The sequence below is a fragment of the Stylophora pistillata genome, chromosome 11 (assembly GCF_964205215.1).
Source record: "Stylophora pistillata chromosome 11, jaStyPist1.2, whole genome shotgun sequence".
In the NCBI taxonomy this organism is placed as follows: Eukaryota; Metazoa; Cnidaria; class Anthozoa; order Scleractinia; family Pocilloporidae; genus Stylophora; species Stylophora pistillata.
This window is the reverse complement of record NC_142529.1, coordinates 18,348,154-18,420,242: the sequence shown is the minus strand read 5'-3', so window position 1 is coordinate 18,420,242 and position 72,089 is coordinate 18,348,154. Positions and strand designations below refer to the sequence as shown.

Sequence of the window (72,089 nt, the reverse complement as noted above, 5' to 3'; positions counted from 1 at the left end):
CAGTTATACATTGGTTATCACCTCCAAAACAATTCATCAAAACATGTGAAAATCTCTATACCCTCACGAGGAAGCTCTACAAAAAATCCACAGGTCTAATTTTCATTTCAGTCGATGTGGGAACGTTTCCCTTGGGACTTTTTTTATCTAAATTTCCCCAGTAGATATTGGCCCAGGTTTCATTCCCACAACGCGGATAAATTCCGTTGAGATTTGACAAAACAGCACAATAACTACTGTTGCCATACCACCAGCCTCCGCCTCTTCTTTGAGAGCAATTAGCAGGATCTCTATCCCAGGTACCAAAAACGAAATATCTGTGATGACCAAGAGGATCAGTCGCACCTGTTCCAAAATAGATTAAGTAAGTAGCATGATTTCAAGATCAAGATAGCACTTTGGAGCCTAAAGCCTATTTTTTTACGTAAAACAAACGAACCGACAGAACAAAATTTAACTCAAACAATAGCCACATGCTGTTTCGATTAAATTAGTTTTTCTTAGCATCATATCGTGCTGATTAGATTAAGAGCCCAAAGTGCCTCGGGGAAGGGGAAGGGGTGAGCGCTTATTCGAGGAAGGAGCTTATAACGACAGGGTGCTATAATTCGTTTTTGAGAAACAGCAGAATTGTAAATAATGAAAAAAAGCTTTGATGTTTATTCGTAAATAATAGAAAAGACTGGAAAACGGACTCACTCTGTCTGGATCCTTTCTTGCTAGAACGACTAACCAAGCAATCATCGAGAAATTTTTAAGACGGGATCTTTCAATGAAGGAACCGTGTACTCTCAGTGACATCATAGTTGAGAGACTGACACGAACACTATTTTTTGGTCGTAAGGCTTTGAGTGAGTAATGAATATGGAAGATAGATCAAGGCTGATCTCGATGTAAACGTACTCCAACAGTACTAGTGCTATTATTGAAACAGAACAGGGGATTTTCTTAGAATAGGGCCCTTTGTGGAATGGAGGTGCCTATTCTGTAGGAGCGCTTATTAGAATAAGGATGCCTATTAATAAAAACGAGTTGGAGGGCCTTAGAGAAAATCCTTAACACTGACTAAGTTTTATTTTGTGGAGTAGGGAAAAAAATCGAAAGTTTGATAAAAGCTCACAAATAAGGTAACTGATCAAATTCTAATATTTTGCTTGAACCGAGTTCAACAACTGTTTATCACCAACAGCCTCGGAAGCAAACTGCCAACGAAGTAGCGTGGACTCAACTGTGCATGGGCAGAATTGATAGGAAAACATAGTTTAATGGTAATTCATAAGGAGAAACAACATTGTTTACAGGTTAAGGTCAGGGCAAGGGGTGGTTAGGGTGGAGGAGGGGGACTCTTAGACGGTATAAGGGAAGTAATATATAACATGAAAATCGCACGATGAATTACTAGAAACGGTTTAATTACTTGCAGTATTGGTAATGTACAGCCGGTACTTAGCCATCTCGGTCCCAATCCCAAACCAGTCATACTCAGCGTGAACAGTTTTGCCAGTAGTCACTCCCAGATCTACTCGAAGCTTGTTATATGGCTTGTTTCGCGTCAGGCGGTTTACCTTGTCCAGGCCAAGCCAAAATTCACCGACCAAGTTACCAAAGCCATATTTGTAGTAATTCCAAGTGCGGTTAAAATCAACGGAGCCATTTAGTCTCTTCTGAAATACTGTCCATCCCCCACCGGCTGTTGTTTGGTCACAATATACATTAAAGGCACCTAAACCATCGGGGTCGATTGTGTAAACGCCGCTGACTCTTTGGCCTGATTTGTACAGCTCAGCACAGTCTTTAGCTGATCAAAAACGACCAATAAGAATTAAAATGAATAAATGGTAATAAAGGTATCAACACATATAATCGCAGAGAATCTTACTTACGTCTCGCCAATGTTTTGCTCTCCATGAGAATTTTAACCTCAAATCGAGCTTGAGTGATTTGTTTCATTATCTCTTCTAAGCAGACTGCAGTGTTCTTTTTGCAATCTATTGGGGTTGCATGCGTTGATGCTTTGATTTGAAAAGTCACATAAAGTGCCAGAAAGAGCATAACAGAACCTAAAGAAAAGAAATCTGATGAGACGGTGAAAAGTTACTCCCTAGGATAGATCCAGGATTAGTAAGAGAGTTCGGATAAACATCCGCCGAAGGCATACCTGCAGTCCTGGGAGGAGGAGAAAATAATATTAAGGTATTTGAAGGTTACTAATGGCAGATGAAGGTGGATGTAGCTAAGTAGAAGATAGCGGGTGAATGAAGATGAAAATGAAGATAACTGAGAGAGGATAAAGGACAATGAACGTAGATGAAGGTGGATGAAGATAGAAGAGGGTAGATGACGGTTTTTGAAAGTAAAGGATGGTAGATGAAAGTAGGCAACGGTAAATGAAGGTATATAAAGGTAGATGGTGTTAGATGAAAGAACATAAAGGTAGATGAAGTCAAATTAGATAGATGAAGGGCGATGAAGGTAGAGGAAGGTAGAGACAGGTAAATTATGGTCATAGAAGGTGATCAAGGCAAAACTATGGTAGATGAAGAAATGTCAACGTAGATGGAGGTAAATAATTGTAAATTTAGGTTGGTGTAGGAATACGAGATTTAGGAAAGGAAAAAATGCTGAATCAAGGTAGATAAAGGTAGAGGGAAAAAAAATAAGGTGGATGAAGGTAGATGAGGCAAGTAAAGACAGAGAAAGGTCGATAAATCAAAATGAAGGTCAATGAAGGTAAAAGAAGGTGAATTAAGTGAGGTAAAGATATATTATGAAAAGTGAAGATAGACGAAGGTAAACGAAAGTATGTGATGATAGATGATGGTAAACAATTGTCTTTGAAGGTAAACTGACCGGGTTAATAAAGGACGATTAAGGCCAATGATGGTGTATGAAGGTAAACGATGGTATTTATTTAATGTAAATGAGGTGCATGTGGGTAGAGGTATATAGGATGGTAGAAGAAGGTATATGAACATAAGTAAGCGTAAATGAACATAGATAAATAAATATGAAGGTAGATGAATGGAGAAGTGGGCATATGGAGGAAAATGAGTTTATACTTTATATAAATAGGAAAATTATATAGCAGTACTCTTTGAGGGTGTATGACAGAGATCTCTCTCGCTCCGCCTATATGTTTCTGAAACATAGGTTTTGGAGCACGTTACTCGGTTCTAACGTCTGAAATCTTTTTAAATGTCTGGGTTAGGGTTTGGGTTTAGGGTTAGCCTTATATGGCTCGACAGAAAAAGTCACTCCGATTTTTGTTTGCTTTTAAATGTATATGCTTTCTTAGAACTAAGTAATGGCGCCCGAGAAGAAAGAGGGAAGAAGAAGAAAAAAGGATGGTAGATTATCAAGCCCAATAACAAAGACGGAACTACCATTTAGCGTGGATTTTATAACCTCGTGTACGGCATAGAACTTTGACCCAGAAAACAGAATAAGTGCCATACTCCTTTGGAGAGAGAAATGAAGGGGACAGAGAGCGTAATTTAGAGGAAAAAGAAAAAGGAGCAGGAGGCCCGTTTCTTCATCAAAATTGCAAAAGTAATTCCTTAAATCTAACTGCACCAAAATCTTCCAGATTACAAAACGAGGATTTCAGGACAATAGCCATCATTTATTTTGTAGCAATCTTCATGAATGCCAGTATATCTTTTATAACAACAATAAAATGACTGGGAAGGACGAAAACATGGCATTTAATTTGTTCTTACACTTTACAAAATTCGGCACGAAGGACCATAAAAAAGCCCTATACGCTCATAAGTGTAAGGGGAGCCATTTTAAAAGACTGACTAAAGTATGTATGTTAATCTAGCTTGCTTTGACTCGATATTGACTTGTCATTGCCATTGCAGAAGCAAATTAGAAACTTACTGTATCGCCAACAATTTGTAATTAGAATTTGTTAGGTGACGTTATACACATGATTACGCAACTTGAGTCATTTGCTAGTAGGAGGAATTGCGAGAAACTGCGAGATACCACTGGGTAAATATTTTTGTTTGATTGTAAGGGATGACTGTTTATTATATCACTAACACAATTTGCTATAATTTAGATTTTAAACCTTATTCAATCTCCCTTGTGAAAAGTACAGTGATTGACAGAAAGCTGGTGTAGTAAATGGAGTTGTTTAGAACCGTGGTTAATTAATCCTCTCCGAGCAAAGCACTTACATAGCTCACTTCTAGGCTGCAGTGCGGGCACCTTATCCGGGCAAGTTAATTAACGTTACGTTATTCGACTGGCCATGTTTGAATTACGCTACCGCACGATCGTAGAAGCAACAAGAAACTGCTAAACTTCGACTGGCAAAAACTATACCTACAATGCAGGCTAGCTCACTCTAATACAATATTTTCATTTAAACGATTAATCAAGCCGATTTGGGAACTCGCAAATCGTGCTGTACAGAACACTTTAGAAAACAAAGTTATAGCTAATCACAAGCGTGAAGGTTCGACTTTACTAGATCAGCCGGCAAACTGTGCTTTATCTGAACCAGCATAGAAAACCATTACGCAACCTCTAGAGTTCAACTTCTGTCCCACACCGATTGATGATACAGAGAACGAGAAGTTTTGAATTATGCAAAAATGAAGTCTTGCATGCAAATCCTCATGGTATAGCACGGTTCCTACATCTGTTTGCCTCTTTAAGCCTAAAAGCTCTCGCATTAAATGAAATTATGTTCCACACAAAGCCCTACATTTGAAAAATTAAGATTTAGATGGAGCGCAGTGTTTACGGAAGTTTATATAATAAAGCAAATTGTACACCAAATAGCCTTATGTCACATACCTTTTCCTTGTTGAATAAAACTCATTGTTATCTAATTTAAGTGTATTCTTTGTATGTATGCGGCCATACACAACCGAAAAGAAAATGAGAAATTCTGCAGAAAATGTTGGCGGCAAGCTTTTAAGGACTAACAGGACTCCACCTACCTGATAGGAGTGCGTGCTCGTACGTTTTCTACGAATAATCTCTTGTCTCTGCCTGGTGACCCTGACCTCCTGCATCGTCGGAGATACCAGTAATGGTATCAATGTTACAGAGAATGACAGTGACGATATCCCCTTAGGATGCTTATTGTGAAATACTTAAGAGATAACGCGAATGTAAAGACAGTGAATGAGTTGCCAGTAACCGGACCCTTGTGTTCGGGCTAAGATTTCTGGGATCGCTACCGGGCAAACAGACTGTAGAAAGAAATGTATGGCGAAAGGCAGTTTCGATGGTCGAAAAAACGATTTTGATAGAGATTAACGCTTTTTCGCCGCAGTTTTATCATAGATGGATTGCGATGATTTTTAATACAAGGTAGATGTAAGTTATGGTGGAAATTATCCCGAAATATGTTATAAAATATACCGATTAACTTCTCTCCTTGCGTAAGGTCTAGTAAACCAGCTATTCGCTGAATTGGGCTACCCTGTATAAATATTCGTAAATATATTACAATATTTATACCTCTGAAAATAAAAACAGAAGTTTTAAGTCGCTTAAAAACTTGGTAAATAACGGACTCAAAGATATTAAGCGAGATTTGAGTCGTTGTGGGAGCAAGGCAACCAATTGTTTAACCAATTCATTTAATCATACGATGTTAGGTTTGAAACGCCCCCCCCCCCCCCCTCCCCTGCTTTTACGACATTTTCTAGTAAAAATCAGTGGCTTTAGTTTCAGTAGAACTTGATCAAATATATCGAGCATTGGTTAGGAATTTGCGGTTCCATGTTTGCTGAAAGTTAAATTCGTGTTTAGGGAATGAGATGTAGTAAAAAACATGTAGTACACACATTTCATGTAACGCCTTAGACATAATCACGCCACTCGTAACGGCCGTGATAGTTATCCTGCAACCGCTACGATCAGAGGATGAATCAGCTACAGGTTACCATTTGACTACCCTTGGGCTAAACGTTCTGCTATCGTCTGTGCGAGTCGTCGCCAAAGTAAGTTTCATATATTTTGCCTTCATTGTTATTATTACCAAATTGTCTACTCTTTGTTGTCGTGATTGAGATACATTCAGTGCCAGTAGTTTTAGTTCAGTTTTCTATTATTCCACTACTTTGAATGAAATGTTCTCAGCACTCTTTTTTATGTTGCGACTTGTTTGTTACGTTTATTAATTTTTTTTTTTCTTTTTTTTCTGGAAGCCACCTTATAAGTCGTCAAGTACTAATTGCTATGTCTGTTACACGTCTATGTAGCTGAATACTTTATCTTAGTTGTACTGTGGTTATTTTACCGTTTCAGTTCTAGCTTATACATCTACCTACACTATACTACACTACTCTTCCCTAATTTGTCTACTCTTTTGTACCGCAATTAGTGATAATCAGGAGCTTTTAATATTCGCTAATATTGGACACTTAAAAACAGCTTGATGTCATATTTATCATCCTAATTATTTTCTTGATAAAGAACAGAGAAAAAAAAAGAAAATCTTCTCAGAAATATCTTTTTGTAAGGTTTGCAGTTATTTAGACTGACTGAACTCCGTGAAAATTAAATGCTGAGTGCAGTCACTTTATATTTCTAGTTACCTGGTCAACCGCCTCCTTTGCACTCCTCACAAAAGCTGATCTCTTTTGCTGTCAAATCATTTTAAGGTAAGAAACTTTTATCGTCAGAGAAAGAGCTTATGCATTGATTTTATTTAGAACATAGGCGAAAGCCGTGACTGATCTAATGATCTAAGATGCTCCATGTTTCAGCCGGTTGTTGATGAATCATTTCCGAAATGGGACCAAAACGCGGGCACTATTATGCAAACTGATAAATTATTTCCATTCTCAAGCTTTAGGAGCGTGTCCACGAAAAAAAGGGCGTAACCGGGTAGGGGCTATATGCTAAAATCACCGATTTGGCTCTAACTTGGCACAAATGCTAAGTATCATTAGTTAACAAATGTTTGAAAATAATAGATCAAAATACTGACTCGCCATTCTTATAACAGAAGCTAATTAAAAACTGAATCTATTCACCACAAGGAAACTTTTACAATGACAGGATTGAACAAGCTGATCGAGTTTGAAATCTAATTGAACAGAACTCAGAAGAAGTTTTATATCTGACATTTAGATTTTACCTACCTATTCCTTGTCGTATTCCCCTCATTGTATTTTTGCTTGTGTTGTTTGCAATGTTATTCACAAAGGCTGCAAAAAAAAAAAAAAAAAAAAAAGAAGAGAAAAAAACAACAACAACAAAATTACTTTGCGATTAAAAGAAAATTAAGCACCACAACTCCTCAGAAAAAGTGTAACGGCAAGGACTGATAGGACTTACGGTTAAGTTCACTTCTCTCATCTAGTCACTCTTGCCGCCTGCCTTCTTCTGTTCTAATAATTTTTGCGACGAAAAGAACGAGAAAATTAACATGTATATCGAGGAGTTTATTGGCTCGTTCCACGAAAAGACGGAGGATTATCAACCCTCAAGCTTAAAATGCCTTTAGTATCGAGAAGTATTTTGATAATTCTTCCTTGTCGGTAGTGTTGAATCGTTTCTGTCGGCAAGGCAGTTTATATGGTTTACACCTTCTATGATCGATTAATGAAATCCCCTTAAGTCTGTAATAAACATAATGTACTAAACTCCTTTAGCTCGAGGTTTTTACAAATCAGGACCACCTAAAGTCAATGCTAATTCCGATTGCCAAAAAGGCAAAATACCTGTAATTACATGACATTTGCACCACTTTACGAGCGGAACTAAATGAAAACCTAAAGCTAAGTAGTTTTATTAGGGGATATGAGTGTTTGCACGAAATAAAGTATCGGGGGATAAATTTCATAGCCAAGAAACATTCAACGGCACATGGAAAAAAATATAGGAGAGAAGACTTAAACTGTGTTCGTGTTCGTTTAAAAATTCTGAACTCAATTACTTGTTCTATGTGAATGAGTGACGAGTTACAAACTTGTCGTCACACGTATCTGATTCAATTTGTAGAACTTTAAGCTTTTCCAGAGGGCTTTGCTCATTCAGAAATGGATGTTCTATGTTGTCACGAACAGAGGAAATCAGCTTCGAGGTTGCTCGAACACATTTCGTGACTGTACTTTTTCCCCCAAGTTCTGGTATAATGAATGAATTTCGAGGAAAAATTTGCCAGTAAACCCAAAATTTTAAAAGTAACTGGATATACCTTTTTGAGAACATAAAACCCTAACGTAGGCGAAATGTTTTTGATATTTAGGTGAAAGTTCAAAGAAGCGTATCATCGCATCTCCTGCTGATGAGTTATAGTGAAAGCTGATAACTCTAGCTACGGTTCAAGTCCTTAATCGCTCGCTTTGGCATTTTACCATAAGTATTCGTTTTCTCAACGGAATTGTATCCCAATAAAATCAGACTGATTGAATGAAATCAAGACAGTTTAGGGAATAACTACATAAATGGACTCCTGAAATTTTGAATGAATCACGTATGGCAAAGATTGGTTCAAGAAATATAAGTTGCATGCCACTGTGACAATGAACAGGCAGCGAACGAAATGCTCAGGAGTATTGGTTAGTTTGGAAAAAAGTTGAGTTTATCTTGAAGATGCCTAGTTTCACCTTTGCATTGTAAATCTATCTGCATATTGAGAGTTAGTATACTGCTAGTGTAGAGCTAGTATAGTATAGTGCTTAAATCCACAGAGTTTGAAAGGCCTACTTGACCAGTTAACAATCTAACTGTAAGGACTGAAAGGACTGAAGCATTCGTTCTTAAAATCGTAGACCAGTCAAAATTCGAATCAGGTAAATATTCCATATCTTTATAACTTTAGGGAAGCCATTTGTATAAAATAGTTATAGTTGTTGATCTAGCTTTCCATTTACTCCACATTGACTTGCCATTTCCATCTTCCCAAGCAAAAAGGAATTTAAGCATAAAACAAAGTAGCTCACTTTAAAATAATTTTTTAAATCAAGCGATGGACCAAACCGTTCGAGTTTGGAAATCCAATTGTACAGAGCATTGAATAGAAAAGAAAGTCATGGGCTACCACGAGCTTGAAATGTGTGAGATAAACGGACGCTTTTTTTATTCTAAAATACCATCGAAAAACGTTCCGAAACGATCAGAGTTCGACTTCTGTCCCGTCCCTGTAATGATATATACTGAGATTTTCGAGAGTTCTTGCTATTTGCAAAGTTAGTGAGTATAGCGTGCAAACCCTACGGGGTAAGAATTGGCACGACTCTAAGCCACTCAAAATTGAAAAACAGTAGCATTAAATGACACGACTGTTTCAAGGAAAGTCCTATATTTAAAAAAGTTTATATGAATAAGTGGTAAGCACTTAAGACTCTCGTGATAAACTGGAAATTGTATATCAAGCAGTCAGATTTTACATACCTATTCCTTGTGAGTATCGAACTGTAATTATTTTGGCGTAATTCTTTGGATGCACGCACCCTGGTGCTAGAATAGTAGTTTATTGACGACGACCTTAGTGGTAAGCTCTTATATAGGCTGCGAGAACTCTACCTACCGCTGACTGCGTGAGCATAGTTTTATGCACATGTCATAATTGTCAAGTCCTTCCCTTATCGCCAGAGACAGCACTAATGGTATTTATTTTATCGAATGGCCGTCATGAGGGTCCCGTTCAAAACTGCTTATTCTCTTAACTATTCTTCGGTAACTCATGTCCAGCGAGTCCATAAACACTGTAAAATATATTTTAACTTTTCATTCTACAACATGAGTAAAGGAAACTGAATTTCTATTGAAACAGGCATTTCACTTCCGTGGCAGTAAATGACGAAATTCCTAATTGGATAACACATTTTTTTTAAGAAAAGATGAAGTTCCTAATTGGATAACAAAAAATCTTTAGGGCTGACCTCTATTTGAATACATCATGCAAGGACGTGAGAACTGCGTATTGCGTTGTGCATACAGCGTAGAAACAAAATTCGTAATATATTTCGTTGTCATGCAATAGGATATGTTAATATTTCTATGTCTGAAACCATATAATAAGGCATACTTTCGTGTAACCTTTCGAGCCAATACACAAAGCCACTTAATGAAAATAGTTCCTTTCGTTAAATATTTCCAACTGATCAATATCTCAATGGAGCCATTGCAAAATACGTCACTGGCCTACAAATGATTGGTTTTCTTTCGCCAGTTGCATGAATAGCTATGATATTGCTGTGAATATGTTCCTTCTAACACAGTTCGTTATTGCATGATCAGGGGCGATTAACAGTCTTAACAATTATCGTTAAATCAAGGAAATAATCTTATCTGTTACCATTCATTTACAGATTATAAACTCTTGACTAAAGACGACAAACATCGGCTTGTTTTCAGTAGCCATTTCCCAGGTCACCTGAAACTATGTGAGTTGGCAAAGTTCAACACAAATTAAATTAAGTTCATGTCACCAACTGAACCAGTCTGTAATTTATATCACGTACTGAGAGAGAGGATTTAGACGTACGGTAAGTAATCTAGTGGTCCTTTTCGTCGCTCTTGGGAAAAAAAGACGGAACATTACGCGTTTCACAATCTTGGGAGCTTTTCTTCGTAAAATTATCCCCTAAGAGACCATTTCAGGAAATTTTACTTCCTTTCAAGCTTGGAAATGCAAAGTATTATGAGGCTATAGGAAACACCTTATGCATATCTTGCCATATAGCTATATATTGATTTTGGTCCTCTCAAATTACTCTGACGAACTACGAATTAATCGAATGCAATTTTATGTGGCGACGTTAAAACACAGCCACCAATTGTTTAATCGATTCCATTAGCTCACACAATTAAAACCAATGATTTACAACTAAACTACTTAAGCAGCTTGTCTTCACCCTCCTGCCATTAAGCAGATGCCACAGATACCTTGGGGTTCTGTTTATTGATTGTAGAGAGTTCTCGTCCCTTTAGATGTTTCAAAAGAAACTTTAATGCCTACCAATTGGTTATTAGTTTTGATATAGTGAGAGCACTTTTCTTATGAATACATGTAGGTCATGGCATACTCAAATTAAAATGCACTGAACTGCAATGACAAGAGAGCCATGCAATCACACCATCAATAAATCAGTTAATCAATTGATCCATCCATCGATCAACAAGGTCAGCGTGTTTGAGGAACTCCTTCACTCAACTGTTAAACAACAGAAAGGACTCTAACTGGCCTGTTTTTATCGGCGATTAAAATAGTTCGCGAAGATTAGAATAAGAGAGATAAGTAAAGTATACAGAGATAAGTAAAGTATAGAGATAAGTATAGAGATAAGTAAAGAATAAGAGAGATAAGTAAAGTATACTTTTTATCTGTATTAATGGCTGATGACAGACATATCTCAGTGCATGATGCAGCATCGTATAGAAGGGATACCTCAGTTCATGTCACATTGTAGTAGTCATTATAATGTATTTAAAACACGAAAGGAACTGGGGTCACCCATGTAATATTTCATAATTCTGGACGCTGACACATTATTTTATGAAAAGTTCTTCAGTTGAAAAATTAATCATAAGGATCAATGCTCAGCGTTTGCGTAAGTCTGTACATAATCTGCGAGTTGACTTAAAAAAAGCCAAGAGTCCCATACCTAATTGTTATTGATCTCCGGGTACTGTATCCAGTGTTTTCTGAAAACGCTTAAGAAATTCATCTCTTTTTTTTGTTTTTGTTTTGTTTTGTTTTGTTTTGTTTTGTTTTGTTTTTTTTTTGAGGAGAGGACCGACAAAAAAACAAAATTAGAACAAACTCTTTAGAGAAATTATTTTAGTACGATTTTACCAAAACTAATAGGACTCTACTTAGTGCTGGGTGCATTCGATCAACTGTGAATTATCTTTTAAACTGCCTCCATTACACTCAGCATAAGAACAGACTAAAGTACATATGATGCTGCTTTATGTACCTGAGAATTCATACCTGCGACAAAAAAAAAGACAATAAACTAACCCCCTTTGGTGACAAATCGTGGAACTTAAGAATTTTTTTAAGGAGCTTAAAGTTTTGATTTTAAGAAGAATGTCCATTGAGCATCTAAATTATCATAATGATAATTTAGATGCTCAATGTCTTATATTAACCAGTCGTTGGTCAGTTATGTCCAGATTGTGGCCTAGCGCAGTTGCATTTTAATAAACAAATTAATTCCCAGCTTTTCTTGTTAATGATTGATCTTTAGCAAGGAAAGCTGACGTTTTGAACAGAATCTCCACTTTTTTTGTACTGAAAGACGACATTCTTAACTCGATAACAACAAATCATAAGGGCTGACCTCTACTTTATTTGAGGAAGGGCAAGTTCATGAGAACTTCATACAGTTTACTGTACAAATTTGAGATATGTTATCGATGTCAATCTTGCCATCCATGATTAAATGGTGAAAGTGTCAGCCTAGTTATCTTCAGAGCTATGGATCAAAGTAATATTATGAATTTCCTATTATCAAATATGTTGAGTGTACTGAATTGCAAAGTACATCATTGGAATTCAAATGATAGATTCTCCTCCATCAGATGCATGAACACGAGACAATGAATACTGCATTGCAAATCAATTGGCATTGAGAACTTCACTCTGATACATTTATCATTACGATTATTATAACCAGGAACCATGTGACTGTTTTACCATTAACACTTGACACTTCATAACAACTTGATGTCATTGTCATCATCCTTATTCCGATCCTTTCCTTTATCAGGAACTCCTAAATGCAGACGACACAAACAGATTCTTTCAACCAAAACAGTTGCTCTTTCTCAGTCACTGGACACAATAATGGAATCCTTGGTGCAGTATACCTTCAATCTCAGAAAGTTATGCCTCAGTGAGCATATATTTTTACTATCTTGTGAGCAAACGGGAAGCAACCATATCGACCTGTTAATTAGAACAATAGAAATTAAATTAAAGGAGTCTAAAAGCGACTTTGTGCGTTAATCAATAGAAGAAATCAAACACTGAAACTCCACACCTTTTTTCCTTAGATATAACTCGAGAAAAAGGTAGGAAAACAAAATGTTGGCAATTTTCCGGGGACTCTGACACTATGCTACCTCAATCAGTTTATATCAATCCATCCGTCAAATTATACATTATCTCACTGAAACAGTTACAGTGCCTATAGCTGTTAAAATCACTACAATGAAATTTTTCCTATAGACGACATTTCTCGATCTTTCCTTCTCCGTTAAGCAGATGCTGTCAGGTCTTTGTCGATCTCGTTTTTTACATGCCATCGTTGAGTTCAGTCTCAAAAGAAACTTCAACAAATTTTTTGGTGGAGGAAAAGAATTACTTTGCAGCTATTTTTTGCATATTTATGAGCGGATGCCTTAGACTACTAACAGTAAGAGACTGAGCACTAACACGCTTCACCCAGCGAGTCGTTTAGTCCGTCAGGCAGTCAATCTATCAACGGATCAATCAATCATTTGAACCCATTGTCACCACCACGGTGTAGTGGATCATTGAAATGAACATTGGTTTTTATTCATTCCCTTCCTTCAGTCTCAATGTTGGTGACGGGTGCTATGGAAAGGAGGGGAGGCATTTAAGATATCTAACCACAAAATCAGATTGTTACCAAACTATTTCTGAGAGCGTATTTGTACATAAAGCGGTGTAGATAAAGTAATCAATTATGACAGAATTCGGCATTTTATATACCTTTTTTTATATCACACCCATTTTGTTGAACCTGTATTTCGCGGTCACCCCCTCATTAATACCCGTAGTGGCTGCTTTGAAAATACAGCCGGGTTCCAAAGTGTGTACTCTCCTTTACGCAGCGGTGGTTAAAAGAGTTCTTCATTTCCAATTATCTTTTACGCGCTCCTTACTCGGACCTCTGGCTCGCATATGAAGAGGAAGACTGAATCATATGCGTTAGAGAAAAAAAAAATTGATAGGTCGATTGACTGACCGACTGACAAAACGAATAAATGACGGACTGACTTATCACTGATTAATTGATTGGTGAGGCGTGTGATTCCTTAGCATCTGATTTTCAGCTCTCGAGTATTTTCCCGGTACCGCAAAAATACGAGTACTCCACTAACATTGAAGTGAAAAGATCTTTTAGTATATTCTAAAGCAGTGAGATAATATACTTCAAAAAGAGGATTTGAACTCGTTTATTTTTGAAACAATTAGAATAATCTCAGCTAGTTACTTAGATGTAAAGACCAAAGGATATTCCGGTTTTAAATAGCCAACCAAAACGTACCTTGGACGATATCTACTTCTTTAGCATATACTAATTATCAACTATATAAATATTAAATAAGATTCTATTTCTTCAGAAGGTAAAACTCATTTACCTAAAGTTATATTCTGTACGTGATAAAATATTAAATCGCTTTATTGATCTTTATAGCTCTGAGATAGTATATTAAAAATCACAAGAAAAGGTTAAAAATGAAAAACATTCATTTGTAGGTATAAATCTTTCTGAAGTAACTTTGATGTCATGAAATGATTCTCCTCTAAAGTCACATTTGATAAAAAAAAAATGGTTGAGACTATGATGTCGTTATTTTTACTTATCTGAAAATTACAAAAGTCTTTACCTATGGAATTAAAAGAGGTTGAAAAAAGTAAACGAGTTTTCTCTTGTCGTGCAAGCTACGAACTTAAGCAAACAAAAACTGCGACGGCAACGAGGACATGAAGAAACAAAAGATCTAATTGGTAGCACGATGGCGCAGCACGTGCGTTTTAAAACTACTACAGTTTCAAGCCGTGCTTTGCAAAAAAACAACGTGAAATCACCAAATTCAGTGTGTCGTCTGCAAACGGAAACCGCGACGACAAATTGTTTCTACATTTCTACATAGGCTGAAGTTGAGGTGTGGCGCCGTATGAGACGGTAAACCGTCATATGGTCATTTTCGAAATTCTAATTCAAAATAGAAGTTCGTTTTTTAATCGACATCTTCTCTAGCGTTACCGTCCTGACTGCTTAAGGACCCTAATGTTTCAAAACAGTTTCAATTGGGCAGATATAGATATTTTCCATGTAGACTTAACCAAACGCAACATTTCCTGAGTAAGATTTTAGAAAATTGAATTAGAAGATATTTTGGTTTAATTTCAACAGCAAGCGATCTAAGTTTTGAATTCATTTGTAGCATTTTCAAATCATGGTTTAAAAGCATATACGCCAGAGCAATGGACAGTATGGAAAATAGGATCAACATCACTACGTATGCAAATTACTACACTTGACGTCTGAACGGGACTCGAGGGAAGCTGTTAACGATGATGTTTTTCCGGCGGAATTAATTCAAATCAAGCCACTGAAGCCTCGTTATCACTAATCAGCAAATCACAATCGTAGTAAAAGCAAGGTGGAGGCTAATCTTTAAGTTGTCAACTCCGAAGGCGTCCAATCGGAAGACACAAGAATCACTATTTACTTATGGGTGCTTACATGTTCGCCGGAAAGTTTTTAAAAAAGTCCACTGGTCTAATTTGCATTTCAGTTGATGTTGGAGCACTACCCTCGGCACTGTTTGGAACTAATTTTCCCAGTGGATATCGGCTCCGGTCTCATTTCCACAACGCGGGTAAATACCGTTGAGATTTGACGAAATACAACGACCACACCTGTTGTCATACCACCAGCCTCCGCCTCGTTTTTGGGCACAATCTTTAGGATCGCTATCGCGGGTACCAAAACCGAAATCTCTGTGAGGACCGAGGGAATCAGAAGAACCAGTCGCATCTGTTCCAAAATAGAATAAGGAAGTAGCATGAGATAGCACACTGCAGCCTAAAGCTTATTTTTTGACGTAAAACAAACAAACGGACAGAACAAAATTTAACTCAAACAATAGCGACATACTGTTTCGATGAAATAAGTTTTTCTGACCATCATATCGCGCTGATTCGATTTAATTAGCGTCCAGTGTGCTTATTTAATTTTGGCACCCTGGAGGAGGGTACTAGTTCGAAGAGGGGGCTTATTAGGGGCAGCGCGCTTAATTCCTTTCTGAGAAACAGCTGAATGTGAAAAAAAAAAGCTTTAATGCTTATTCGTAAAGGATAAAAGAGACTGGAAAACGGACTTATTGTCCCTAGATCCTTCCTTGCTAGAACGACTAGCCAAGAAATAGTCGAAAATTTAAAGACGGGATCTTTCGATTGAAGGAACCGTGCACTCTCGCCAAGGTTTTGTCAAAACTGATTGGACGTAACCCTACCCAGAGCATTTTATACCCTACAGAGCCAGGGGAATATATGTTCTATGCACCATGCCTTTTAAAGTGGTTAGAGTTAAGTACTTCTGTTATCACCAGAGACAATACCAATCGTAATAATTTTATCTTGACGAGTTACTGGCTATATAGGTTACTGTTTTAGCTATTCTTTGGTCTTAGCTATCCTTTGTTACTGTTTTAGCTATTCTTTGGTCACGTTCAAAAAGGCTCCAAACGCGGTTAAAATTGCACGAAATACATTTTAAGGGTTTACTCTACATTCTTAAATATGTCGAAGGGAAACTAATATTTTGTTGGAGTGGACATTTCACTTCCGCAGTAATGAAAGTAATTTTTTAGGGCCAACCTTCATTCGAGAACGCGAAAGTTCGTGAGAACTGCGTAGATATAACATTGAGGCTAAATTTGTGATTGGCTTCGACTTCAGATATGGGATTTGTCATTTAGTGGTGATGTCGTTATTCTTACATTCACTGGAATCTGAAACGGTGAATAATTAGACTTGGTTCCATGTAGTCCTATTTACAGGTATTTTAGGGAAATCATTGCGTACAGTACCAGTGGTCTACATTTTACCGATTTCCTTTCGTCTGTTGCATAAATAGCCCGGGCAATATCAGCTTCCCTGCTGAGGTCTGTCACGGCGGGAAATGTCTCCCAGCCGGTCAGCGGAGCAGTTAAGCCGCACAGTTTTCGTAGCAAAACCATCAGCAAAATTGTATCGAAGGAACAGGACGGCACTGAAGTAGATCTGGCTGAGAAAAGCTGTCCCCATTGTGTTGCATTAATGAACCTCTTCGTTTTAAGAGATTGTAGTTTGGATTTGTTTGCCGCCAAAACTGTGTGTAAACTTGTTGGTGCATGAATGGCATCTAACCTATCTCGAAGACCTTGGGTTCCAATATAAACCAGCAGACGGCACAACTTGGCATAGTTTATTGTCTCCTTTGTGGATGAAGTAGTCGGTGCAGCTGTAGCCATGTGTGAATCCTGTTGGTTAATAATTAGTTCATGCTCAGTATGAGTAAAATAGCATGATGGATCTAAGCAGACAGTTAAGGGAGCTCGATGAAGAATGCGTAAAGCTTACTGCAAGTTCTTGAATGCTGTTTGTATATTCCCCATATGCACTCTTAGTTCATACAATTAGAAAATGTTTGGATAAATTTAGAAACCGCGCCTTGTCCGCTTTATTTCTGTTTGCTCTTCTCTTTACATAGTTTGTAGCATAATTTGGAAAAACAAGCTTAACTTTTGGTCTGTTTCTTAAAGTAACACTGCTGGAAAAAGCTGCAATTTTTTTGTTTAGATTTTGTTTTGTTTTTTGGTGTTTTGGTGTTTTTGTGCTTTTGTTAGGGAAAATTACCAGTCATGAATTGGTTATAACTGGTAATTATGAAGCTATTTTCAATTTTACAATGTCTTAGGGAAGAGGGTTACCGCAGCGCTGAGTCGTTCCACGTCTATAACAATCTAAACACACCGGAAGTAAAGATTGCGTCCTTCCCAGTTCCCGCTTTCGCAGGCAACATGTGGCATCGAAGAGAAATGAGGTATTGGACATCTTGACAATAAGGTCACCGCGTCTTGTCTGGAATTTAGTGCAGAGCAAGTATGTAACTCAAAATTAAGTAGATACCATGCTTTACATAATTTCGACTTGCGTTGTGTTCCTTTTTCAAAAACCAAACTTTGAGGAAAAGGAACAAAATTTCAAAAAGGTGCACAATTTTGAGCATAAACTAGAAAAAAATCGACCATTTGTGCGATGCAGATTACAGCAGAAGTTTCTGCTGTAATCTGCGATGCAGATTACAGCATCATTTTCTCCAGATTGTGATGATTACTGTATCATTTTCTCCAGATTGGGATTTTACAGCATCATTTTCTCCAGATTGTGATGATTACTGCATCATTACTGCATCATTTTCTCCAGATTGTGATGATTGTACCGAAGAAAAAATCACCCGAGAGGTTGATAATTGGATAACTAATGATGCAGAACGGTGGCTGATGCTTTTGATGGCAACTGGGCTGTGAAGTTAGTGGGCTCAAGCCGTGCAATTGATATCTAAAATATGACTCACCTAGAAACGTAAATTGTACGGTGGTTTGTAGTCTTAGGGAAGAGTACAATCACATCATTTGAAACTTAATTAAAAAATCATAAATTCAAGTCGGAATTGATCGCTGGAGGTGTTGACCTCATAACAAACTCTGCTACTGACAGAAAAATTTGTTTACGATATGCACTGAACTGTAAGCAGCAAAGTCACTGATAATAGAAAGGAAGAAGTAAGATGGCTTTGGAAACAAACCTGTAATAGACCACAACACAAGGTTTTACGTAAGAAGCATTTCAACTAGCCATCATTTTACTCACGCGTACGGTAACTTGAAGTGGAACCAAGTACTTTCGGTTTAGTAATCAATTGGCTATTCACGAACACACCGCAGTGGTACGTTTTGGTGACGTCACAGTGGTCAGTGGTCATCAACTTTAGGCCGCTGAGCGCTTCGATGTGTTAGTCGAGTTAGGTCGATGAGAATATCGGCTTTTGCGTGGCTTTAACTTGGAAAATAACCCACATACATTTTCTTTTGATAGATTCGAACCCTTGAATGGGTCATACTAAAACCACGTCGTAACGAAGAGCGGTAGAGGGGAGTCATTCTATTTGGAGTTGTGTGCTGTGATCGTGGAATTGTTTGGGGTTCTTCAGTCGCCCTTGCCTTCAGAATGGTCAAAAAGAGCAAAAGTTGGTTCTGTAAAATATTTTCCAGCGAATTTGAAGACTTTTTGGATTTTTTAGTGTAATTAGCATGAAGCAATACAGGTATAGGTGAGTATCTCTTGTTGTGTTGTGAAAATTATCACACTCACTTTGAATTTGCTCCGAAATGCGGTGCCTGTTCATTTTGGAAATAATTCGCTTTGTTTAGAATTTTGCCTTTATAGATTTTTTTTTTTCGCCATTCCACCTTTCTTAATTTCTGTGCCTTTTGGAACGAGTGAAGTCAATTTTTGTGCCTTTCGTCCGCAACCAAAGTATGAAAACATTTGTTCATATCTTATACTTGCAGGTTTGTCAACAAGTTGCTTCCATGCTCGTGAATGGAAGAACGCTTGTTAAAGCTCATCTAATGGTTAAATGCTCATCTAATACGAAGAGGGTGGAAATGGAAAAAAAAAATCATTTGTTTGATGCGTCAAGCCTCGACAAAGATTACTTAAGGCGATTATTTCAGGGCGCTGAAAATATAACATTGAGACCGTCCAACATGATCGGTTCACTTACAATTTTTTTCGCATATAATCTTTATTGTTATCAGTTGATTGAAGATGTCTATTATATGTCTTTAATACGCTTGCTTATACTTGTCACTACTTTATTTGTTTACACGAAAGCGTTCTCAGTGAACTCACTAGGTTATTTTATTATTATTTTTTTTATTACTCAGTCAATTGAAAACATAACCTTTATTAACGTGTCTAGTCGTTTTAGTGCCTGTAGGCATTAATATTAGACCTAAGTATTTTGGAATTATTTATAACCTTACATTAATATTAGTAATATTTAATACTCGTATATATTTAAGAACTCTTGAACTTTGGAACTTTGGACTGTTCATTAATAATTAGCTGGGGCCAAGCCCACGTGCGTTAGCACTTTTATTTTGTAACTTAGTGGTTTGTTATGAATAAACCCTTTTCAAAACTTAAAAATATAGACCTATATAAATATATAAAGACATAGATAGCTCTCGCTTGGCTTTACCTTTTGGCTACCTTGCGATTGAGCACTCTACACTGGGGTTGCCATGCACTTAGCCTTCGGGCGAAGCTCATCACCTTAGTTGTGATTTGAGCACTCTCGCATGGCAACATGTCTGCACTTGGTCCCACAAGTGTAGCGCCCAGGCAATGGTTTATTTCAGAGCTTGGCCCAGTGTCTGCACTGCACTGATGAGACCCACATAGGTCGAAACAGTGTGCACTGTCTGCAGTATATAACTAACTGCAGACTATAACTAACTGCAGTATATAACTAACTAACTGCAATATATAACTAACTGCAGACAGTACTGTTTCGGCCTTCTGGGCCTCATCAGTGCAGTGCTAATGCTAGGATGGAGGTGAACCAATATGGTCACCCCAAACGATCCAACCTTTGTGGTATCGTCTAAGCCATGCCAGAGTGCTCAAACTAGAGTACACTAGCGAGCATGCGCAATTGCAGAGCAATGACTCATCCTAGTTAGAGTGCTCAATTTGGACATGAAAGCAAAGCTTTGTATGCCAAAGAGCTATATCTAACTGCAGACAGTACTGTTTCGGCCTTCTGGGCCTCATCAGTGCAGTGCTAATGCTAGGATGGAGGAGAACCAATATGGTCACCCCAAACGATCCAACCTTTGTGGTATCGTCTAAGCCATGCCAGAGTGCTCAAACTAGAGTACACTAGCGAGCATGCGCAATTGCAGAGCAATGACTCATCCTAGTTAGAGTGCTCAATTTGGACATGAAAGCAAAGCTTTGTATGCCAAATATTATGAGAGGAAAAAAAGGACGTAACTACATTTCCCGACAAGCCTGTTTCGTGAATCGTTTCACTCTTCAGGGGTTTAATCGTTTAGAGTGAAACGATTCACGAAACAGGCTTGTCGGGAAATGTAGTTACGTCCTTTTTTTCCTCTCATAATATTTATTCTGCTCTGCTTCAACGTATTGAGCACTGTTCCACGCGAAAATCGACTTGCAGACTTCCTATATATATATATATATATATATATATATATATATATATGTATATGTATATGTATATGTATATGTATATGTATATGTATATGTATATGTATATGTATATGTATATGTATATGTATATGTATATGTATATGTATATGTATATGTATATGTATATATGCGAAATAGGCAACGCAGGATCCAGGACAGTGCTCGACAATGAAGGAACGATTACAGTAGCAAATGGACTACTCAAGTTACGCACACATGGGTTTTAATACAGCCTGTTTCGTAGACCAACAAAAGTTGATCCACTCATCAGTCAAACTCCATACACACTGAGGCATCGTGACGGTTAACTCTAACTCAGCAACGTGATCACATGACATTGTTATATATATAACCAAAATAGCGGAATGAGATCATCATCTACTAAAAAGTGCTCAATAGCAGGGCTAGAGCTATGGATAATTATACCTCAAGATTTAGGTTACTTGAACTTTTACTGCAACTCTGAGTTTCATGCCTCTTGCGAAGCAATCGTCAGGCAACTGCCAGAAATAACGGTTACAATCCACCGATATTTAAAAGACAGAACAATGTGTACATGCGCGCGCAACATACTGCACGCGCACGCATCGCTAATGATCGCACTAAACATATTGAAAACTCGCACGCACTAATGATCGAGCTAGGAAAAAGCTGCAACTGTAGAAAACCTGACATATGCCCCATGGATGGAAGCTGTAACATGGAAAGCATAATTTACCAGGCAGAGGACACCACAGAAACCGCAAAGGAAACGTACATTGGTCTCTGTGACACCGCTTTTAAAATGCGTTACAGGAACCACTTGTGTTCATTCCGAAACGAACGTTACAGGCATGCTACTGAACTTAGCAAATATATATGGAGTCTTAAAGATAAGGACACTAAGTTTAATATTAAGTGGCGCAAGGTGAAACAAGCTAATTCATATTCCAATGTAGCTAAAAGATGCAATTTATGTTTGTGGGAAAAAATATTTCATCATTTGTAAACCGCAGATGGCAAGTTTAAACCAAAGAAATGAGCTGACATCAGGTTGCAGACATGTCAGGAAATTTCTGGGCCCAGTTGTTCGAAGGCCGATTAGCGCTAATCCAAAGCTAAATTTTAATCCAGGTTTCTATATTCTTTGTTCAAAAGCTGTTTTGGGATAATTTTCCCAATTCTTTTTAGCTCATTCAATCATCAAATATTGTAAACAAGTGGAAATAAACTTAATTTTCTGTTAAAGCTTTCGGATCTGAAATCAAATTTCACACTAACCCTGGGTTATCTTAACCCACCTTTGAACAACTCGACCCTGTTAAAGAACGTAACGTTACGATAGCGCGTGCAGTATGTTGCGCGCGCATGTACACATTGTTCTGTCTTTTAAATTTCGGTGGATTGAAACCGTTATTTCTGGCAGTTACCTGACGATTGCTTCGCAAGAGGCATGAAACTCAGAGTTGCAGTAAAAGTTCAAGTACCCTAAATCTTGAGGTATAATTATGTATATAATTGTGCGGGATAGTCGTAAATGCTGTTAGAAAGTGCTCAATACACCTAAGTGTAGAGCGAAAAACAATTCAAACTGACTAAAATGAAACACACATGACTCCCTATTTTGGAGTTGTTTGCCGCAATGAATAGGAAAAAAAAACCACAACAACAGCAGAAACAAAGGAACCACCACCAACCACAACAACAACGAAAACAGAAATAACTCAAATAACGGTAACCGTTATATACTGTTTGCAATATATTGGGGCTGTATGCGTTGATGATTTCATCTGGAGAGTCACATAGTGCCAGAAAGAGCATAACAGAGCCTGACGGAGAGAAATTTGATTCAGATACGGTGTAAAGTTAATCCCTGGGGTAGATCCAGGTAACATTAGTAAGAGAGAGTTCGGATAAACATCCACCGAAGGCATACATGCAGTCCTGGGAAGAGGAGGGAGAAATAGGTGGCATGCTGCCCCTGAAAATTCTGGTGAAAGGTGATTTCTAGCGTTTTGGGGATAGATGACAGAAACTGCACTTGCTTTGACGTTTTAAATGGATGGTAGATGAGGATAGATGCAGGTAAAAGATGGTAAAAGAGATGAGATAAAGGTGGATGGAGGTGAATGTCGGTAGATGGATGTGGACTGCTGAAAATATTTGTTCACTTAGGTAAATGAAAGCAGATGAAGTATAATGAAGGTAAATAGTTGCAGATTTAGGAGATGAAGTAAACGATAGTTAGATATAGGACAATGAAGGAAGATGAAGGAAGATGAAGGAAGATGAAGGAAGATGAAGGTAGACGAAGGTAAATAAAGATAATGGAAGGTGATCAAGGCAAATCATGATAGAATAAGAAGTATAAAGTAGATTAAGGTAGATGGAGGTAAATTTATTGTAAATACAGGTTGATGAGGATAGATGGGGGTAAGGAAAGGTAAAAGATGGCGAATTAAGATAGATGAACGTAAATGAGGCAAATAAAGGACACTGAAGGTAAACGATGGTGAATTCAGTGAAATGAAGTAATCTTTATAAAGGAAAATGGAGGTGGACGAATGTAGATGATGGTAGATAAAGGAAGATGAAAGTAGAAGAAGGTTGGTGAAAGTAGAAGAAGGTTGATGAAAGTAGAAGAAGGTTGATGAAAGTAGAAGAAGGTTGATGAAAGTAGAAAAAAGTTAGATAAAGGTACGCGATTGCATTGGAAGTTGGATGAACGTAAATGATTGTAGATGAACATGTCTAAACGTAAATGAAGGTAAATAGTTGTAGTTGAAAGTGAATAAAGGGAGATAAAAGTCGATGAGGGTCAATGATGATTGACGAAGGTAGATCAAGGAAGATGAGGGTAGACACATGTAAATAACGGTAACTGAAGATATCTGAAGGTATATGAAGGTAGGTGAAGGCAAGTGAAAACAGATGAAGGTAAATTTAGGCAAGTAATTAAGGGTAGATAAAAGTACCTGAACGTATACATTAAGGAAGATATAGGTAGATGATGGTTAATGAATGTAAACGAAGGTAAATGAAGGCAGACGAAATCAAATAAAGGTAAATGGACGTGGGTGAAGCTAAATTAATACAAATGAAGGCGAATGTGGATAGAGGTAAGGGATGGTAGAAAAAGGTGATGAAGATAAATAAGCGTAAGTAAACACAAATAATACATATGGGGGTAAATAAATGTAGATGTGGGTATATGAAGGGAAATGAATGTATACTTCATGTGAATATGTAAATTATAAACTGAAACTCTTTTTTTTTTTTGTTACTTAGATGCTTTCTAAATTATAATGTGCCAGAGACAAAAAAAAAATGTAAATGAAATACCTCACTTGGGAAGAAACGGACAAGACAATGTTGTAGCTTTTTGTAGGGGATGAAGGCTCTCAAATAAATATTTATTTCGGTAACTTTCAGCATCAAAGAAACGGAATTTAGGACAAGAAATTTTCGAAAGTGATAAAGCTCTTTTTTTGTTTGTCCTGTTTACTCATTTCAAGTGGTCTGGAGTTCAACTTCTCTCCCCGTTACAGTTTGATGAACGCTCTTCGAGAGGTCTTGAATTATTCGCTATTGTTAACTTTATCACGCCTTGGGATTTACATCACGCATCAAACCGTTTGATTGACAGCCGTTGAATCTGCAAGGGGACCAGAGTATTCCCAAAGCTTAATCGGTTGACCAATTACAACCAACTTGTTCTGTATATGCAAATTGTTATGCCGCGCATCAAGAAACTGGTCACTGCAAGTACACGTCGCGAAAGACAGCATTCTGGGCGATTTTGCGTTGCCCATCAGGGATCATTTCCGGTATGGGATAATTTGCGGTCCAATTTGGGGATCCTTTGCGGTCCGGATCATTTGCGGTCCTGGAATCATTTGCGGTCCTGGGATCATTTGCGGTCCTGAGATCATTTGCGGACCCGTAGAGACTTTTTTTGTAACGCGTGCAGTGTCACCAGTCAACTTTTAATAGGAAAAACTCTAAAGAAGATTAAGAAGAAATTGAAAAGGAAACTTCAACCAGCCTTCAGTTTTCTTATACACAGTGGACCGGTAGCACCACAAGCGTGAAAAGGACCGTATCGACAAAGCAGCCACGGAGAAAAGGTATGGAGACTTCATACGATATATCCCTCTCTTTTATTATCCTTTTCAATTTTTCTGAACTTTTTTTATAATTTTTCCTATCATACAATTGACTGGTGACACCGCAAGTGTTACAGAGAAAGTCGCCGAATTAGCGTTAAACGATCGTTGGCAACAAAGCGGCCACGGAAAAAAAGGTAAGGATGCTTCAAACGTTTTATTTGTAGCAATTATAATCCTTTTAAATATTTTTAAATTGGTTTTATAATTTTTCCTTTTCTTAACGGCACACACATACGAAATAACTATTATTTATTATCATTATTATTATTATTATTATTATTATTTTATAAAATCAAATGGACTGCAGTGACAGTTAGAGGACAGTGACATCATCAGTAAATCAACCAATCAATCAATCAATTTGATCTATTTTATCGATCACTACTTCAATTTCCGACATAAAGATATAACGAGGGCGTTGGGTAAAATCTGGACTGGACTTGACTATTTTTTGAACCCTAGTTTAATTTGGACCATTTTTTTTACCATTTTTTGACCAATTTTTTTAACAATTTTTGGACCATTTTTTGGACCATTTTGTAAGGGGGGAAGCACACCATTAGTACTCAGGGAGGAGTGGGTGCAGTCTATAAGTACCAAGGAAGGGGCGGGAGGCAGAGTGTTATTACTCAGGGAGGAGTGGGAGGTGGTTGTAATTGTAAACACATTTCAAGGGCAGAAGCGAATTTAAACTGAAATTTGCTCTCTCTGAGAGGATCTTTTCAATATAGCGATTAGATGATCGAGTTGAAAACTCGATTCGTGCCGAGCTCGGTAAAAAGAATCTGATAGGACATTACAGGCCCCTAAGAGTTTAAAAATTCGACTGCCTCTGACAACCTGACTGCTCTATGTGTAAAGCCACCATCGAGAGATATTCCAAAACGTCTGGAGTTCGGCTTCTGTTCTTTGCGATTAGTGATACAGAGGGGACTTTTGGAAAGTTCTTGCTGCGTGGACATATGTTTTATGCACCACGCCCTTTTAAGTCATCAGAGTCAAGTACTTCCACCATCGCCAGAGACAACACTAATCGTATTAATTTTATCATGACGAGAAGCGGAGGGTTGGGGAGACTTCAAATTAAAAGCAAGAATTAAAAAAAAACAAAAAAACAAAAAAACAAACAAAACAAACAAAACCAAATCATCAGGATAAAAATTTACAATCTTTTTCATTTACAATCAAGCTACGAGTTTATGGCTCGTTGGTAGAATATCTGAGAGGGTTGTAGGTTCAACTTCTATTGAGGAGCACTCGGAACTCTTTTTCCATGTGTCAATCACTAAAGATCATCATCTTTCACGTAAAAAAAAATTGCCTGACGTTTGAGAAAATGTAAGTGACCTGTTAGGGCCCTTGAGTTTAAAACTAAGTGGGTGGCGCGAATTTTAATTTTAACGCACGTGCATTTGATCTTCATTTTCGCCCACAACCAGCTTCGGTGACTACAAAGAAAGGCTGGTGGAAAAAGGTTCAAGCTTATCATTCACCTTTTAAATCTTCTTCTTTGTTTTGTAATTTTACTTTGATTTCATCCATCTCAATTAACTTTATCCTACTCTGTTCACTCCATGCCGCTCATGCCTAAGCTAGTCTTGATACTATTTGCGCGTTAAGGACTCGGAACATTAATTTAATTAATTTCGGAAGATAACAGTTGTTTGTAGTCCTTCTTCTGATACTCGCTGGATTATTCAGTACAGTCGCGAATATCCCACAGCCGACCTTTTACTCCAGAGAGTTAAAAGGGCTCCAAGCGACTTGAAGGCGATTAAATTCCGTTTTTATAATGGATCGGAAATTCAGCAACTTTATTCAGGCAGAAATTCAACCCACAAAGGAGATCATACCGAAGGTTTGAATCTAATAGAACATGACAGCTGAGGTTCATCGAGGATTATCAAAATGAATTGCCTCAATTGCTCTCAAAACACAACGAGGTTAGGCGAAAAGAAACTGATATTGCGCATTTATAAACATAACTATGGCTTTTGTGCGTATTTATTGAGATTAAAATTGGAGAGGGAAAATAATAGGAAACCATATCTCACTGTCTCGGACTTTACTTCACAGGGAGAGTCATGTCAATAACGGTTTGATGAAGATTTAAGATAAACTTTTCAAGTTAACAATTAACAATTCGTTTAGTCGTCTTCATCCCATTCCATCTTAGTTCTCTCTTAGTTTATCGTCAACTTTTTTTCTTCTAGTTTATTTTAAAAACATTGAAATGATTGATGGTTTCGTTTGAGTCGGAAGAAGTTATCGGTATCAATTAGACGAATCCGTGAAGTTGAGGAAGAAATTGAATACTTTTTTAACACACTTTGATTAATTGACAGTTTCATCTTGTCAGAACAGTGCACAGACAATTAAGGGTAAATTACGCATGTTCCCTTGCTAAAAAAAACCCAATCAAATTGCATTCCTCTTCATCCAGGGTCTCGCTGACAATTTCCCGAGATATTGAAAATGGCGTCTTCCATTTCAAATATCTATCCTAGTTTGGGATGCATCCGTTTTCGTGTGAATAAGTTACTCAAAGTAAAGAACTATTGTAAGTCGCTTACCCAATCTAGTTTAACATAAAGTATGTATCTCGGTCAATTTACTGAAACGGCCTCTAAAACATGGTAAACTAATAGTTCATCCACCGTTATGATAAAATTCTGTGTTAATGCTTGTCAAATCACGCGTAAGAAGCTTTACTGGCAAATATCGAAGAGAAACACCAGTGTAGGCATGAAAATACTCGGTGTAGGAGGTTTGCGACCTAGTGGGTTGCCATGGTAACACTATCGCAGGCTATTGACGTAACTACATAAATATGAAATAACAGTCTGAAAAACTCATAACTACATTACACTCTGTGATAAAATCATAAATCGTTTTATTGATCTTGATAGCTCTGAGATGGTATAACTAAATTTCATTAGAAAAGGTAACAAAGGTAAAAATAATAAAAAGAAACATAACATCCAGTTAGTAGCTTATAACGTTCATTCGTGGTATAAATCCTTCTGAATTACTTTGATGTAATGATTCTCTAAAATCACTTTTGATAAAAAATGGTTGAGACTACGATATCATTGTTTTTACTTATCAGCAAATTACAAAAATCGTTACCTATGGAATAAAGAGGTTGAAAAAAAAATAAACGATTTTTTCTTGTCGTGCAAGCTACTTCTTAATATTTTAAAACAGCATCGATTGGGCAGATGTAGATTTTATCTATGTAGACTTAAGCAAGCGCAAAAGGACTATGGTTGAGTCTATATGTCGTCATTTCTTTTTCAGCATATTGCAAAATATTTGTCGTAGAAAGTACTTCTCAATGTTTTAAAACAGCTTCGATTAGGCAGATGTAAATTTCATCATTGTAGACTTTAAACACACGCATAAATCACTGAGTGAGATATAATTAAACTGAGATAAAGGATATCTTGGTTTAATTTCAACAGCTAGCGAACTAATTTTTGAATTGTTGCATTTTTAAACCATGGTTCATAAAGTTCATAAACACCAAAACAATGGATAGCACGTAAAATAGGATCAACATCACAATAAATGCAAATTACTGCACTTGATGTCTGGATGCGAGGGAAGCAGTTAAGGATAGTGTTTTCCCGGCGGAATTCATTCAAATTCAAGCAAATGAAGGCCACGTTATCACTAATCAGCAAATCAAAATCATAGTAAAAGCAAAATAGAGGCGAATCTTACACAACTTATCACCTCCAAAGGCATCCAATTAGGGCACGATAGAATCACTTTTCACCTATGGGGTGTTCACTTATTGGTCTGAAATTTTTAAAAAAAGTCCACTGGTCTAATTTTCATTTCAGTTGATGTGGGAGCGCTGCTTTTGGCACTGGTTAGAACTAAGTTTGTCCAGTGGATATTGACCCCAGTCTCATTTCTGCAACGCGGATAAATTCCGTTGAGATTTGACCAAACAGCACAAGTACTACTGTTACCATACCACCATCCTCCGCCTCGTTTTCGGGTGCAATCAGCAGGATCTTTATCCAAGGTACCGAAAACTAAATCTTTGTGAGGACCGAGGGAATCAAAGACCGTCGCATCTATTCCAAAATAAAAACAAAAGGAGTTTGCAAAAGTTAACGTTCAAGATAACGCCTTGGAGGCCTACAGCTTAATTTTTGTCGTAAAAACAAAAATGAAATAAACAAACAGAAGAAAATTTAACTCAAACAAAAACAGCCTGTTTCGATGAAGTAAATTTCTCTTAGCATTATATCGTGCTGATTCGACATAGCGCCCGAGGCGCTTATCTGCTTTCGGTACCCCGGGGAAAGGCGTTTATGAGATTCAGGGCTCTTTTCGTTCTTTGATGAAGTAGCTGAATGTGAAACAAGACTTTGATGTTTATTCGTAAACAAGCAATATTCCAAATTTTTTAAGACGGGATCTCTGGATTGAAGGAACCGTGCACTCACGGAGACGTGAAGACCACGATTTGTCACGAGGCTTTGAGTAAGAAGTAAAAGAAAAAAAGATGGACCTGGGCTGATCTCAATGGACATCTACTCCTACCCTGATTTTACTGAAACAGAATTGAGGCGTTTCTTGGAATGGGGGCCCTTGTTGATATCGGGGTGCCTATTGGAATAAGGGTGCCTACTCAGTAGAGGCACTTATTAAAATAAGGTTGCTTATTAACAAAAGCAAACTCGAGGTACTTTGAGCCATTTAGAGCGGTGGGGATTTATTAGAAGGAGGGCGCAAAATCAAATCATTACGGCAAATAAGAAATATAACCTTAATCTCTAATGATTCCTCCCGGTTAGCTCAGTTGGTTAGAGCGCCGGATTGTGATATGCAGGTGGTCGAGGGTTCGAGTCCCGACCGGAGCAATACTAATGGTCTTAAAATAGCTGAGGAGAATTTGCTACCTTTCTATAATATCAAGAAGTGGATAGATATTCTAGTCTTCCCAGATAAGGACGAATAAACCGTAGGCCCCCTCTCCTGCAGGGTTAGAAGTAGGAGACGTTAATTTCCCACGCACGAGATTACTGCGTGGTCGGGATGTCCTCCCCTGGGGTGGGATTGGGTGGGTTCCAGAGTGTAGAAACGTAGTAGGGGACTTAGAGTTCTAAATAATGTTTCTACACCTACCTTATGATAAATATCTAAATCAAATTAAAGAAAAGATCAAATCATGATGACGATTGATTAAGCTCTATTTGAGGTGATAGGGAACAGATAAAAATTTTGATAAAAATTCCCAGGTGAGATAACTGATCAAATTGTAACGATTTGCCAGAGCCGAGTTCAACAACTGTTTTATCTCTAACAGCTTCGGAATTCGGAAGCAAAATGTTTACGGAGGAGCGTGGGCTTAACTGTACATGGGAAGAATTGACAGCAAAATATAGTTTAACGGTAATACGTAGGAAAAATCATTATTTGCAGGTTACGTTGGGGTAACAGGGGTGGGGAGGGGACTCACAGATGGTGAGAGGGAAGTAATAGAGAGATTTAGCACCGAGTTTACGTGAAAGGCGAACGGCAAGAGTGACCACGTGTTCTTGCTTTTCACGCCATTTTTTACGTTTGCCAGTTGCGCTATGCCTTTTCTACGCTAGAGTAACCTGTTTCGTGTTTGCCGTGTAAGTAAGATTTTCTTCACTTCTTCTCTCACAGAGTACAGGTTAATTACCGGATAAACTATTCTTTGTAAGTCATATAAGGGCGCCTTCAAATTCACCAGGACGTGAGCTTCCGCGAAGCTAAAGCAACAAGGTTCACACTAATTTGCGTGAAGCGTGAAAAGGCACGCTGACGTTTGCCGCTACACGTAAACGCGGTGCTAAATCTCTCATATACACAAAAATAGTGATGTATGGTAAAAGAACGGTTTCATTACTCGTAACATTGCCAATGTACAGCCGGTACTCAGCTATCTCGGTCCCAATCCCGAACCAGCCATACTCAGCGTGAACAGTTTTGCCAGTAGTTACTCCCAGATCTACTCGAAGCTTGTTATATGTCTCATTTCGTGTCAGGCGGTTTAACTTGTCCAGGCCAAGCCAAAATTCACCAGTAAAGTTACCGAAGCCATGCTTGTAGTCATTCCAAGTGCGGTTAAAATCAACGGAGCCATCTAATCTCTTCTGAAACACTGCCCACCCCCCACCGGCTGTTGTTTGGTCACAATATACATTAAAGGCACCTGAACCATCTGGGTCGATCGTATAAACACCGCTGATCCTTCGGCCGGATTTGTACAGCTCAGCACAGTTCTTAGCTAATCATAAATTAACAATAACAATTAAAATGAATAAATGGTAATAAAGGTATCAACGCACATGATCTAAGAGAATCCTACTTACCTCTCGCTAATGTTTTGTCCACTGTGAGACTGTTAACCTCAAATCGAAGTTGTGTGATTTCTTTGGTCATTTCTTCCAAGCAGATTGCAGTGTTGTTTTTGCGATCCATTGGGGCTGCAAGCGTTGATAGTTTTACTTGAAGAGTCACATAAAGTGCCAGAAAGAGCATAACAGAACCTAAAGGAAAGAAATCTGATTAGGCGGTGAAAAGTTACTCCCTGGGGTAGATCCAGGATTAGTAAGAGAGTTCGGATAAACATTCAGCGAAGGCATACCTGCAGTCTTGGGAGGAGGAGAAAAGAAGAGGAAGGGACTCGAACGTTAATGATGGCAGATGAAGGTGGATGTAGCTAGGTAGAGGATAGCCGATGAATGAAGATGAAAAGGGAGAAAATTGAAAGAGGATAAAGGACAATGAACGTACTAGATAAAGGTGGATGAAGATAGAAGAAAGCAAATGACGGTATATAAAGGTAGGGGATGGTAGATGAAAGTAGGCGGCGCTAAATGAAGGCAGATAAAGGTAAATTATTTTAGATGAAAGAACATGAAGGTGGGCGAAGTGAAGGGGGGTTGAAGATGTTGTCCAATCGATACACTGATTCGCATGGGTCGACTCTTCCTACAGTAAGATGGGCGCGTTATCAACTCCCATTCACAGACACTTGCGAAATATTTTTAAAGTTTCTTGCAAGCAGACCTCCGGTATACGTTTCCATATCTTAAGAGATTGTTTATCAGACTTCTGGTATCGATTTTGAGTTCGCGAATTGACTTCCGGTAGAACGATTCGTCAACTGCTTTGATGATTCGCAACGGTTTGGGTGTATTGAACAACTTTGGTAACTGAAATCCAGGCAGAAAGAAGAAATTTCGTAGGAGACTTTGCCTGTCATCCCGAAATATTATTTCTTTTCTGTTGTGGCTATACTTTTTCGAGGAAAACAAACGGGTAAAAAACGTTTAAATGGGTAAAATGTCTTTCAATATCACTTATCTGTATGATGCTACTAAATATATAAGCTGTGGCCCTCAGGTCGTCACATCTTTTTTCATCAAACCGAATCAATGTTCATGGGACGCGAGAGAGAAAGGTGGCGTTTCCTGAGGCGGCATATAGGATTTTTTCTTAACAGACTGGGAGATCTACTTTGTTTCAAATGCGTTTTCTTTCCTTTAGCATAATTTCTGGATCAAACTGCCAACCGATTGCAAATAGAACGACTTAAATCCAGAATCATTTCTTCGCCGTGCATGCGACAAAGTACCGCTGCTGATAAAGTCAAAACGAGCTTGTGAAATTGACAATCTCTCTAGGCAAGACTCGATGACGATAATGTCTCCTCTTACATTAGTTTGGCGATAGGTTGTCGGTCAGGAAAGTGAATCTTTTCTCCCTTAGGCGATTAATTGTAATCCATTCGACCGAGTCAACAATGTATAGAAAATTTAATTATTCTTGTATTTAATGATGAAAAAGTTGATAAAAGGGTTGACACTGTTTATTATCATCAAGATATAATAAATATTGAATCACATAAAATCTACAGTATCAGATCATCAAGATAAAACAATAGAAAGGTATTCTGGAGAAAGGCTCAATTCTTGCCATTCACTTATACCTTGAGCAGTATAAATAACATTATTAAAAGTCAACTAAACTTAACTGAAACTGAATTTTATCCACTTAACTTACCCAGAGTAAAAGAATGACAAAAGTGGGCCATTTCTCCAGCATAAACTTATTGATGTGCTGTACTAGCTACTTCCACCATAGTATTCGACCAACTGAAAACATTTGAACTCTGTAGCTCGACGAACCTACTAAAGGCGTAAATATTTATCTATCCTGAGACTTTTGGTAGTCTTTTTGTACATTTCTTCTTCGTCAGTTTGATGATCAACTGGCACGTGAACTACTTCTTACTTCTGAGCCAAGAAAAGCCTTTTACAGCAAACATGGCTGCCAGAAATATTTTATCGCGTGACTTAAGTTTTGTCCCGTGACCAAGTGCACACGAGAACAACAGACACGCCAGCCAGCTGAAAAGTATACAGAGAAATTTATCTGTGCAAAAAAACAGAAATTCATTAAAGAGCTTAAAAAAAATCACTCTGAAAGTTAAACTGGGCGACCGCTTCAATGAAAACACCACGCACGTGGTTTTCCCTCGTGGAGTATATTATCGTTATGGCCTGTATTCTTTCCGATCCGTACCCACCGAGAAATTCCGCCTTGTGTCTACTGACTGGTTACCTGCTTGCATTGCGGAAAGAAATGGTAAATTCGATGTAAAGTAAAGGAAATTTGTCGGTAATAGCAGATAGCATGGGCGTACTTGGCGAGAGAAACCATCCCTAAAATGCTCTTAACTTCGTAGCACGGAAACTAGTTAGCGGCGCATAGGTTGCTGGGAGAATTAAAATGGAGGAGACTACAGAGCCAGTTATCAGCTTGAAGAATTTCGTTGTGACTCGTCAGTTTCTGGACAGGTGTGAGGCAACAATGAATGCTTTTAAACCTGTAATACTGCCACCAGTCTCAAGATAAAACTTGAGTGCTTAGAAAGTCCTGCTGATCCGATCAACAGTGGAGAAAGACCTTAAGACCTAAAGACCTTCAGTATGGTATTGGAGTGTTTTGTCTAACTGAGGCAGGAGAACAACAAACTGGTTGGGTCCCTGAAAAGGACTGTGCAATTTTGGATGCTGCTGGAAATACATGCGACTTGCCAAACTTTCATGCCAAAATTGACAGTGCTAGTAGCAAAAATATGGGACACAAGTTTACCAAGATAACAATTTTTTATAATTTGTGAGGTTTTGTGAGATAATTAATAATCAAGTTATTTTTAATTAATTATGTGGGAAATGTATTGATAGTTTTATGAAAATCATGTCTCTTTTCTAAAATTAAAAATGTGTATCTTTATGTATATATTTTTGATAGGTTTGTTTGATGTTGGGCATATAACCCAAAATGTATTCCTGGCTATTAATTAACTAGCTTTGACTGTATAATTTAACAATAACTGTTGTGGTAATTCCGTCTAAACATTTTAAGCTAAATTGGTTTCCTGGCTATTTATTCATTAGCTTTGACTGCATAATTTAACAATAACTGTTGTGGTAATTCTGTCTCATTATTCTTAGGCAAATTGGTTTGAAATCAGGATATTTTAGACTATGGTGACTTGTGAGCATTCAAAAGTAACCAAAATGACTATTGTGTTTATTGCAAGGGATTCTGTAAATATTTTCAAGGTTTATAGAGAGACTTGCTAACTTTGATTTTATCACCTCAGTTAAATAAAATCAGTTTAAGTCGCCTTAAGTTGCCTTAAGTCGCCTAATGTCGCAATGTTTTTTTCTGCTAATTTTGCTTAAGTCGCCTTAAGTCGCCTTAAATCGTCCAAATTCTCCCAAAGTTACGGCGACTTAAGGCCCCAGAGTAGGCCTAGAATAACGTATTAGCTGCCTATAATAACCATAAGGGCTAGGAAAATTAGGCAGCTATCTATGAAATACAAAATACGGTCATGTGTATAAATAAAGTAAAAGTAACCTAGGAATAGAGATATAAATAGATATATTAGATAAAGTTACAAACTAACATTACACAGGAAAAGACAAAGACAAAGAAAAAAACAAAACAATGATATTTACAACATAAGAATAGTGACGAGCATTAAATAAAGCCGCTTACAATGAAATATAGATTACAGGCATGACACTAATCAAACATGGACTAATACAAAAAAAAAAAAAAAAAACTTGTAAGAACACACATAATCGAGAAAAAACCCATCAAAGAGCGAAATGATATGGCGAGATTGCCGGAACTGAAAAAGAAACCGCCATCTTGTTCTATGACCGCTGACCATCAATCTTCGTCTTTTTGATGCAGTATATTAAGGTAGAAGAAACAAGATGAAGGCAGATGAAACTGAAGGAAAGTAACTGAAGGTAGATAAAGGAAGATGAAAGCTGATGAGAGCAGATGGAAATAGGTGAATGCAATATACGATAGGTGAAGGTCGATAAAGTAGATGGAGGAAAAAGATAGATGAAGGTAAGATAAGTTGATGAGAGTGAATCAAGGTGGATGAAGGTAAATATTGGTAGACAAAGGAATATGGAGGTAAACGAGTGTAAATGGATGTTAATAAAGGTAAAAGCAAATAGATGATGTTTTTAAAAGTAGATGACGGAAAATTATAATAAATGAGGGGATATGAAGTTCGATGTATGTTAATGAGGGTGGATAAAAGTAAATGACTGTAGATGAATGTAGATAACGGAAGATGAAGATAGTTGAAGATAACCAGAAGAGACGAGAGTGGAGGAAGATATATGAAAGAAAATGCATGTTAATGAAGGTAAATGAAAGTAGATGGAGATAAGTGAAGGAAATGAAGGTAGACAAAGAAAAAAGGGAGGCAAACGGAGGAAGATAAAGTTAGATGAAGGTACAATAGATAAAGTTAGATGAGAGGAAACGAGAGTGGATGAAGATATATGAAAGAAAATGCATGTTAATAAAGGTAAATGAAAGTAGATGGAGGTAAGTGAAGGAAATGAAGGTAGATAAAGAAAGAAGGGAGGCAAACGGAGGGAGATAAAGTTAGATGAAGGTACAATAAAATAAATGAAGGTAGACAACATTAAATGAAGGTAAACGAGGGTAGAAAAAGGTCAATAAAGGTGGTTGAAGATGAAATAAGATAGATTGAGGTATATAAAATTAGACGAGGGTTAATGAAGGTAGATGGTAAACATTGAGGGCAGATGAAAGTGGATATAGGTAAGTGAAGGTGGAGGAAGATTAATATAGATAGATATAAGTAAATGAAGATAGAAGAACTTCAAGAAGAATTATGGTGGATAAAGATGGATGACAGTCAAAGAAAATAGATAAAAATAGATTAAGGTAGAATTAAGACGATGAAGGTAATTGATGGTAGATAAATGGTATGAGAAGGCTCATAAAATTATATGAAGGTAGATAGAAATAACCGAGGGTGAACGATGGTAGGTAAAGGTAAATCAATAAAGAGGAAGGTCCCTGAAGGTAGAGGAAGTAATATGTTTGCTTTGAATGAATATGGAAGAAAAAAAAGGTAGATGATTAAAGAAGAAGGAAATTAATGGATCATGAAAGTATTCAGCGAAGGTAGAAGTAGGTAAACAAAGGTAGTTGAATGTAATTTAATGAAATGAAGATAAAAGAAGTAATACGAAAGGGAGTGAGAATAAATAAGGGTATGTGAAGGCAGATAAAACTAAACTAAAATAAATGGATATCGTTGAAAGTAGATGAAAGTAGAAGAAGGTAGATAACGGTAGATAAAAGTTAATTAATGTGGTGAACGTTTTTCTTAATGCAGACGAAGAAATATTATTATAAATGAGATAGATAGGTAGACTAAGGTAAATTATGGTAAATGAAAGTAGACGAGGATAGATAAAGGAAAAAGGAAAGTAGACGAAGGGAAATGAAGGTAAAGAAAAATATAAAAATGAGGGTATACAAAGCTAAATGAGAGTAGATGAAGGTAGATAAAAATTGAGGAACAGATATAGCACAAGGTAAACAAAGGTAAATGGTGGTAGATGCAGAGATGTAAAGGACGTGAAAGCATATAAGGATAGATGAGTCTAAATGAAGGTAGACGAACTAAGGTGAATAAATGAATAAAGGCTGATAGTTTCTAAAGAAACTGTTTGGGGCTGCGTCGGTGGGGGTAACGAAATAATTTGAATATATTAGCAAAGTTGAAATGGTAAATTGGCCACTGTTACGATTATAAGGGAGATAAAGATGGTTGAAGACATCAGGTGAATGTAAATGAAGTTAAATTATGTTATATGAAGGTCGATGAAGAGAGATGAAGAGAGATGAAGGTAAATGGAGGTTGAGGAACGTAGATGAGTTAAATGATGGTACATGAAGGAAGATTAAGGTAATTAAAGGCAGATAAGCCTAGATGGAGGAATGGCAAAATAGGTGAAAGCAAATGAAGGTAGAAGAAGGAAAATAAATGCATATGAAATAAATGCGAAGAGGCGTGATGGTAAATGAGGGCAGAGGAAGGTAGATGGATGTAGATGAAGATAAAAGAAGGTATTTGATTGTATTTGAAGGAAGTTGTTTCAGGCCAATAAAGGTAGGTAATGGTAGGTTAAGGTAACTTATCTAAAGGTAATTGAAAGCAGTTGAGGGTACATGAAGATAGCTGAAGTTATTAGAGGGATATAAAAATAAGTAACGGCCGATCAAGGTAGATGAAAGCAAATGAATGTAAATAGATGTAGATAAAGATAAATGAAGGTAGAAGCAGGAAGATTAAGGTAGATGAAGATCAAAGAAGGTTAATTAAGTTTTACGTAGGTATATAGATAAATTTAGATAAGAAAAGATGAAGATCGATGAAAGTGAAGGAGTGTAATTGAAGGTAGATGAAGGCTAATTAACGTAAATGAGCGTAACCGGACATAGATAAATACGCATGAGGGTAAATAAATGTAAATGTCGGTATACGTGTTTGACGGAGAATAAACATATACTCCAAGGGACTCTTAGTGGGCATATACATGAAATTGTTTTCACTTCGCCTACTCGTTGCTGAAACACGGAAACTTTTAAGAATGTCGTTCATCGTAAAAAAGGTTCGTATATTCATATCACTCGACTGAGAGAGTCACTCCGATTTTTCATTTATTTTTATTTTTTTATCTTTTTGTAGCGAAGATGCGTTGTCACTACAACTAAATCATGATGCATGTAAGAGTTTAGTTGTGACTGAAATACCTCACTTAGGACAACGGACAAGGTAATGAATTGACATTCTCAAGGCAGTAGAAAATTCAGAGCTGAGATTGCTTACTCCTAGACTTCAGTTCTGGTGTCTTATCAGGGCGAGTTAGCATCACAAGTCCGCGGTTACTTATTAGGACAGTGGAAGAAGGGGACGGCGAAAGGTGAGACGAAAGGTGAGACGACATCTACCCGAGAAGGCTGCTGAAAATGGAAGCACCCTCTGATCAGTTGTGCATCATTACGTTTCCGGAGATAAGTGGATAGTCACTAAAAAAATATTCAAAACCGAAGGCATTACTGTCTTCCGACAAAAACAAACCCACACGAAGAGCCGATGAGCGAAATGGGGAGGTAGTTCTGTCATTTTCTTTTTTTTTTTTCTTTTTTTTTTTTTTTCATTTTTTAGCTAAGCAAGAAGTGATTTCGAAAGAACCTTCTCAGTGGACGGAAATGGGGGCTGTTTTTTCCGCATTCTTTACCTTTAAAATGACTATCCGTGAGGGTAGTTGCCTTTAACCCTATTGCTGATGCTTTTGTAAGATACTTCACTGAGTTAAAGCAGACAAACAACGACAGCACTCTAAGGTTTACCTTGTTATTAATTGTTTCATGCGAACCAGCCTTTAAAATATTAAGCTCTTCCCAAAGCCAGTTAGCCGGTAACACCGCCAGCAGATCTCTTCTGGACATCAGATTGGAAATTGCGTCTATTTTTCCGTTCGTAATGCGCGAGAGATGACATGTATAGGTTAACACTCGGGAACTTCTTTGAGCCTGTGTACAGCTGCCCTTTTCCCTAAAAATGCTCCTTAAGGGTTTAGGGCGGGTTTTTAAAAGCTAAGGTTTCACGAAAGCGAAATCGTGAGAAAGAAAGCTAAGAGTAAAAACAAGAGCGTGAAAAGTTCTGCTGTGTCGGATAACCTGACCGTGCTTTATCTGAACCACTATCGAAAACCGTTATCTCCACGAATGAGGAATCGGAATAAAGCAAGTTATGGACAACCACGAGTGTAAAAAGTCTTACTGTCTCGGATATATTAAACGACGGCACTTTTTCTAAACCACATTCAAAAACCGTTGCGAATGTTTGGATGATGCCTTCTGTTCGAACGGATAAAATAAAGAGGGATTCTCGAGGGCTCTTGCTGTCGGCAAAATGAAGTGCTGTATAAAAACCCTATGGCTTAACAATTGATAAAATTGTCAGCCTTTTCAAATTGAAAACTTGTGGCACTAAATGACATAAATGTCTCACAGAGAGTCGTACATTTGTAAAGGTAAGAATTAGATGAAGCGCAGTGTTAATCTATGACTTTATACACTACAAATTTTGTACTGAACAGTCAGATGTGACATACCTATTTCTTGTCGAATGCCTCTCATTGTAATTATTTGGATGTGATTCTTTAGATGTATGTACCAGGCGTACACGATGTGAAAACAAAACGCAAAACTCTACAGAGAATACGGGGAAAGGCTTTTATAAAGAATGATAGGAATCTACCTACCGCTGAGTTTTTGATCACTTGACAGATGCGAGTGCCCCTCTCTGCACCATTGTCGTGTCTTCCCTTTAAATTCCATATTAAGAAATGTTTAAGAGAGTGAGCGGATGTAACGTCATTGAAAGATTTCGCAACGCAAACTTTAAAATACATTTTATGAGGCTACGATAAAAAAAAAAATATGCAGATTTAGATTTTGGGTTTTCTAACTTACCACCCAACGGAAAGTTCTGTCGGTTCGGGTTCCGAGATATCGGAGTAGCGCCCCATCCGAATTCTCTAAGTGAACGTTTAGGCAGGAAATGGTGACGTTTAATTCTAATTCATTGCTTTGATTGGGACTTCCGGAGCGACTAATCACACAACGTTTCCTTTTTAGAGGATTCGTTCCGTTGCCGCCATACCTATCTTGGTGACCTAACTTCACCATCCGACATCGTCAACAAATCGCCGATCGATCAATCAATCTATAGATCCGTCAATTTGAGGTTGAAGTGCTTGACGAAGTTACTTTACGGAGATATCTCCTGCTTCATAGGAATACTTGACTAAACAGTCCAGTAAAAGTAATGAAAACGAGGATTGTTGTAGGTGTAAGACTGTGAAAATATCGATTGCCAGTTTTTTAACAGGTAACATCAGCGACCAGTATTTTTTTTTTTCTAGCTTGTATTGCAGAAGTAGCAGGAAATCTAATTACATTTCAACCTTCAGGGCCGTAGCTAGCTTGAGGCAAGACGAGGCAACTGCCTCGTCTTAATTTTGGCCTTTTTCAATTTTTTTCTTAAAGATTGACTTTTCTGAAGAAAAATGCCAAGGAAAATCCTTAAAAGAGCATTTCTAACCTCTAGATTTCAAACTTGCCTCGTCTTGTCGTGAAATCTGGCTACAGCCCTGACCCTGTACTTTGGAATAAGACACGTGAAAAGCATTAGTTATGTTTATTGTTTCCTTAGCTGTTTTAATTATAGCTTCAGAACCCTTGGTAATTTTGATTCACCATTCACGTTGTAATTACGTTGAAGACGTACTAATCACCAGTAAAAGTGGAATTCTAAGCCTCTTTTGGGTTGTTCGATGTCCAGCCGGAGACCTTCTGTATAAAGAAATTAGCGACGGATTTCTATTTTTACGTTACCCAAGCGGGTGCTCAGTACTGAAAAAAAAAAAAACAAAACAAAACAAAACAAAAAGAAAAGAAACCAAAAAAACAAAAAACAAAACAAAACCTGATTTCCGCAGAGTATTTGGGTAATCATCGACCCGCGATATCTCAAAGTTCCACAAGCAATTAGGGAGTTTTTAAAAAATCATTCACTATTTCCTATGAAAATCAATTTGCATCAAGAAATTCCATCTGAAACATTTATTATTATAAACAGAGGTGATATAGCTGTTTCAGCCATTAACACTTTGAAAGAGTTTGATGGTACTGTCATCATCCTAACCCCTTTCATTTAACAATCACCCAGTGAATGCAGACCACACGTACAGATTACCTCATTCTTTGATATTTTCCCAATCTCAGTTACCAATTATAACACAAGGAATCTTTGGTACAGCATGCTTCGGGATTTCTCAGAAAACTATGCGTTAGTACTCTAATGCCTTCACTGCCTCGTGACCAAACGGGAAACAACAGTTTCGCGCCATTAATGAAATCACACACGGAATTTCCAACTCTTTGATAAAAACAAACAAACAAACAAACAAACAAAAACATACGAAACAAAATGCTGACAATTTTCCAGGAACTCTTGCTCTAAGCTTCTTTACTAAATTTTAATCACTCCGCCGATCAATTCATTGCCTTACTCAAAGACGTAATGATGCCTACAACTGTTAAAATCATTAAATGAAATTATTCTAAAAAACGACATTTCTTGACCTTTCCTGCTCCGTGATGTCAAGTCTTTGTCGATCTCGTCATTTGCACGTGTCATCGTTTAGTTGTTTCGAAAGAAACCTCGTGTAATTCTTTGCTTTAATTGTGGAAGACAGTTACCTTGTAGTTGTAATTTGCTATACTCGAAAAGTTATCACTTGCTTAAACAATCAATCGATCAATCAGTAAGTCAGTCATTCTGTGCGTCAGTTAGTCAGCTGTAAATCATGCAAGTTTTTATCCAAAGAGTGTGGTGGGTTTACGATTTATATCTGAGCCAGGGGTCCACGATGACAAAATATTGATAACGAAAAATCTCATTGTCACTCCACGGTGTATATGAGAGTCCATACCTTCATCTTTTTCACCATTTATATCTGATGGAATATCAGATATCTTTACCTTCTTTTTTTTTTTTTTTTTCTTACAGAGGAGGTAAACATTCCTAAGACGCCTGCTTTAAACTTTTGAGAGCTGTTCAAGTTGTTTTTTCCGCTTTCGAAAGTCTGGAAGACTGTATCTGACCAAATATCAGCTATTAATAAACATCTCGAAACCACCGGATACAGTAAGCGTCAACATTTTGCCGTCGAAAAAAAACCATTATCATTGTAAAAATAAAGAAACGTTGTGCATTGGAAAACAAAGCCAGCTTTCGAAGCCAAATCAATCAGTGAGAAGCCGATGCTTTACTTAGTCAGTCGTGTATTCTATCTGTCTGTCTGTCGGTTAGTCAATCGATCTATCGAGTTTTGTTTTTGTTTTTTTTTGTTTTTTGTTTTTTTTTTTTTCCTACGCATGCGATTATCTTCTTCTCATGATATGCGAGCCAGAGTTCCGAGTAAGGAGCGTGTGAAAGAAAATTGGAAATGAAGAATTATTTTTACCTCCACTGCGTAAAGGAGGTCACATACAGTTCAACCCGACTGTAATTTCAAAACAGCCACTACGGGTGTTAATGATGGGTTGGCCGTTAAACACAGGTTCAACAGAACAGGTGGGTTAAAACAACTATATCAAAAGCCAAATTCTGACATAATTGACCGCTTTATGTACACTTATGTACAAATTGGTTTCAGAAATACAACTAAACTTGTTTCGGGAGATAAAAATGGGATAAAATGTACTCGAAACATTATTCCTAGTTTTCATCGAGTAGATCCGATTAAAGTGACCTTTTAACACAGGAGAAAGGCAGAAAAAGGGTGACCCCAACAGTTTAAAACAGGGTGACTGCTAGTACAGGTTCTACTGTATGTGCATTATACTCAGTATCACTGCAGTCTGCAAGGAAATTTTATTCATTCCCAAATCGCCACAATGAGCCCTGTAAATCGGTATCACTGATTAAAAAATTTCTTTCATGGTCCAAAATTGTCAGATCTCATTTCGAAATTGGCGAACGCTTTCTCTTTCCATCTTTTTTAATTTGGAACTGAGAGAAATCTAGACAGCTATTAAAAAAGCCTAACCTTACCTGAGGAGGAGCGGGGTGTTTCAAAACAAATGACGTAGGAGGTAGGAGGCTAAAAACGGCTCCGGCATTCATCTCAAGGGAATGTACGTCGTGAGGATAAACGAGAATATTACTTCAAGTTGAATAATCTCAGCCCTTTTTTTTATAGAACCCTGCTGCAGTTTTTCTTCTGCAGACCGGTAAATGTTCGAAAGATTTATGTAAAAACTCATCTCGCAAAATTTATAACATGTGTTCTTTTTTTTTTTTCTTTTTTTCGATTACATGTACCCATTAAAATTGACTCATCTGTCATTCATAATATATCACCACACAATGCATTGATGGTTTTGGACCCAACTTTATTTGAGGGTCATAAGTCACAGCCTACTTAGCTATCTTCTTAGGCAAAAAAAAAAGAACTCAATAACTAACTAGTTGAGTTATTTTTCAAAGCCACTGTTTCAAAAATGCAGGTCCTTGATGTAGGTAAACCGACCCATACTTCGAGTTTGCTGTATCAGCTGGTGCAATGATTGCTCGAAGCGTCTCTTGAGATCCAAGATACGCAGAAATGGTTTTATTTCCAGAGGTGAACTTCTTTGGACCGCTGCCGGGAAAAGACGAGTGCGAATATGAGAACGTGCTACTTGGTTCGAAGTCTTATTACTAGCATTAGTAACTAACAAGGCACTGTAGCCTCTGGGAAATAAGTAGTTTAAATATAAAGCTGTTGAACGTTGGCTAGTACATACATTTCACCGAAAGTTGTCGTTTTCCAGGTTTGCCCTTATAAAACTTTATTTAGATCAACAAATATTCAAACACTGCACTTTCCTCTGTGGCAGATCTGCAGAGATGGGCTATGCCCTTTGCAGATCTTTCGCTCTTTTTGTCCTAAAATGCGCTTTATCCACCTAAACAATAGTCTACCAAATAAAGATATAAACTCAGTAAGGATCGGGATTAAAAAATATTTTGTTGCTGTTTCCTTTATGTAACACTCGACCTTAGTTCCTGTTGCCACGTGCTTCACAGTCCAATGTTGTATATTTGTGGAGTTGTCGATTTCAGTGGCCATAATTTTGAATTTGAACTAGCAACATTCGGCTTACATTTGGTTCATGGTTCGGTTTTAGACTTATATTTAAACAAATATCTCTTACGTAAAGTATTTCAACGAGTTGGGAATAGAGAACCCTGAGATACACTTTGTAAACAATCATCATCAGGAGATGTTGACTATCCTGCCAAGTTATATCGCTATTATGGGAGCAATGCAACAATTTTAGAACTGCAATCCCCCTTTTTGATACAGAAATATGGACAGTAAGATGATATTATGTTAAATAAGCTGTAAACTGGATGTAAAATGCGAAACAATTTAGTTTGCGTGTGAATGTATACATTTTTGACTAACAGACGGCACCGTCAAATCAGCTCATTTTCTACAACTTTAATATTTGATTAAATCGTACTGAATCATTTCCCCAAAAAGTCCTTTGGAGATCAAAAAGAACTACAATTCGTCTTCCAAAAGCCAGATTCTTAGTCGATTATTTTATTTAGCACACAGTTAATTGACGGGTTACTTTTGGCCAATTTTTAGTGGAGCTCCCACGCGCGCGAAGGGCAGAGCCCCATACCCATGGAATATGGTCAACCTCTTTTCGTTTGGTTGTCACGTGACTGACCGAGCGTACGTACGTACGTACGTGCCTAAGGGAGGGGTGACTCAGGCGAGTCTTGGCAAATGCACGTCTTTTATGTCATCATTAATTTTACGAACTTGGGAGCTCCGCTTTTAGGCTTGGCTAAAGCTATATATTAATCTTGTTAGGAAAAGGTCGGATAAATTCAATGAGATTGTGTAAATAGACAAGTAAGAATTTCTCAAATTGCTGTCATTCTCGGTAAAATCAAAACGTTAAGCTCCTTAAAAATCCTTAAGTTCCACGATTTGTCACCAAAGGGGGTTTGTATGTCGACTTATTATTATTATTATTATTATTATTATTATTATTATGATTATTATTATTATTATCGCAGATGTGTATTCTCTGGTAAATAAAGCAGCATCATATGTACTTTAGTCGGACCTTATGCTGAGTACGAGGGAAGCGGTTTAACAGATAATTCGATAATTGATCGAAGCACCCGGCATTAAGTAGAGTCCTATCAGCTTTGATAGAACCGTACCAAAAGAATTTCTCCAAAGAGTTTCAGTTTCTTTTAGTTTCTTCTTTCTTACAATACTCGGCAATCAATAAGTAGTAGAATATGACTCTTGGCTGTTTTGAAATCAACTTGCATATTATGTTCAAACTTACTGAAACACTGAGTATTGATCCTAACGATTACTTTTTTAGCTGTAGAACTCTTTATAAAATATTGTGTCAGTGTGCAGAATTATTTAATATTACATGCGTGATCCCAGTTCCGTTCGTGTTTTATATACATTATAATGACTACTACAATGTGACAGGAACTGAGGTATCCCTTCTATACGATGCTCTATCATGCTACTGAGGTATAGCTGTCATCAGTTATCAGTACACATAAAACATATGTTTTCCTTATCTCTCTTATTCCAATCTTCACGAACTATCTTAATCGTTCTCGTATTGTGGCTCTTAAATCTACACGGAAGTAAGCCTTATTATGTCATTTCAGATATAGAAAGATTAACGTATTCTATGATTGACGACAAAATCTTAGTGCTGTCTCTAGTGATAACGAAAGGGCTTGACTATTATGACATAAGAATAAAACATGATATGCGCACGCACTCAGCGGTAGGTAGAGTCCTCGAAGTCTATATAAGAACTTGCCACTAAAGTCGCCTTCAATAAAGCAGTTTTTTTTAGCACCGGGGTGCGACCATTCAAAGAATTGCATCAAAAGATTACAGTGAGAGACACTCGACAAGGAATAGGTATGTAACGTCTGGCTGCCTGGTATACAATGTGCAGTGTTTCATTAGAGACTCAGTGCATACATCTAATTTATATATACGTTTTCAAATATAAAACTTTCCGTGAAACACTTATGTCATTTAATGCTACAGCTTTTCAACTCTGAGTAACTTAGAGTTGTTCCCACTCTTAGTCCATAGAGTCTGCACGCAACACTCAGTATTTTTGCAAACAGCAAGAACTCTCGAGAATTCCCGCATGTGTCATCGTTTGCAAGGGACAGAAGTCGAACTCTGAACGTTTCGGAACGCTTTTCAGCGGTAGTTTAGAAAAATGAACCGTCAGATTTGACCTTCTAAGCTAGTAGTAACCTATAACTTTCTTTTCTACGTAGTGTTCTGTGCAATTCGATTTCCAAACTCGAACGGCGTTGTCAATTGTCTGATTGAAAAGATTAATTAGTTCAGAGACATTTATTGGCGGTGCACTTTAGTTTTATCGATAATTTATTCCATACGAAGTTCTAAGTAAAAGGGACAACAGTAGTCCGAACTGCTCCCTACTCAGGAAGCAATCTTATGCAATACTTAACAAGTCGCCAAATTCAGGCTTTTTCCCACCAGTTTTCTAAAATACCACCTTATCAGAATATATCTTTAGCGAACCAACTGGAGTAGAGCAGCTTGTTGCACTATTTGTTGCTAACTGATCAAATAGGTATTTCAAACTATGTAGATTTACGTCCTAGCTTTCAGCACTGAAGCAGATAATTTTACAATGCGAAGATGAAACTAGGCTTCTTCAAGATTAACTTATTAATTTTTTTTTTTCAAATCAACCAATGCTCATGTGCATTTCGTTACCTTTCTTTTCATTGTTTCAGTGGCGTGCAACTTATGTTTCTTGAACCAATCTTTGCCATACGCGATTCAGTAAAAAATTCAAGAGTCCATTTTAATAGTTATTCCCTTTACTGTCTTGATTTAATTCAATCAGTCTGATTTGATTGAGATTCAATTTCGTCGAGAAAACTAATACTCATGGTAAAATGCCAAATCCACAGACTAAGGACTTGAACCGTAGCCAGAGTTTTCCAGCTTCCACTTTAACTCACCTGCATGAGATGTGGTAATAAGCTTCTTTGAACTTTCGCTTAAATATCAAAAACTTTTCACCTAAGTTAGGGTTTTATTTTACCTTTGAAATTCTTGGTTTTATGGAAAATTTCCCCTCGTAGTGTATTTACTATACCAGAAAGCGGATGAAATTCTATTGAAAGCGAGGTGTTGAGTAATTGACATAAGACCTCACTACCGACAACTGCATCGCAAAGTACGTTCTACTCACGAAATATTTCGTGGTATCACTTGTTAAGTTTTTCAAGTTCACTCAATTTCATTGAACACAAAGGGTTGCTAGACAATCCAAATTAATGTCTAGGAAATCACAGGCGGCCCAAGCGTACTGTGTGTGATTTGGGGATCTTACGTTCATTAAAGGCAATACCTAACATATTAAGATCGAATTTTAAGCGTAAGCTTGGGCCGTTAAAAAAAGAAAAAGAAAAAGAAAAATCAGAAAGAAAATTAGAAAAAAATTAATAGGATAATAAAAGCGAGGAATATAACGTGTGAAGTCTCCTTACCTTTTTTTCGGTAGACGCTTTGATGCCAACGGTCGTTTTAACGCTGGTTTGGCGACTTTCTTTGTAAAGCGTGCGGTGTCACTTTATGATTAAAGAAAGCGTTTGGTGCTAGTGGGCAGTTGACTGGTAACACCGCACGCTTTACAAAGAAATTCGCCAAAACAGCGTGAAAAGGACCGTAAACGGCAAAGCAGCTACGGAAAATAGGTAAGGATACTTCATACGATATATTCCTCGCTTTTATTGTCGTTTTTAATTGTTCCTTTTTCTTTTTTTTAATAATTTTTCCTTTTATACAGTTAACTGGTAATACCGCACGCGTTACATAGAAAATCGCCAAAACAGCGTAAAAACGGCCTTTGGCAACAAAGCTGCAACAGAAGGGTAAGGAGGGTAAGGAGACTTTACACGTTTTCTTCCTCGCTTTTATCATCCTTTTTAATTTTTTCTGAACCTTTTTCACAATTTTTCCTTTTTTAACGGCCCCCGCTTACGCTTAAAATTCGATCTCAATATGTTAGGTATTGTCGTTGATTAACTAGCTTTAGACCCCAAAATCACACATGGCACGGCTGGGTCGCCTATGAGGAAACTTAATACAATTCTCGAGCTTTCTTGAGCAAGAGACTTTTATGTGAATTTAACACACCCAAATCTTCATTCGCCAAGTGTGTCGACACAATCTGTAACATTTTAACGTCTAACCAATTTGCTTTAGGAGCATGAACATGTCAAGTTTTGACAATTTATCTCGCCGTATGTTTCGGCACTCTAGTAAAACACAGATTTCTTAACACATTGAATGCTTTTCGTCTGTCATTCCACTTTTTGCGCGTTTCAAGGGTAGAAACACAGGGGGGCTGTAAAAACTTGACATGTTCGTGTTCGAACTTTAATTGGTTTGATTAAAAACGCGACGGTTTGTCGCTTTGTATCATATTTTGTGTTTTTCTCTTGTCCTTAACAGATATATTACATTTCGCGTTGTCACATAATGCGTTAGAAAAGTTATTACATTTTGTGTTGAAAAGTTATATTTTGTGTCGAGTAATTTATTACATATGCGTCGATGTTACTACATTTTTTCTTAGTATTACATTTTGAGGCGTTTGCTATTACATTTTGCGGCAATTATTGCAATTTACCTTCATTAACTCATTTGATAACAAAAAAAATTGTCTCCTCATATCAAGTCGCACTGGGCATAAGATAAAATATAGACTGGACTGGACTCTTTTTTGGACCATTTTTGGACCATTTCTTGGACCTTTTTGTGGGGAAGCACACTATTAGTACTCAGGGAGTGGTGGGTGCAGCAAATAACTACTCAGGGTGGGTGGGAGGTGGTTGCAATTGTAAACACCACTGGTTAATGGAGCGTTTACTCGATCGTGCAAATTATTTTGATCGGTTTTTCGATCGGTTTTTTTTTGCGCTTGGCCGCGGCGTTTCTTTAATTTTTTGGTCATGCGAAAGCGAAACGGCCACGTAAACACTGGACTTTAATTTTTATTGAAAATATCGCATTTACGATCCTCCACTGTTGAGTTGCCAGTCTGGCAAAGGTTATGCGTGTGCCTTTTGAGGCGACTTTTGCACCATCAGTTTTCCTTTGTGTATACAGTATGTAATAAGCAGATTTATCTATCTTCCTTTGTCACTGATGTTATCAGACGAGATCACGGAATTTCTGGTCCTTAGCCCTTGAATTAGCCGCATATAGAGTTCGCAAGCGCTATCGCAATTTTAACGTTTATACGTTTCTTATAAAAAATCATTGTTGGTACAGTCGTACAAAACAACCTTCGCTCGGGTGTCTCGAAAACACTGACAGACCTCGAAAACGCAGACCGCAGACCGCAGGCCGCAGACCTCGAAAACGCAGACCTCTAAAACGCAGACCTCAAAAACGCAAAGCTCACGACAAGACGAAAAATGCGTGCACTGTAACTACCTCCCGTTGTCCCCTACAAAGCCTTAGAAAAGTTTCTAAGGCTTTGTATGGGACAACGGGAGGTACTTACAGCGCACGCTTTTTCCGTCCTGTCATGCGACAAATATGTTTTCGACATTTCGAAGAGAACATTAGTTCACGAGCAGACGTCCAACGTTGAGCGCAGGACAAACCATATATGGCTACGGAAATAGACATTCGCGTTGTACCACATTCCTAGAATGTAAAAATTCAAGTACCTAGGCGATATCAATCACTGCCTTGACAAAAAGCGGTAAAGAATGTTGAACAGCTTCGCCGGTTTGTATTCTATTGAGGCAAAGCAATAATTCGAGGAGATCTAAACCTGAACATCAAGACCGAATGGCAGGAAATCAAAACACTCGTATTCCATCATTAAAGCAACCGGTTGAAGACCGATTAAAATAATTTGTACGATCGAGTTAAAGCTCCATTAACCAGTAGTGTTTACAATTACAAACACCTCCCGCCCCTCCCTGAGTAGTCGGCCTCTCACCCCTCCTTCAGTACTTATAGACTGCGTCCACCCCTCCCTGAGTACTAATGGTGTGCTTCCCTCCTTATAAAATGGTCCAAAACATGGTCTAAACAAGGTTAAAAAATGGTCCAAAAAATGGTCCAAAAAATGGTCCAAAAAATAGTCCAGTCCATATTTTACCCTATGCCGTCGCACTGGAGGAATTCAGATAGATATCAGATATCTCCATTACGAATTCATGATAATCCTTTTATCCTAATATCAATTACGTTTGTCAAATTCAGGTTCTTTTTTCTTTTCAAATTTTTTTTTCTTCTTTCTTTTGTTTTCTAGACTGAGGGATTGATCTAGAGCTATTTGCAATGAATGGAACTTCCCTGTTACGCCACAAAAGGTAATAATCGCCGCAGAATGCGATACTGATGCAAGTTACAAGACGAAAAAGCTGTCAATGTGTTTAAAAATCTGTGTTATACTGAAGTGCCGAAACATAGCAATTACCTAACACTTCGCTTTCAATCAAATTTGCTTACCCGCCAAAATGGCGTGATAAACAGTAACAATCTATATTCTCACACCTAAACAGTATACGTATTATGAAAACGATGGGAGCAGAATGAAATTTGCGTGTTATTCTCATGAAAAAGAGAAGACGAGAGTCCTCACAGTAATTGAATTGAAAAACACTTCAACAGTAATTTACAAGCGAGGAAATCCTATTTTGTAAACAATTTGTAGACTGTAAAGAAACTTGCGTAGACACCGAGCGTTGATCCTAAAGATTACTTTATCAACTGTAGACCATTTTAAGAAACATTTTTTTCAGATACAATGAATATATGAAGTCCATATATTTTGAACTGCGGTATTAAATACGTATGATGCACGATCCTTCGCAGTAGATGGCGTTATTTATGCAATAGCGAAAAACAGACCTGAAAAAAATCAGGCCTGTACGGACAGAGGCCAGTGATTCGAATCTCGTACAGGCCTAATTTTTTTCAGGTCTGAATTTCGCTATCGCATAAATAGCGCTATCTACTGCGAAGGATCGTGCACCATACGTATTTAATACCGCAGTTTAAAATATATGGACTTCATATATTCATTGTATCTGATTTATCATCACAGGTTTATTACGAATCAACTTAACGGACTGCTCCCAGTTGGCTTGTTAGCTCAATTGGTAGAGCGCTGCAATAGTATCGCAGAGGTCAGTGGTTCGAATCCCGTACAGGCCTGATTTTTTTCAGGTCTGATTTTCGCTATTGCATAAATAGCGCTATCTACTGCGAAGGATCGTGCATCTTACGTAAACATTGTTTCATTGGAGTTATTGAGTATTACGTTAGTTTCCCGCAATGAACTTTCTAGATTTCCGTTCTTGTTAATACGCAATTAATACTACAATGTGACTTAAACTGAGAAATCAGAGAAATCGATTATGAAATGGTGGCGGGACATGCGCCATGTGAAAGATTTGCGGACTTCAAATTTGGTTTCCGTACCAAGCTTTATGTGAGAAATGAATAAAACGCGGCTATATGTGTAAAGATAAAGTGGATAGTCAAAATGCTCCCGTCTAAATAGTTAAAAGACAACGTAAGCAACACTCACAAGAATTCCTACGATCCCCCGATGTACCTAAATTCGGCCCCGGACGGTTATTTATTTATTTATTTTTTTTTTTACTTCTTATGGCCTCTTTAATGCTTTAAAGCCGACTGTGTTTACCATTATCCTTGTCTCACCACGCCGATGTAAGGTAGTGTTTTCAAACTGCCCACGTCAGAACGTCGTCTAATGCCCACGTCAGATCTAGAACGTCTTCTACGATGATCTATCATCCATTTGAGACCTATTTCAAGGCACAGAGAGCCGTTTATGTTCGGCCGAAATAGCTGAAAAAATCCCGTATTTCATGTGTTTCCAGGTAATAACGAGCTTAAGATCCGACGACGGCAGACATCTGGGACGGCAGACTTGGTCGAGGGGGCTTGGAGAGAGATCGCCGTTGCAATGGCACGAAAAATAGCCTTAAGATAAAGCGCACGACAGCGGCTTGACTCGCTTTCCTCTTCGAAGTTTAGGAAAAGCAATGGCTACCTATAGAAAGGTTCGTGGATTGTTGATCGAAAGCCTCGATGATGGTGACATTCAGAAGATGAATTTTTAGTGTTGAATGATGCCAGCATTTCAATTAATCTCGATTATTCCTACCAGAATTCTAATATTTTGACTAAGAAGGACCCGACGGAAGTGAGTGCTTGGCAGAAATTCGTTACCGAAAAAGCGACATACCTATTCTCGCAGACGTAATGGGGCTACTTGATTCGTATACATGTGAACAAGGGACTCTGCGCGATGGAATTGAATGCCCTTCTCTTTTGTTGAGAAGATTAGCGTACCCTCGTTTGTACTCGCAAGTGACCTTTTTAAACACAGGAAAATTCTGAATCACAGCATAGACATGTATGCAAAGCTGCATAATAGAGGTATAATCTTATCATGATGGTAAATGTTAAACCAATTTTCTGAAGCAAACTTTTCACGCTTAATCAAGGACGTTTTTTATGGCTGAAAAACATTACCGAAACTTATATGTGAACGATCCTTCGCAGTAAAGCACTATTTGAGCAATAGTGAAAATCAGACCTGAAAAAAATTTCAGGTCTGTACGGGATTCGAACCACTGACCTCTGCGATACTAGTGCAGCGCTCTACCAATTGAGCTAACAAGCCAACTGGGAGCAGGCCATCAAATTAATTCGACATAAACCCGTAGATGATAAATCAAACAACAACAAACATATGAAACATATGTATGAACTGCGGTTATGAGACGTATATGTGAACGATCCTTCGCAGTAAAGCACTATTTGAGCAATAGTGAAAATCAGACCTGAAAAATCCCGTACAGGCCTGAAATGAAAATTTTCCCAGATGAACCATAGTTCACGGTGGTCGGTTAGACTCCAGAAAAGAATCCTAGAATAATATTATGGCCATCAATTTATGTCCGAACTAGTCTACGAATTCTCCATTGAAATAAAGAGAAATGGTGAGATTGTAAAACTTACTGGGTTGCTTGATTGACATCGTGCTAGTTTTAGTGACGAACTATTTATGAGAAAGGCAAACGAATTATTCAAAATTTCCATGAACAAATCGTTTATTTTTGCAGCCCATGCCATTTTATGGTCTCTTATACTCTACTCCGCTCTAATACTTGCGGGAGTATGCCATGTCACGAAATATACAGTCAAATAACAAGAAACGTAATGGTTGGGAGTGAGGTTTCTTTTGAAACAATTCGAAAGACAACATCTCTCTAGATTCAAACTTGGGATCATCAGAGCGCTTTTTTATGACATCGCTTCATGACGCTAAGGTCAAGTGTGTTTTTTGAAGTAAATTTGCCGTAAATCTTTTGCTGTTTATCACAATTGTATGAGCTAATTGAATTAGTCGGTAAAACATTCTGCGGCCGTGTTTTGAAGTCGTCGGATAAAATTATAGCTCCTTAGAGGAGCATGCGCTCAATTAAATCAATAAAGTGTATGCATCCAAAGAACTACACCAAAATAATTCTAATATAAGGCATTCGACAAGGCATATAATGGTATGTAACATCTGGCCGTTTGGTTTACGAGTTGCCGTGTGATACTGACCCGGAAACGGTGCTCAAAGCTAATTCATACCTTTTCAATTATAGACCATTTCATGAGACACTTAGTCATTTAATGCTTCAGCTTTTCAATTCGAAGAGGTTGAGAACTGTACCAAATATTAAACCTTGAGGTTTGTAAGGAACACGTAATCTTGGAAGCGAGAACTCTCGTAAAATCCAGTTTGTATTATCAATCGCAAGGAACAAATCGAAGCCCAACTCCGAACGTTTCAGAATCGGTCGGCATGGTCAATCGTGTGGTTGAAAAGATTATTTAAAAAAAAAGAGCAATTTAAGCTTTCAATTCGCTCTCACTTGGGAAGATGGGAGTACCAAGTTAATCTCAAGTCACTGGCAAGCTAGGTCAACAACTATAATTGGTTTTTAATAATGGCTTTACTAATAAGTATCATGTGAGTATTTGCTGATTCAAAACGAATGTTTCAGTCCTTGACTACGGCCTTGAAATCGTTGCTTCGTTTTGCAACAAGAGCGACGAAGCACAATTCTTATGTCTGGTGCTGTTAGTACAGACATTTCTACGAAATAAACGCGCCTCAAGCGCCTTTGGTTAGGCGTGAAGTCTGAAGAGAGCAAGGAAATAATTGTGGTCTAAATAAACTAATTCAAAGACACATATCAGGAGTGCCCTCAGTTTAGTTTTACCGCTAATTTATTCTACACGAGACTCTAGATAAAATCAAAGACAGATGGAAAAACTGGAGTCCGGGAGAAAATCTCATGCGTCATGTAACACGCCACCAGAGTCTTGCCTTTGCCTATTATTATTCTAAAACATTACTTTATGGGGACGTATCTCAAGAGAACCAACTGGACAATAGCTTTTTTTTGCATTTTGTTTTGGACCTCACAACATTTGTGAATTTAAGGTTCAGCGAGTGATGTGAAACAATTGATAATGCCGGAAATTTCATCTGACCCGCCGATTGAAATGAAGTAATGCCATAACCCTTGCAGGTGAGCGTCAGTTTAAATTACAATTGTAGAAAAGAAACGGGAAAGAACAATCAGGCCTTGACGAGATTCAAACCTGTGTTTTCCAGATACGAAGCCAAACAAAACTACACGTTAGGATCGAGGCTAGTTTTAAAGAGTTCTTTCTTTAGTGGAACATGACACAACATAATTGGTAAGGGAAGGTACGTTTTTCTATATGGGGGGGGGGGTGCCTCGGAGGGGAGGGTCATTAGTAAATATTTTACAAATTGGGGAGGGTCAAACCTGTCTGATACGTAGCCGGGGAAGGGTCACAGTTTTTGTTTTTTTGGCAAGGAAAAAAGTACTCCATGTCGGTTAGTTGATTTTTAATTATTTGTTGCCAAACCCGCGAAGTGTATAGAAACCTACAACTTATATATACAAGCAAAGCTACCAGTCTAAATCAATCTACATCATTTTAAACAGATGTCGAAATGTTATGTCAAAAAACTATCTTGTCCCAACTAACGTAATTGTCTTTCTCAACCCATGCCCACTTTCGTCCATATTTTGACGTCGGTAATGTTTCCGCGTGGGGCTCTGGTATAAAATTAGTGTCCGGTGACGATTCGTTACTTGAGCTACTCGGGCTTGAACCGACAACTCGATCTACTACATCACTTTGCGAGTCAGTTTCCACCTCGGAAAGTGACAAGGTCACTTGATGCTGTACATTTCTGAGTGGGGGCTTCCGAGGTTGTTGACGCCCCATTAATTGTACAGCAGGCTACCAATGGGCGCTTTTATCATTGCGACTTTTTCAGCTTTCTTCCCGTTAAAGGTCATCTTGTGATGCGAAAAGTACAAGGATAGTTGGTCCACCCTCAAGGACGACAGCTTATCGGAGTTGTACAGTCCAACCCAGTCAATGTCATTGTACTCCCGGTTCAGCCGTTTCATTTGCTCCCTTTCAGTCTCCTCTGTCTTCTTCTCCTTGCGCATTTCTGTCTGGGCAAGGTGCTCAACATACTCTGCTACAAGCTTTTCGGGGACAATGTATTTATCTGAAAACCTTCTAACAGCCCCACTGTCCCCACTGACTAGTTCACTTTCCCCAAACAATCGCTTAATCTGAGCTCGAGGCTGGAAGTCATCCGGTTCATGGCCATCGGCGGGGGTTGCACTCCAAGAGAGATAATGGAGGTTTGGTAGCTTGCCATAGTCGGTATATGGTCGTAGGGTTGGAAGTGGAGCGCTGGTAGTCTCACCCTTCTCGCAAAATTTACATAGTTTGCCACTTCTCTCTTTACACGACATTCGCCTATACTCCATATAAAGCTCACCTTTCTCACAATGGAGGCTCTCCAATTGTTCTAGCTTGGAAAAAATACCCATGCCCCGGAACAGAACTCTTTTGATTGTTGGTGACTCCAAGATACTCTTTCAAGTACTCACGGTTGTAGAAAAATGGATTTTCTGGTCGGTCGACCAAAAATGCTGAAATATACCCCTGTAGCGCTGGGGAGTCGTCAATTCGAAGACACACTTCTTCCGCAACAGCGCACGCATTTTTTTTTCCATGACTTTACAGTTGTGCGCGTCTAGCTCTGACGATGAAAGAGACTTGACTTCCTCTTCAGAAAGTCCATGTAAAGTCTCGTATATCTGCCATTTGAGACTGCCTCCATCACAGAGAGCATCATCTATACATGCATTGAGCCGCTCTGCTTCATTCTGTCCCAAGTCTTCTCTTGCCCGGTGAATTCTCAAGACCTTTTTATTGCCTTACACTCTTGCTCTCTCTAAAAATTCGTATTCTGGACCTTGCATTGGACACGCCTACTCCTAGACCAGCATCAGTTAGCTCTAGTAAGCGTGGATACACAGGTGGCAGTCTGAGGCAGTCGATTCTTCTGAAGACCTCATCACACTGTTCGAGTACGGGATTCAGTATCATCTGCAACTGTTCACCAGTTACATGTTTCATATCCGTTTCTGCCCTACTGATACAATCTAGGAGGCAATTAGCAACATAGACTATGTTGTCTCCAATATCCTTCTCAGAGCCTCCAATGTCCTGATTTTCTTCCCAACGTTCCCTTGCACTTGTAAGCTGGTACTCTAAAAAATGCAAGCGCAACTGTTTGTATTCCCTTTAAGGGCATTTTTCAGCCCCAGTCAAAGAAAGAATAGCAATCTCTGTTGTTGAATCCTTGTAATAGAACGTACAGTCATGCACTTGAGCACATAAGCCACGAAGTTCCTCCGAATATTTCCGGTATATGTGCAGCTCCTCCGGCTCGTGGATACCTGGCTTCTCCCACCTAAGACGCATGCTGTTAGATGCCCAAGTTGATGCATGAGTAGGCACGCAAGCTTTAGGTTCAACAACCACAATACTGTCATCCGTTTTGGTGACCAGTGTAACCTCTTCTTCAACCACTTCTGCTTCTTTGCGGATAAACCTAAACGCAGATGAGGTAACGTACACTGATGGCTCGGGAAAACAATGTACTGGCAATGATCTAGCTTTGGTCTCATCTGACGGCTGCAGAATAGTTTGCTTCCGGGTTCCTTTAGCTCCCTCGGATGTTTCTGGACGCAAGTATGCCTTATCATCCATGCTGATACAAAGGCTCCCATTGACATTTCTGCCTGAAAAAAAATCTCTTCCTTAGCTAGATGCACTTGCTTTCTCTGATGGTGAGTGCACTCATTCCGACGATCTTCAGTCTTGGGTGGTTTTTTGCTACACCATAATCCTTTCCCTAGGTAACGCTTTGCTTGCCGTGACCTCTTATTAGTTGCCCTGGCCCTAGTGGTAATGCTTGGAACTGACTTCAAAAGTCTCTTCCCTTGCTTCAATCGACGGTAATTGGCAATATTTAGAAGAGCTCTGCATTTAACTCTGTGATGCGTATATAGAACAGACTCATGCCTTCTTCCGTGAATGGTCGCTTTATCTTCAAAGCACTTCACTAGCCATTCCTCATCTTCTGAGTCAAGTTCCTGTTTCCGTCCTGAACTCAATCTTCGTTTTGAGATTCTCTGCTCAGCAACAAGACGACAAGCAGTCCCCTTGGCAGCTTGGTTGAATCGTTGCTCATCCTGTTTGCTCCGACGCTCCAATGTTGCCACAGTACTTTCCAAAGACTCTTGAAGAGCTATCGTTTGTTCTTCCAGATCTCCAACTCGAGCATCAGTCCATTTGCCCCGCACCAACTCCATCGTCTTCTCAATTTCGCCAATCTTTCACTCCAGTTTGACTTTCTTTTCCTTGAGCCTCAGTTCTACCATGTCTCTGGCCGCGACATTACTATTTTCCCAGGCTCCAAACCATTCCTTCAGTTCTCGTAGCAGTTTTATGACTCTGTCAGGTTTAAAGCCAAAGTCGTATATTTCTTGGCGAGACTTTCCAGTACAAACCAGAAGTTCAGCAGCCCACCGATCGTTCTCTGATTCCATACTTGCAAGAGCCCTGTATAGATTTTCAGCGGAAAGACCAGACTCTGCGGGCTCTGAATCCTCTGCTTCCCTTCCATGGAGAACTTTCAGAAATTGACAAATATCGAGTTTAACGTCATTTAAAATGACGAATCGGCCAGATTTATACGAACATATAATGACACCTAGACCAGTGTCCTTGTCAAGGAGTTCATTACGAAATGTGTGTTTTGACATGTGAACTGCATAAGAGTCGAATATTTCATAGGCCCTGTAATGAAATATATAAAATCCACCATTAAATTTCAATTGGATGTTCTATGCCGTACTTAGATCAATGAGTCGTAGCCGGACTGAAAATCTAGTCAGGCAAAAAGAAAAACTGAACAAAATATTTAAAAAAGATTTCTATTGAAATTTTAATAAAAATATGCTAATAAACTTACTTCCAGTTCAAAATTTTAATATTAGGAAAATTTAGAGCCGGCTATGGCCCTGCAGCTGTGCACTAGAAAAGACCATTCATTACATGTAGTCATAAAAAAAAATATGGAAAGATAGAAAAACATTAAAAAAAAAAAAAAAAAAAAAAAAGAATTTACCTCTCAAACGACATAATGCCACTTGGAAGACCACTGCTGTCATTTGAAGCAAGCAGGTCTTCTAAAATAGCACGAAGTCCTGTCAACTTCTGGCGTCTCCTTTCGCTTTTAGTCCGCGTGATCAGGTCATTTATCAGGCTTAGATTATCGGAGCCTGAAAGAGGTCGGAGGGACTTGAGTGTTATGTCATTAACCTTTGACTTGGATCTCTTCTCCTTCCTTTTCTCTTTGTAACTCATTCGTTGCAGGCTTTCGGCATGATCCGTGCTGCACTGATTTACGCACTGTGATTTATCACAAAGTACCACACAGACAAAATGATTGACATAAATTTCTGCTTTTAATAATTATTTAAGTGAGATTCAAACGATGGTCTAAATAGACATGTAAGAAATCACGCCAAATATTTACTGCAAAGAGTGGACATCTTTTTTAAAAAATTATTTTATAAATCGTTTAAAAGAGAATTATACTGTTTTATAAAAACCAGAACTTGCTAGACTTTACGTAGATCTCTAGTATTATTCTTGATACTTGGTCAACAAGGCTCATGAAAAAAGACAAGTGTTGGGGAAAAATTTACTTTTAACAACGTTTTTACTTTCTATACCAATTCCATGCTGAATTATTTAATCACTATCTTCAACTAAGGAGGAACTGTCGTCATCTTCTCCTTCCTCATTCACTACTTCCATCTCATCTTGATCTTTCTCACCTTCTACATTTTCTTCGTGTTCTAGTGACTCAGCAGCTTTGTTTTGGATTGTTCTTACATGTTTACCACTAGAGGATTGTTTTGCATGGCACGCATCAATCGTTGCAATCCCGAACAACTTCCGGAAGCAAGATTTTGAAAGGCTGGCTTTGATTGTTTGGACAGCTTGAGTGGTTGCTGAGGTGTTGTTTAAAACGGACGACAAGCAGAACATTTCGTGTACCTTTAGTGTAGCAATTTCTCCAGGGATAAGGATGTCGTGGTCGATAAAGAAGTCTTTATCCAAGGTAAGTTCAGTGTCTCCTTGGATCTGGAAAATCTTTCGTTTAATTGCCTCCTCGTTTTTTTTATAGCGCAGTCTTCTCCTCTTCTCGTTCTTGTGGCGTTTCTGCTTTCGCATTCGCGACTTCCGTCTTAGCGCGTTTCCCTGTTTCAATGGAAAAATTAACGCTACTTTGTCTCGAGCCTTCTCCAACAGCTCCATGGTTTCGCCGACAGTCTTTTTGACTATTTTCAAACTCTCCAAAAATTCTGCATTCGTATCATAACAAAAGTTGTTGCCAGATTTTATATGCCGTCCGTTTGAATTGAGTAGCGCATTATCATCTTCAGCTACTTCCGCATTCAGCTCATCGATTTTGACCTTCAGCTTCGAAAGGTCATCAATGTTGTTCTTAATCGTGGTAGCGTCATGGCGTTTTGCGCTAAAAATTTTCCTCCATGAATCTCCCGGCAGCCGCTGGATTATCAGAAGTCACAAAAGCCAACTTGTGATGTATTGCTTTGACAGCCTCGCGAACTTCCCACTGGCGCTTTATTTCAGTCACAAAACAGCGGCGAAAGCGTTCCTTGTAGGGACAAGTGGTCCAAAAGGACAGGTAGAATTTGGGGAAAATGCCATTTGAGAACTCAGTATATTCGCCCTTTGGGTTCGGGTAACACCCCAGATCTTCATCTTTCCACTTCTCTGGACTTGTACTTTCAGTTGCTCCCGCAGCCGATGCGCTACCAACAGAGTCAGAGGAGTAGCGGGCATCCTTTTTAGAATGGCGAGCCGGCAAACAGCCACAATAGCCTCAAGTTGCTCCATCTGACCTCATGAAATCCTCGCATTCTCCACAAGCGCATTTCCTTCTTTCTATTCCTCGCACATCCTTGACCATTTTCAAGTTTTTACTGTGCAACGCCACACACTTAACTGCTTTGTGCGCAGACACGGTTATGCGAGCAACACTTCCGATCAGTTATTCTCACTTCCGGTTATTTTTGTCTTGGAGGAGGTGGGGGAAGGGTCAGATCCCTTTATTTAGGCATTTATGAAGGGTCATGCACTAATCCAATCTGGGAAGTGGGAGGGTGACGACTTTTTTGGCAAAAAATTTCTAAAATACCCTGGCCCACCCCCCCCCCCGCCCCCAATAAAAAACGTACCTTCCCTAATGAATTAGGATCCTTTAGCTTCTCTCCCAGCGGATAGCTTCCTTTATCCTTGCTCAGTTGGCAAGAATTTTCAAGATAAGATTCCGGAAAGTTGTTTTTCTATTCGATTTTTAATTGGAATTTCCGGAAATTTTTATCAACTGGAACCATTTTGAAATTTGTGACTCCAAGAAAAGTAATCCACGATTTCATCACGACTTGATTTTGAGTTGTAGCCAAAAAAAAAGAAAAAAAAAAAGGAACTGGCGTTTGTTCCAACACGCGAATTTATTTCAGACAATACGGTTGCAATTGCTCTCCAAAAAAAGAAAAAACCGGATTAAATACAAGTAACAGAGGAAGACAAATGTAAAGGAATCAAAAGGGACATCACAATTGAGGAGAAATATTACAGGACAAATTACAAATTTGTTCCTTTTCGGAAAGGGAGCAAGAGAGATTTGACAAGCTCAGGTGTCAAACTGGAAGAAGTCATTGCACAGACTCACAACGTCACATATTTATCAGATAAAGGTAATTCCGGTTGCTAGATATTTCCTATTGAACAGGAGATGACGAAAACAGGTGGAATTAGGTTAATCTGGAGGACTAGCTGATTTCTGAACACTAGCCAAAACGACGCTAGTTCATTTTCCCGTAATAGGGTAAACTTACAAGTTTTCATGAACTCCGCACGAGACTGACAGAAGGCGAACTAGAAAAAAAAATGTTGCAGTTTGCTAAGATCCTGCGTCGGAAATTGCGATGGAATAAGTACCATAAATTCTATTTCAGAGTGATAGCGGAAGTTCTAAACTTTCATGAATTGAAACAATAAAGATTTACCTCCCTTTTATTTCCTTTGCCTATATAAGTGGGTGATAGACTTGTTTATCACAATTAAACACCGCAGCGGAAATTCTACGCCACGCCCGGCGGGTATAAGCGAACCGTTGGCATATTTGTCAGCATTCTCTTTGCGATCAGCGAGCGATTAACGTTGTTTGTACTTAGTGCAATCTGTAATTTTTTTTCTCTTCTATTTACCTCCCTATCATGGGGAGCATCGCGTATGGTCTAAGGCAATAAAGACCCAGTTACCCCCAATTGAGTTGGTGTGTATTTATAAAAGAAAATTCGCCCGTACTTTATTTGTTCATGAACGGAGAACGAAGAAGGCAGCCGGTAAGAGTGAGTAAATAAGATATGTAAGAGAATTTAGCTGTACACTACACGTTTTCTGAGTAGTTTCGATTCTAAATTTACTTTAGTCGTAGAATTGGTATTATTTTTTGCAGCCTTTGTGAGTACATTTGCAAACAACACCAGCAAAAATACAATGAGGGGCATAGACATGGAATAGGTATGTAAAATCTGGATGTTTGGAATACAACATTGCAGTACTTAGGTCTAATGCTTACTTTTTCAAACGTAGGACCTCTTGTGAAACATTTATGCCATTTCATGTTAAAGCTTTTAAATTTGAAGAGGCTGGAAGTTGTAACAACTACCCTTAAAGCCGCGTGGGACTTATGCGACTCTAAATTTAGTAACCCGATTAAACTCAAGATGAATCGACGTTAACGAACAATACTTGCGACGAGTTTAAATGTTTTTCGATGCTGGTTCTAAATAAAGCACACACAGTCAGTTTTTCTCACAAAGTTGAATTTCTCCGCTCATGGTAGCTTACGACATCTGTTTTTATTGATCTATTTTCTGTTCTGAGTTCTGTTCAATTCGATTTCCAAACTCAATCGGCTTATTCAATCCTTTCATTGTAAAATTTTCTTGTAGTCTGCAGATTCGGTTTTAAATTAGCTTCTGTCATAGGAATGGCAAATCCCTGTCTAGTTGGCAGATGATTGGCAGTCACTTGAAAACCACGCGATTCCCCCCCCCCTCGCCCCATCTTAAGTTGTTGTAGTTTATCAGTATCATCATCATCAGCATCATGATTATCATTATTATTATTATTTTTCAGGTTTTGCTACGCTGTTTCTGGCACTTTGTGTGACTTTTCGAATTGTGCCATCAACGTGTGCAGCACCAATAGATGGCCAGAAGAACCATGCTCTCTACTCGAAAAAAACAACGATGGAAGGGACTCAGGACAGCACATCGTTGAGATGTATGAGTAAGATTTTCTACGCTCGTATAAGTGTAGCTACCCCTTATTCACTTTCATAGCTATCCGTTTAATCCCTTTTTTTTTTTACAGTTAAGAACTGTGCTGAGCTGTACAAATCCGGCCAAAAGATCAGCGGTGTTTACACAATCGACCCAGATGGTTCGGATGCCTTTGATGTATATTGTGACCAAACAACAGCTGGTGGGGGGTGGGAAGTGTTTCAGAAGAGATTCAATGGCTTTGTTGATTTTAACCGCACTTGGGATGACTACAAACATGGCTTCGGTAACTTTACTGGGGAATTTTGGCTCGGACTGGACAAGATATACCGCCTGACACGAAACGAGACAAAGAACATGCTACGAGTTGATCTGGGAAAAGCCACTGGCGAAACTGTTCACGTTGAGTATAGCTGGTTCGGGATTGGGAGCGAGACAGCTATGTACCGACTGTACATTGGCAATGTTACAAGTAAGTGAGAGGCTTTTTTAACATTCGTTGGTGTTTTTTTTTTTTTTTTTGTTTTTTGTTTTTTGTTTTTTGTTTTGTTTTTTTCTATATTACTTTCCTCTCATCGCCAAAGACCTCCCTCCCTTAGCTACAAATATATAGAGAAAACAGTTAATGATCTCGGCTTCAGAAACATATAAAAAAAAATCATTTATCTGACTTGCACGCTGTAAACAAAATCTCGATGCTTTACCCTACTTCGTTATTGGAGCTTAAAACAACTATTTGTGACTTTTATGCTAACCGAAATAATGTCATTGAAACAGCATGTTACCATTGTTTGAATTGAGTTCTGTTCCGTTGATGGTGTTGTTCATTTGTTTGTTTGTTGTTGTTGTTTTTCTTCTTTTTGGTTACGGCAAACAAAAACTTTAGGGCTTCTTACGTGTTATACTGACTTTGAAAATACGTAAATTCCGTTATCTCATTTTGGAACAGATGCAACTGTTTCCTTTGATTCCCTCGGTGGTCACAACTATTTCGATTTTGGTACCTGGGATAGAGATTCTGCGGATTGCACTCAAAAAAGAGGTGGAGGCTGGTGGTATGGCAAAAGTAAATGTGCTGTTTGGTCAAATCTCAACGGAATTTATCCATGTTGTGGAAATGAAACTGGGGCCAATATCCACTGGGATAAATTAGTTTCAACTAGTCCGAAAGGCGGCGCTCCCACATCAACTGAAATGAAAATTAGACTCGTAGATTTTCTGTAAACTTTCTTTGGAAGAGTATAGTGATTTTCACGTGTTCTGATCAATGTATAACTGGCCTAGTATAGACGAATCTGACGTATCCCTCGCTGATTACGATTGCGATTTCCTGATGAGTGTTCACTTTGCCTCGCTGGAATTCAAATATATTCATGTGGGGAAACACCATCGTAAATTGTTTCCCAGTGATTACTTTATAACCAATGATTCGAAAATGCTACATATCAAAAATTAGTTCGTTGCTGTCGGAATTAAACCAAAATATCCTTTAGTCTAGTTTTATTGTATGCTGTTCATGATTTCTGCGCGTGTTTAAAGTCTGCAATAATGAAACTTACATCTGCCCAATCGATGCTGTTTTAAAACATTGAGGAGTAGTTTTTACCACAAATAATTTATAATATGCTGATAAGAAAAATTCAACCATAGTATTTTGGCTTAGATTTTAAGAGCACTCGTCCTGGTCATTTGCATTAGTGTCACAACTATTTGATTCTTAGCAGGCTTTGTAACAGGGTGGAAGCTACATCCCATAATTCTTTTAGATTAAATCAAAACGATGATCTCACAACTTGCAAAGAAGTTTTCATATATGAATCTTTTCATCGAATTGTAGCGTAATGAACCATCAGCTTGAGTTTATATGTATATATTTTCTCCAATTTTCACAGTTTTTTCCTTTGAAATAATTTTTTAAGACTTTGTTATTTTATCGGTATCAATAAACCCATTGAATATGATATTACAAAAAAAAACTATTCGTTATGTGTGTTTTGTCATATGATTAAGTGAATACTGTTATATATTATTTATGTATTTGTATCGATAGCCTGAACCTTGTCCCATTTTGAAGGATTATTTTGTCTGCATATAATATCGACCACAAATAAATAAAACTATTTCATCCTAAGCACTAAGAAAAAGACAATCCCACATATCTATACCAAAACAATATTCATTGTTTGCCGGAACAAGGAAATCTGTATGAAGGAGAAGGGGGCGGGGAGGGGGAATGTGTTAAGACCAAAGCCGTCCCACCCCCCTCCCCCTATGCGGCCTGCGGGTAGCTAGGGGTGGGTAGATGACAAAGGCGGGTTCTAAGGTTGATGGTGAACTTAAAGTGATCCTACCGATTCACGTTCAAGAATGAGACAAACCTAGACATGGAAATCTTCATCCTTCATGCAAATTTGAGCTTTAGATAATGCATGAGTTTTCTCCATTTTCTTCGCCGGAAAAAAACGCAAAAAGATGACAGAAAAGATGCAATTAAGGAACTTAAGGAGGGTGGCAAGATCTGAGGATTTGAAAGATAGCTTGGTGAGATACCAACAACACAGGCTCACGGTGATGATGGCACGCGGCTCTCTTTCAATGAAAATACAGTTCCACAGCTATTTAGTTGTTCTGGTTTGCCTGCTTGCCTGCAGTAGACTGAGCGCGCGATGCAAAGCTTCCTTGTGGAACTCCGCCGCCATACTTCTTTGCGGCTTCTGAACTCTGAATTCTTGACGCATCTCCTTTAGTCATCGGATTTCTGGGCTGTGCGTTTCCTCCAGAGCTTTGACTACCTTATTTGTCCATGGTTCTCTGAATCACTCGCTTCTTACGTCATATTCATATGTGACAGAGAAAAGGAAAGGAACGAGTATCATTCAATGGTCGGTTTTACAACGAATGCCATCGATGTTTCCATCATCATTTAAAGTGGAAAGAATCGAGGATAACATTTGGTGAGATGCGAATTTCAAGGCACTTTCAGGACGATTCAACCTAAGCTGTTTTTTTTTTATTCCACTCACGCAGAGGACGCTAAGATGGAAGATTATAAACTGAGAACTTTATTTCTTAAGTTAACCCTCATTAGTTTTCTCTCACCTAGAATGAAAATTTGGTGCAAAATGAAAATAAATTTATCTGTTATAATCCCTGTGGTTTTATTTTTCGTTTTTTCTTTTTTTCTTTTTTTTTTTTTTTTTGTATATTGCATTCAACTTCACTTTGTGAGAATAAGTAAATTAAGTAAATAAGTTGATCACCGTCGGGTTATCTATAGAACTGGATGGAAATGCCATCAAGGTAGCAGTTATTTGCGTGATTTTGTCTGTGGAAAACCGCTACGACAACCTGCATTAGCTATTTCCACCTGAAGATTGCTCGCAATAAAACTCCAATAAGCTCTTTTCCAATAAGAATATGTGACTTTTCGTCGAAACTAGGAAAACAGATCCAAAGCGTTACGCGTTTAATGAAGAAAATGTCTACAGTTTCCATCGCATAAAATTCATGCACTTCTTAGAGAAATATTAGCTACGAAAATTAGGTCTTTAAAGAAATATGTCTTTTTGGAGAGACACGCAGCGTATCTTAAAAAAATCTTGAAAGAAAAATGTCACCGAAGCAAAATTCTGCAAGTTGGGAAAGTGTAAGAGAAATCTAATTCTCTCTTAAGGGTTTTAGAGCCCCAGTTTTTCCGAATTCTGCATTCAATCGCGGGGGGAGGCCACATACTAAGATTCGTAAGTGACAAGCGCCGGTCATGATACTGGAATCAATCATATTGTAGTTTCATAGATCACTCGTAGGCAGATAAATCAGCTACCCCAAGGTCTATTATTTGTATCTAAAGTCAGCATTGTCAACATTTCTCTGCCGTTTCATCTGATAATAAAAGAAAGAGACGAAATAGCTTGCTTGTTCGTTGGTCGAATTAAAAACAGTTCGGTTCGTTTGTCACGATTATATGATAAAGAATAGATCTGAGTCTCTTTGAGGATTCAATCTCTAAACCTGGAGATCTTCTCTTTTGAATTTCGTCGTTTGACGAAGGACCTCGAACCTTACTCTCTTTATTTATCTATTTTCAGACAAGAAGTTTTTGACATTGACTCCTGTGTCATATAAACCATTTGTATGTCTTGGCTCATTAAAGGGTGTCCTGTAGATCTATGGTAGAGCTTCGCATCGCAAAATCCGAAGTTCAGAGATTCGAATCTTCAAAGAAAACTCAATATGTTTCTTTCTCTCACGCTTGTGACAAATAAATACGATATTTCTTTGATTTTTTCGTCTTATATTTAACTTATTTCGCCTATATATTCAATCACTATCCGCTTAACATTGAAGATCTCTTATATCCCAACCAACTAATTCAGTTCTCACCTAACTCTTGTAAAAATGTGATTTTCCCCGCAAGCGCGTAACAAAACGGTTCACTTAGTGACACTAGCAGTTTGGATGAAGTTGAACATTATTATAAGCGTGACGAAGTCGGTAGAAACCGAAAAAATATGAACTGTTTCTTTCGACTCATTCGTAAGTCATGAATTTATTATGTGGCTCTGCTATTTCATTATTTATTTGCCAAGTTGGTTTCAAACGTAATATTTTAGCCTTTCAATTTCATAAATCTGATGCATGGCACTACTATATTAATCTTCATCCCTTTGAATCTTTTTTTCCGCTGGTGTGGCTTGTCGTTATGAATCATGTCTTTTCGAAGGTTGTATTCAGAGCTTCAACTCTAAGTGCAAGAATTATTTCAGAAATATAATCGACTATACCCTGCGAGCAGAGCCTTTTCAACTCCTGCTCGAATCGGAAAGGGAAAAATGCTCTGCCGACATCCTGTTGTTGCTCGTTTGAACATGCGCGGCGGTTGCCTAGAAACTAATCCTCTTCCATGCCCCCTTGAACTATTGTGAGCGCAGATTTGGTCATCTGTGTACGTAAAAAACCAAGGCGTGCGCACCAAAACCGGTTTGACTGGAGGCAAAACCGGCTTGAGTAGCCAGGAGTTTGAAGGCCCATTGGCCGATCGCACAGTATGTTGGGTTACAAAAATAAGCCCGGCGAGGGTAGCCAGCGACCTGCAGTCGACAAACAAACCAGTTAGCTCCCCTTGTCCCCTCGAGAGGTTTTTTCAAGACCGCATTGTTTTGATCACACCTTTCCATTCGATGTTCATTGGCCAATGGGCCCACAAATTTTTCAAGCAGCCAAATTCGAAATTGGAAAGCCGATCGATCTAGAGATAAAAGCATCGCTAGTGAGCGATCTGTGGGAGGAATTGGGAATCGAGTGAATGGAAATGGAACTGCAACATCTTTGTTTTGATTTTCTTGAGGAATCGAGACTGGTAGTAATTTTTTGGCGGAATTATTTGCTTCGGGCGACGGACACTTCTAAAACAGGTTGCCGGCCTTGTCTTTCTTTTAGCAGTTGAACACCAACATAGCGCTAACTCGCCGAAAACGCTTCAAAATGGCCTGGAGACGCTAGGAATCCACAAAGAAAACAACAAGGCAATAAGGTAAGTCCATTTTATTTCAAAACAAGACATTTTTTTTTCTCTCTTTAAAGGCAAACCGATAAAATCCCATACAAACCTTTATAAATATAAAACGTTGCGCAACACGGTAAGAGTCACGTCCGATTTTCTAGTAGTGAGCTTGGGCTGCCTGTGGTTGGGGTAGGAGACGTTAATTTCCCACACACGAGATTACTGTGTAATAGATGTCCTCCACGGGGGTGGGATTAATGGATTTATTGGGCCCGCAGTAATCGGCGCAAGCTGTTGCGGTGTCCCTGCCGGTTGGCGAAGCTAAGTAAAATAAAATAAGATAAAAAATAAAATAAAAAATAAAATACATTCATTTCAAAATCATGAAAACTCAAGCGGCCTGTTTTCAAATAAAGCGAAAGTATGTCTCCAGGAAGGAAAAATGGAATACAGAAAAGGAAAAACTAATGATGCGATGAACTCCTAGCTACGCGGAAGGAATTCAAGGGAACTGTAACGATACACGGCTGAACGCCAAGCTTTACAGCGACAGGGCAGCAGCTCATTTCCATTCGGGTAAAAATTCCTTGCTGAAACTACTAAATCCTTCGTGCAGCGTAAGACAATAAAATAAAGAATCTGAGATCATTTTAATATGACTTATCAACGCCTGCCACTCCCTCTGAAATTTATTAAACTCCTAACTGGAAGGGATAACTCTTTATCTGCATCTGGACATCCACAATGTCCATTCTTTATGTTCCAACTGGGGCTTGTTTCCTTCGATCGATTTACTTGTGCCCTGCGACTTCTTTCACTCCAATCCGCCGACCATTGCGTAAAAATGTTCCTTCGACTTTTACGTTTAGCTAACTCCCGAAAAGGCCCCCAAATGTTACCGCCCGCGGAAGGAGATGTCGGAATCGTACACATGCAAGACAAACATACAAAGCAATATGGCAGACCAAAAACGAACATCGTGCGTTTATTGTTTTCTTTTGTTTTGTTTTGTTTTGTTTTTTTCCACGACGCCTCGCGACTAAACCAAATACTTTTAAAGGGGGGGGGGGGGGGAGGGGTGGTGTTGGTTTCTTCACTTCTTATCCTCAACATTATCAAGCCCAGTAGCAAAGAGGGAACTACCATTTAGTGCGGATTTTACAGCCTCGTGTACCACGTAGAACTTTGAGCCACATCAAATAGTGAAACAGAAAAATTGCAATACTCCTTTGGAGAGATGAATGAAGAGGGTAGAGAGCGTAATTGAGAGGAAAAATAAGAAGGAGCTCGAGGCCCGTTTCTTCAACAAAATTGCAGCAGTAATTCCTTAAATCTAACAGCACCAAAACCCTCCAGATTACAAAACGAGGATTCAAGGACCAAAGCCATCATGTATTTTGTAGCAACATTCATGAATGCAAGTATATCCGTTAAAATAATAATAATAATAAAAAAGTACAAGAAAGGACTAAAGCATGGCATTTAATTTGTTCTTACACCTTGCGAACATGATTCGGCACGAAGGACCATAAAAAAGCCCCATACTCTCATGATACCTGTTAGGGGAGCCATTTTCAAAAAATTACTTAAGTGTTAATCTAGCTTGCCACTGACTCGACATTTACTTGCTATTCTCAATATGCAGAAGTGAATTACAAACTGACATAGCTCACTTCTCACTGCTAGCTTACAAGCTGACATAGCTTACATTTAGCCTGCAGTACAGGCGCTTATGCGGGCGAGTTAATTAACGTTACGTTATTCGACTGGCCATGTTTGAACTCCGCCACGGTACAATGGTAGAAGCAACGAGAAACTAGAAAGAAATATATGGCGAAAGGCAGTTTCGATGTTCGAAAAGACGATTTTGAGAGAGATCTACGCTTTTTCGCCGCAGTTTTATCATAGATGGATTGAGATAATTATTTTACAAGGTAGGTGTAGGTTATGATGGAAACTACCTCGAAATATGTTAAATATACTGATAAATTCAGTTCTCTCCTTGGGTACGGTCTATTGAATTTTCATCGCGTAATGGTCTCGACGTATTACAAAATTAGCAATAAATCGCTAAGAAACAACTCATTTAAGTCTTATAAGTTATATTTGAGTATGTAGAACCTATCTTCATACTCGTCGACGTATTAAATAAACAACTTACGACGTCTGAAAGTATACATCCTCAAAGGAGAGAAGTCGTTGTAAGCGTGATGGAAATGTCTTTTTAACCCAGCTGTTGTTCTTTGAAGCGATGGAATAAGTGATGAAAAACATGAGGATACCCCTGGGTTAAGCGATAGTTTGTCTGAGCAAAATCCAAAAGTTTTTGAGCTGCCACTTTTCTCCTCGAGCTCCTTGAAGGATCTGTCGGGAAAGGCAAGATCACGGGAACACCGACAGAAACTGTGGACATATATTCAGTTGCGCATCGCTCCTTAAGCCATTTGCACCTACTCTACTTAGAAATGTTTAGTTTGAATCGCTAAGAAATAACTAATTAAGACTTTTCAGTTTTATTCTATTGCGATAGTTATACCTCTGCCTATTTTCTTGGCTTTGTAACACAAAAGAGCGCTGATACAGCTACCTCGAAACAGCACGAGATTGAAATGGAATGCTTGAACACTAAATATTATCGTGATACATTAAAGTGATTCAACACCTACATTGCTTACTTGTTGTTATCTACGAAAACGAACAAGGATTGATAATCGGCTCAAAACTGAACCTTTTCTTCTGCGAAAATAGGCTTTTAATTGAACGCGGCGAAGGAATTTTTCTAGGTCTTGTTTAACCTAGAATTCGTGCGTTGTTTTAGAAATAGGAACAAAATTTAAGCCCTTACTGAGGACGGATTTTTTTTTTTTTAATTGGGAAAGTGAAAGATTTTCAGGAATGGTAACTACAGTTTTGCGGTTTTTTGGCGATGAGTGGTTAGAAATTTGGGGACCAATAAGTTTGTCAAGTTTTTGGGCCTTAATTTAGTTCAAATTATTGAATTAATTTCCTGATTTTTGGTGCGGATAGATTGTACTAAAACTGCTGGACAGATTTTGGAAAGTTCAGAGCGGCAATGTAGAATATGTTCGATGAAGTGATTACGTTTTTTCATGACAAAGTGGATGATTCTAACACCTCAAACAAAGACACTCTCGAAACACTTCAGATTCTAAAGTCTAAATGGACTCCCTTAGAGGTCCAGTTCGCATCATTAGAATCTTTCCTCAAAAAATGTCGCCACGATATTAACAAACTTCATTTCAATCGTAGTACCTGACAGATATTCCACCTTCGCGGTAGCGAAAGACGATTCTCATAATTAAATAGCAAAAACTTTTTAGGGCCGACCTTTCTTCAAAGAGGCACGAATTCGTGAGAAGTGCATATAATTTAGCGAAAGAGCTTGTGATAGGTTTCGATGTCAACAATGAGATTTGTGATAAAATGTACTGTTAAATATTTCCA

At 38.2% G+C, this 72,089-nt stretch overlaps 3 protein-coding genes across 5 annotated transcripts in view; 1 reads left to right on the top strand and 2 right to left on the bottom strand.

Moving 5' to 3' along the window:
- Window positions 1-9,473, bottom strand: part of LOC111340532 (angiopoietin-related protein 7) — a 10,286-nt gene extending 813 nt beyond the window's left edge. The window contains exons 1-6 of the mRNA XM_022947395.2: window positions 9,370-9,473; window positions 7,309-7,361; window positions 7,113-7,178; window positions 1,884-2,060; window positions 1,418-1,798; window positions 1-345 (exon numbers count right to left, since the gene is read on the bottom strand). The exon at window positions 1-345 is cut by the window's left edge and continues 813 nt beyond it. Of these exons, the coding sequence (XP_022803130.1) occupies window positions 77-345; window positions 1,418-1,798; window positions 1,884-2,060; window positions 7,113-7,137 (852 nt within the window). The 5' untranslated portion in view covers window positions 7,138-7,178; window positions 7,309-7,361; window positions 9,370-9,473 and the 3' untranslated portion in view covers window positions 1-76. The remainder of the gene's footprint in view (window positions 346-1,417; window positions 1,799-1,883; window positions 2,061-7,112; window positions 7,179-7,308; window positions 7,362-9,369) is intronic.
- Window positions 9,474-28,030: 18,557 nt separating this feature from the next.
- LOC148720429 (angiopoietin-related protein 7-like) lies at window positions 28,031-31,695 on the bottom strand. The gene is made up of 3 exons (XM_088738849.1): window positions 31,524-31,695; window positions 31,058-31,438; window positions 28,031-29,249 (listed from the first exon to the last, which is right to left on the bottom strand). Exons 1-3 carry the CDS (start codon window positions 31,690-31,692, stop codon window positions 28,975-28,977), a joined length of 825 nt encoding a protein of 274 aa, XP_088594975.1. The 5' UTR covers window positions 31,693-31,695; the 3' UTR covers window positions 28,031-28,974.
- Window positions 31,696-45,983: 14,288 nt separating this feature from the next.
- On the top strand, window positions 45,984-65,107 carry LOC111340635 (angiopoietin-related protein 7). Of its 3 annotated transcripts, none has more exons than XM_088739088.1 (7): window positions 45,995-46,124; window positions 48,049-48,133; window positions 50,536-50,596; window positions 62,290-62,354; window positions 62,976-63,128; window positions 63,213-63,593; window positions 64,071-65,107. In XM_088739088.1, the coding sequence occupies exons 3-7, from the start codon at window positions 50,565-50,567 to the stop codon at window positions 64,343-64,345; spliced, it is 906 nt and encodes a 301-aa protein (XP_088595214.1). In that variant the 5' UTR covers window positions 45,995-46,124; window positions 48,049-48,133; window positions 50,536-50,564; the 3' UTR covers window positions 64,346-65,107. The 3 variants fall into 3 exon arrangements, with proteins under 3 accessions (XP_088595216.1, XP_088595214.1, XP_088595215.1); XM_088739089.1 differs by having other exon boundaries at window positions 48,049-48,142; XM_088739090.1 differs by lacking the exon at window positions 48,049-48,133 and having other exon boundaries at window positions 45,984-46,124.
- Window positions 65,108-72,089: the final 6,982 nt, after the last annotated feature.

Coding starts and splice junctions, on each gene's coding strand:
- LOC111340635 (XM_088739090.1), top strand. CDS start 50,565: ATGAATGGAACTTCCCTGTTACGCCACAAAAG. Junction 63,129..63,212: donor CACATCGTTGAGATGTATGA/GTAAGATTTTCT, acceptor TTTTTTTTACAG/TTAAGAACTGTGCTGAGCTG. Junction 63,594..64,070: donor GTACATTGGCAATGTTACAA/GTAAGTGAGAGG, acceptor ATTTTGGAACAG/ATGCAACTGTTTCCTTTGAT.
- LOC148720429 (XM_088738849.1), bottom strand. CDS start 31,692: ATGCTCTTTCTGGCACTTTATGTGACTCTTCAAGTAAAACTATCAACG. Junction 31,439..31,523: donor GGACAAAACATTAGCGAGAG/GTAAGTAGGATT, acceptor ATTTATGATTAG/CTAAGAACTGTGCTGAGCTG. Junction 29,250..31,057: donor GTACATTGGCAATGTTACGA/GTAATGAAACCG, acceptor ATTTTGGAATAG/ATGCGACGGTCTTTGATTCC.